At 39.4% G+C, this 72,089-nt stretch overlaps 4 protein-coding genes and 1 long non-coding RNA gene across 7 annotated transcripts in view; 2 read left to right on the top strand and 3 right to left on the bottom strand.

The window, feature by feature from the left end:
* Positions 1-23,038: 23,038 nt before the first annotated feature.
* On the bottom strand, positions 23,039-40,227 carry f13a1b (coagulation factor XIII, A1 polypeptide b). Its single transcript, XM_027026332.2, has 16 exons — positions 40,150-40,227; positions 34,765-34,989; positions 34,000-34,188; positions 32,442-32,690; positions 32,074-32,192; positions 31,675-31,782; positions 30,923-31,100; positions 30,168-30,306; positions 29,786-29,889; positions 29,490-29,578; positions 28,976-29,129; positions 28,364-28,639; positions 27,632-27,795; positions 26,887-27,023; positions 26,417-26,522; positions 23,039-23,403 (listed from the first exon to the last, which is right to left on the bottom strand). The coding sequence occupies exons 2-16, from the start codon at positions 34,952-34,954 to the stop codon at positions 23,368-23,370; spliced, it is 2,238 nt and encodes a 745-aa protein (XP_026882133.2). The 5' UTR covers positions 34,955-34,989; positions 40,150-40,227; the 3' UTR covers positions 23,039-23,367.
* Positions 40,228-42,322: 2,095 nt separating this feature from the next.
* On the top strand, positions 42,323-48,974 carry si:dkey-185m8.2 (trichohyalin). Its single transcript, XM_027026316.2, has 2 exons — positions 42,323-43,049; positions 43,392-48,974. The coding sequence occupies exons 1-2, from the start codon at positions 42,323-42,325 to the stop codon at positions 48,938-48,940; spliced, it is 6,276 nt and encodes a 2,091-aa protein (XP_026882117.2). The 3' UTR covers positions 48,941-48,974.
* A 10,520-nt stretch (positions 48,975-59,494) lies between these two features.
* LOC113587596 lies at positions 59,495-65,226 on the bottom strand. Of its 2 annotated transcripts, none has more exons than XR_003411756.2 (3): positions 65,199-65,226; positions 62,907-62,948; positions 59,495-59,861 (listed from the first exon to the last, which is right to left on the bottom strand). It is a non-coding gene; the product is annotated as an uncharacterized LOC113587596 (long non-coding RNA). The 2 variants fall into 2 exon arrangements; XR_003411757.2 differs by lacking the exon at positions 65,199-65,226 and adding an exon at positions 64,959-65,018.
* si:ch211-1o7.2 (ankyrin repeat domain-containing protein 53) lies at positions 64,601-68,871 on the top strand. Of its 2 annotated transcripts, XM_027026321.2 has the most exons (6): positions 64,601-64,742; positions 64,962-65,115; positions 65,281-65,480; positions 65,755-65,919; positions 66,929-67,049; positions 67,185-68,871. In XM_027026321.2, exons 1-6 carry the CDS (start codon positions 64,729-64,731, stop codon positions 67,755-67,757), a joined length of 1,227 nt encoding a protein of 408 aa, XP_026882122.2. In that variant the 5' UTR covers positions 64,601-64,728; the 3' UTR covers positions 67,758-68,871. The 2 variants fall into 2 exon arrangements, with proteins under 2 accessions (XP_026882122.2, XP_026882120.2); XM_027026319.2 differs by lacking the exon at positions 64,601-64,742 and having other exon boundaries at positions 64,749-65,115.
* The window catches only part of tex261 (testis expressed 261), a 5,424-nt gene continuing 1,841 nt past the window's right edge, over positions 68,507-72,089 (bottom strand). The window contains exons 2-6 of the mRNA XM_027026322.2: positions 72,044-72,089; positions 71,536-71,689; positions 71,242-71,309; positions 70,987-71,089; positions 68,507-69,607 (exon numbers count right to left, since the gene is read on the bottom strand). The exon at positions 72,044-72,089 is cut by the window's right edge and continues 34 nt beyond it. Coding sequence (XP_026882123.1) covers positions 69,492-69,607; positions 70,987-71,089; positions 71,242-71,309; positions 71,536-71,689; positions 72,044-72,089 — 487 coding nt within the window. The 3' untranslated portion in view covers positions 68,507-69,491. The remainder of the gene's footprint in view (positions 69,608-70,986; positions 71,090-71,241; positions 71,310-71,535; positions 71,690-72,043) is intronic.

Here is a 72,089-nt window from a genome sequence, read left to right as displayed (position 1 = left end):
GCTACCCCTTGACTCTCCGAAGAACTTTGCACAACCTCTTGTTCTAACTCCAGTCTTTCTACTCCATCTCTGTCTTGTTTGGACTTGGGTGGGATCCTAACCTTTGTCATCCTCTGTTATAGCATAGGTTCCTATGAACGCTCTTAATGTCCACTTCTTAAGTAATATAGCAGGACCATGCCTAACCTCCTTTAACGGAATCACTTCTGACAACATTTAATGGTAACAGGATAGCGGGGGGAGATCAAACAGAGGATGATTCCGGTAGTAATTATACCAATGATGGAGATTTATTTTCCCCCAGAGAAGTCCAGTGACAGGGCCATGATGCCATAAGCAGACAAAAAAAATTTAATTCCAAAATATAAACAAAGACTACATTCAGTCATCAACGCCAAGAAAAGATTAATCCCAAATAAGGCAACTTAAAGTGTCCAATTATGGCATTCAATCAACATGTCTCTCCCTTACTTTCCAACGCCACTCCATATATTTAATCTTTGCTCCCTTAGACCAGACCATTCTAGATACATAAATTATTAAATTCATAATATTTCTTCCCTATGGTTCCAGAATAAAGGCTATCATTTAAAACATTGTCCTATTATCCAAAAATTATCTTATTAAAATAAATATACCCATATCCAAACATAGAACCATTAATCACAATTTTATCATCCCCCTTTCTATATGGAAAATTACCTGCAATAACGTGAACCAAAACTACAACTCCCCCTCAGTTCTGGGCATGATTCTTGACTCGTCCACTTACAACTGCTGAACAAAACATGTAGGTACATGCTTTGAACCCAAACTCCCATTACCTTATTACAATAAATACATCTATATCTACACATATACATTAACTTTAGTAGTTATCTACACAGTCAGTTGACCACCCTGAACAATGTAAGACAATTACAATTATTTTACAGAACTCCACAAAATGGCAAGTTTGTTCCCTCTGATAGCAGTGCAATTGTATTGTCCACGTTATTCCACATGAAATGGGCCAGAGTCCCGTTACATGCACTATATCTAAATTAGAACCCTGAATGCTGATTTGCATTAGCCATGCACTCAAGGAACACTAAGGGGTTGTGATCAGTGTAAAGAGTAACTTGATTAATACAGCCACCAAGGTACACTTCGAAATGCTGTAATCCAAAGAGAGGTGCAAGTGCTTCTTTTTCAAATGTGCTGTATGCTAGCTAGTGCTTCTTAAACTTATGCTAGAAAAAAATGGAAATCCTCTTGCAGCAGAAATGCACCAGCACCAGTCCTGCTGGCATCCACCTCCAACTTAAATGGTCACCTGAGGTCAGGGATGGCAAGAATGGGTGCAGTAACCAAGGTGGAGACTTTACAGACTCAAAGGCCGCTTGACAGTCTTGGGACCACACAAAGGGAGCATTCTTACAGAGCAGATTTGTAAGGGGTGACACAACATCAAAAAAGGTCTTACAGAAGCAGTGGTAGCAGCCTGCCATACCTAACAAAATATGTAAATTGTTGTTTCATTAGGGGAGCAGAAAAGAACATATGGCTTGCAAGTTGGCATTGAGAGGGCCATGTCCATGTCCATGTACCATGTCCAACCACTTTTTCTAGATAGGTGAGCTCACCTTTACCTAACTCATTTTTCCAAATTTAAAACAAGGGAAGCTTCCTGCAACTTCTTAATATAGTACCTGTATATTATGATCCCAGGTATGAAAATAAACTACTACATCATCTAAGTAAGCTTCAGTTAGGGAGCTCACCCAGTACCTATGACTTTAGCCACTGAAAGGTCCACAGAGCATTTCGGAGAACGAAAGGTATGACAGTACATTGGAGAAATGTATCAGGTATGGTGAAAGCAAATATTTCTGATGCATGAGGGGTGAGTGGCACCTGCCAATAACCTTTCAACAGGTGAAGTTTACTGACAAACACAGCTGACCCAATATGGTCAAGGGACTCTTCCATTCTAGGCATTGGAAATGAGTCTGGGACAGTAACAGCACTAATCTTACAATAATCTGTACAGAGACGAAAAGTGCGATCAGGTTTTATCAGCGTTTATGGGAGTTTAGGCTGTATGGATGTCTGATGAGAAGATGGGATCCTACCTCAATATTATGTTGTAGCACAGACATGCAAGTTGGGACATCAGAAAGCAAAGAGGGAAATTTATCTATAAGAGCAGTCAAGTCAGTCTGAGTTGCAAGAGGTAGGCCAGACAACTTTTGTGGAAGAGCCTGTAATGCAAGTGAAGGTAAGAAATTCTGACAAAGATGCAGGTCATCTTGCTTGGGTGAATACGCACTCAGGTGAATTCAAGACCAAAGCAAGAACAGAAAACCATTGTTCGTACAGTACCACTGACTGACCAAACAGCAGGGTGTTTGGGCTAAAGCCAGTATATTCCTGCACTGTCTCACTAATGTCAAACAATAATAAGGACACTACCTCATCCCAATCTTTATCAAAATCATGACAGTACATTTTTAACATATTTCTGAGGGTCTGATGGAACCTTTCTATGGACTCTGGATGGTAGGCGCTAGACACCTGATGCTGAATTTTTAATTTGCTGTCTACTTCCGCAAAAAGGATTGATATGAAATTAGAGCTTTGCCCAGTCTGTATACGTTTAGATACGCAAACATGGTGCAAAACTTAATTAATGCATTCACTATTACCTTAGATTTAAGGGAAAGCTAGGGAATGGCTTCAGGGATCCAGGTGGCAGCACACATTAATGTAAGGAGGTTGCTATTTCTGGAGCAGGTTTTGGGCAAAGGGACCTACACAATCTACGAGGAATCTCTCAAAAGGGCCAGCAACTACTAGGATGGGGCAAAGAGGAGCAGAAGGGATCACTTGATTAGGTTTTCCATCCATCCAACAGTAGAGAACTACAACGCTACTTATAGGAGACCAAAAGAAATGTGACAAAATACACGGTACAGTTTTTCTAACTGTCCAGACAGTGGATGTTCATGAGCCAAATATAACACAATATCTAAATGGAGTCAGGATGACTATTTGATGAACAGCGTCCCAGAATGAACTCTTTAAATGGGGATCTATGTTATTGTTACAAGCAGCTCACCACTTCTCTAATAAAACGTTTCCATGGCAAAGTCCACAATTGTCTGTGTGGGATTTTTCTTTAAGCATCTGAAATTCTGTCTGTATGCTTCCAGCACTGGTTCATAAGCTTGGAGAACAGTTGCTTTAACAATGTCATAATCTAAGTTCTGCTCAAGCGATAAGGAGGAACACACATCTTGGGCAAAAACAAGAGCAAGGTCAAAACAGTAAGCAAGGTCATACACCTAATCAATTATCTTAGAACAAACTAATATAAACACACATCTCGCTCCAAAAACAAATCTCACTGCTCTCCCTATCCTCTCCTGCTGATCTTCTTTCCTCTTACTTTTATTCTCTCTTGGGGCAGTGGAGTCTTGTCTCGTGGCTGACTGCAAGCATGAAACTAGCAGTGGAATATGGAAATGGATCTGGAATGGAACACAAGCAGACTTCATACATATACAGAGGACATAACAAATTCTGCTCTGGCTTTTTTATGTTTTTCTTTCAACAGTGGAGTCCTCCTGGGTCTTCTTCCATGGTGCCCACTGTGATTCAAAAAGCGACAAAGTGCGCAAGTACACACTGATGTACCTTGTCCTTGGAGTTCAGGTTGTATCTCAGGACATTTTCCTTGGCTCATTGTACACAATTCACACTATCTTTCTATTCAATCTGGGGGTCAATTAGCTAACATTAGCTAACTACTGTCACTATAAGGAGCATGTGACACAAAAATTCAATTTAGACATTTAAAACTTTTATTAGCTGGGGCATTTCTAGACTACCCGATGTACTGAGACACACACAGAATTAAAGGGGCACAGTCCAACTCCTTTGCTTGCCAGTTGCTTGCCAGTTGTAGGGGTAGATTTATGCAAGAACCACTCCTTCTCCCTGTTACTTACTACTACCTGTTCCTCTTCTCTTCTCATTCCCTTTCCCTGCTCATTTTCTGAGCATTCTAACTTCCATTATGAGATTTTTTTTGTGTGTAATAATTTACATTTCATATTAACAATGTCACACATATACACATGAAATAACGTGACATAAAACTACTGTCATGCAAAAAAAAAAGAGGATCTGAACATGAGGCTCTAACTGAAGATTTAATGGAACAAAAGAAACCTCAAAGCAAGTGCACAAACAAACATTAAAGAAACCCAAAGCAACATCAACAACTGATGCAGTGGTTAAAACAAAAATGGGTTTGAAATGAAATAAATAAAGTGTAATGACACACAGGTGGCACAGTAATTGAGATAGAAACATATGCTACCTGTGTGCGGCGTGGCACAAAAACAATGCATAAAACATGTGGAAATGATAAACTAAACATAAACAAATCAGTGGCCACCATTTCTAAGCAGAGGCCACTGGCAAGAAGAAACCATTACAACTACATGTAATCTTTTTGTTTTTGTTGTTGCATCATTAGTTCATGCTAGCTAGATAACACAAACCTGCAAAAATTAGGAAGTAACTGGTTATTTTTCTCATATTACAAGCTTGTCTTATCTAGCCTCTGGTGCCCATTTTGCTATCATAACCAATGCCTTTGCTAATTTAAGTAGCTAATATCTTTGTTTCAGTGGTCTAATATGAGTTTTGGAAGGTTAAATGGTTGTATGTGAATAGTCTTAAAATGTAATTATCATTACCAAGTCTCCTGCATGGCTGACTTGCTTTTAAATATTAGCTCAGGGTAAATTCTACTGCTAGATGCTAATAGTGATCAGAGAAACTGAAAGAAATGGGCTCTGACAGGAAATATTTCATATCTGCTCATTTGGAACAATGCTGGCTCATTATGGGAAATGTATTATGGGAAATACCTGGTGCTTTTATGCTGAACAATCCAGGGTAAAATGTAAAATATCGTCACCTTCCTAAAATAATGGCCTAAGTATTTTTTTCAGCTTTTCAGGAAACACAAAAAGCTGAACAAAATATAGAAAATATGATATTTATTCATTCTTTCAATGAAAAAGGGTATAACAATAGATGACTTTTGACATACTTATAAGAATGTCTGTCAATTATGCAACATAAGGGAAATAAATGACTTGGGCAAATTCCTGAACATTCCTTTGTGACTTAAGCAATTTTAAATTTTCGACTTTGTGAACAATGAAGAGTAACGAATGAACTAACTAAGCATAATGCTGAGGAAACGTGCATCTTATCACTTCTTCAAACTTTTCATTGCTGGGTTCTTGACTGATGCCTTTTAATGTGGCAAACTGTCAAAGAAGTGATGACACTTACTGGGCATTATGTGTTTCATTGACTGGAAGTCCTGGAACTTTCTCTCCTTGATTGTAGAGCACATGGAAACATTCTAATCCATGCTATTGGCTCATTTGGTACCTGTATCCCCTGTGGCAGTTCTTCCCACACTTCTTCTGAGAAGGACAGCTTGAAATGAACCTTGCTTTCACTGCTAAATTGAAGAGCATGCAAATCACGCACAGTTGGAGCCACAGTTTTTTTTGCCTGGTCTGATACTAATAAAGTAAGATGCATTCAGTTTCAGGAACTTTTCATGTCTGAGCATTTTCACATGGTATGGTGATGGCCTGATTCTTGCAGTCTGGAGTATGATGAGGTAGTCTCTTGGGATGAAAATATCAGTAACTAATTTGCATTCAATAGCACTATGCATGCTGTCAAACTCTATTTGTGTGTCCCCGGCAACAAGGTATTTCTGTGTTATTGCTAACCCCATATTTCCTTGCAAGCTCACAGAATGCATTGGCTACACATACGTTGCAGCTACACACACATCGCTCCACACTATGATCTCTTTCAGGTCCGGTTGGTCTTTAATCACACGATCAAAATGGCGATATTGAAGGTGTGCAAACACTTCACTACTGAGGTCGGCTTCTGTTTCATCCCAAATGTAGCAGTACCCTTCCTTTGACCTCAAGTTGAAGAGTGTAAAGTTATGGACCTGTAGTTTTGTTTTGTAATACAGGCTGCTGGCTTGGGTCTTTGGACACAGTAGCACAGCTTGCAGGTCCATTGTCCAAACTGAGTTCTCATTATTCGCAGAACCTTTGTCCTGGGATTTCTCTTGCTTCATCTTTCTGGGTGACATGGGCACCATGCTTGAATGAAACAAATATCACAGTGATCTTTTCATGGAATGAATACAGAATAATTCTCTTCATGGAACACATCTGTGAAATATCGTATTCCAAGGGCTCTCACTCCAGCAGTTGCAGCTATCGGTTGATATTCCTGATGCAGCTGGGAGATTGTTGTGCCTGGGTGAAGGAACCTCTTGTGTTTGTAGGTCCCTGTGCATCTGCAGTAGTGTGAATCAACAGTTGGCAGGTCCCTCAACCAGTCCTTAAGGAAATCATTGACATCAGTTTCAAGCTTTGCATGCTTGCATGCTCTTAGGTCCAGATTTAGATGGTCGTGCTTCTGCTTGTTCATCATTTACAATGGAGTCTTTGTTCAGCCAGTGTGTAGTGGTTCTTTCAGAGAGAACAAGTGTAGAGGAAAAAAAAAAGCCGTACACACTTTAATACTCCTTCCATCTTGGATCTTTAGTTGATAAGACAATGAAGAACTGTGAATGGATCCCTCAGAAACTTTCTTTTGCTTTGTGGTAACCTTTGTGACCATTGTTGTAACATATAATCGACATTCTTCCCAGGTGTTCATTGTCCAAAACCTCTGAAATATGTACTGCTCTTCTGTAATGGCTTGGCAGTCTCGAGTTGAGACTCGCTGATAGAATTTTGAGGTGCAGGGAGGACCCAAAGTCTTGGAACCTATTTCTTTGCCACCTTTGCTCTTGGAAGACATTCCTTTGAGGTGTTTCTTCTTGGATTCATTTTGCTTCCATGTTCCCAGACTAAGCCATTTATTTATTTTCCTTTTGGCTGAATTTAAATCAACATTCTCCTGTTCTAGAGGGGTTGCCACCATGGTTAGGCTGTCTTCATGTTTAGGCGCAGAGGACTCAGCACAGCATAGGGTATAATCTGGATCCTGGATGACGTCATCATCATCATATATGTCCTCTTCATGTTGTGGATTTGTCTGCTTGGCATTCTCAACCATATCAATCTTTAAGGCATTTTCTGCTCCATCTGAAACAGACTTTTGATTTTTTACCCCCATGATTATAGTGCAGCATGGAAACATTTTTCTGGGGCATGTGCATTAAGTTGGGTCTAGTGATGCCCCTGACCATTATTATTATCTATTATTTCAGATATGGGAAAAGTAACTAATGCCATCCATTTTCAGAAACTGAAGCGAAAACTGGGATGCAAGAATACTGGTGGTTGGTTTTTAATTTTTTGTGTATATACATGGAATGTCATGAGATGTCTCAAACAGATAACATACTTTTACAGGCACTTCTAGTGATCACAATTAGGAACAAGAGAAATAAATTCAGTTCTTTTTGTGAAAGATGCTTAGAGTGTGCAGGTGAACTAGCCCATATGAAAATGAAGCATACTTAAGTGTATTAATAATACAATATATGTAAATATATATATGAAATATGCAAACGTAACCCTTACATTGCAGTGTTGTGGTGGACCAAATGGGTTCAGAGTATGTGAGCAGACGGGGAGCAGGAAGATTTCCAGCTCCCTGAAAATGATCAAAAATAAAAGTCCCTAATTAAAGCTCCCAAGGGTGAACACCAGTACAGTGAGGTTTTCATTACCACAAAGGATTTGCTGTGGAACTAAAGATACATGTCTCAAAATCATGACATAGATTTCCATCTACATGGACATGTACCTGCACAATGCACAATAGGCTAAATATTATTTTTGCTTAAAATAATTTTAGATGAAAATATTTTTTCAGCCTGCTGCTAGTTGTTCTTCAGTTCAACAAAAAATGACACCTTTCTTAAAGTGTTGTCTTTAACCTCATTTTAGTAAGCAAAGGACTGATTTTTTAACATGTTAAAATGGAAGCATTTTTCCCTTAAGCACGGAGCAAGGAATGGGCAAAACAGAGACAATGGAACAGAGTTTGAGCTTAAAGAATAGAGAGTGTTGTGAGTATGGAGCGAGTGACGAATAAGAAAAGCTGGAGTAGAGGTGGAGCGGAGTGATTACAGAAGCTTTGAGTGAACATCGCTCCATTCCAGTCACATGGGTCACATGAATGGGTTGAATGGCTTACTTCTAGATCCGAATAGGAGTAGATGAAGGCTAGTAAACTAATAATAATTAAGAAATCAGAAACTAGGTTTAAATTTGAACAAGTTTAGTTGTCATCCATGTGTTATTGTTCTTTTTTCTTTCACAATCACCAGGGGTTACAACAAAAAAATAAATAAAAGGTCACACGATTATATCAAAATAAAATAATTGTCCAAATCAATGCAATCTGTGTATATATGTAGTGTGTATGCATGTGTGTGTGTGTGTAAATCTGTCCTACCTGTTGAGGAAAAACGTCTTCAGTCTTCTGCATGAAGATTCTTCACTTTGGGTAGGCTGGCCATCAAAATATATTCGGTTCCAGTAGCTAGTTCCTCCAAAAAATCCACAATTTCTCTGAATAAAAGGTTTTTCTAAGGTGGTTTATGGGAGGCTTTTTTCACTGAAAAGTATTGCTCAAAACTATTCAGTCTAATATTACATATTTGAATCAATGCTGGCAATATTTAGCATATTTAACTGTCACATCAGCTTTAATGTATGTGGTGGAAATTTAAATAAACAGCAAGTCAGATGTGATTAAAAGAGTAATTTAGTAAAGAAAATAGGACATACAAAACACAGCTGTGTGAGAGCTAATGCTCTGAAGCAAAAGCTCTAAAGGGGTAGAGTGGCTCTGCTCCTTATACCTAAACTTCACCCCCAGAGAGGGATGCTCTGTATCCCTGTTTACCCATTCCCTGCTCCTTATACCTAGACTTCACCCCCAGAGAGGGATGCTCTGTATCCCTGTTTACCCATTCCCTGCTCCTTATACCTAGACTTCACCCCCAGAGAGGGATGCTCTGTATCCCTGTTTACCCATTCCCTGCACCTTATACCTAGACTTCACCCCCAGAGAGGGATGCTCTGTATCCCTGTTTACCCATTCCCTGCTCCTTATACCTAAACTTCACCCCCAGAGAGGGATGCTCTGTATCCCTGTTTACCCATTCCCTGCTCCTTATACCTAGACTTCACCCCCAGAGAGGGATGCTCTGTATCCCTGTTTACCCATTCCCTGCTCCTTATACCTAGACTTCACCCCCAGAGAGGGATGCTCTGTATCCCTGTTTACCCATTCCCTGCTCCTTATACCTAGACTTCACCCCCAGAGAGGGATGCTCTGTATCCCTGTTTACCCATTCCCTGCTCCTTATACCTAAACTTCACCCCCAGAGAGGGATGCTCTGTATCCCTGTTTACCCATTCCCTGCTCCTTATACCTAGACTTCACCCCCAGAGAGGGATGCTCTGTATCCCTGTTTACCCATTCCCTGCTCCTTATACCTAAACTTCACCCCCAGAGAGGGATGCTCTGTATCCCTGTTTACCCATTCCCTGCTCCTTATGGCGATGAACATTCCTGCAGTACCAGAGCACTCACCAGGACACACACAGTTTGCAAGATAAAATAAGCCTAATCCCTCTTTACGACACTTGCAGGTCACGACGCATGTATATTTGTTCACACAATATACAGAGACAGTGTGCAAAATAAAATATTCATATAGGATAATATAATGAAAGGATTAACATGATTATATAGGAATCATTACATATGAATCACATGATAATACATAATGGAATAATATTTTCCATCACGTGTATTATTGAAAAGGTTATTTTTAAGGTGACTATATGTTAAACACTGCATGAATACTTTGTCAAAATGTGCTGTAAATTAATAAATGTGTGCTTAATGTGTGCTTAACTAATAATAATAATAGATACTGTAACATGCGCGAAGTAAACTCGCCTTGGATGTATGAGTGTATAAAAGTGGAGATGACAAATATTAAGAACGAGTATACGACCAGACAGGATAAATACAAGGTTTAATAAAAGGAACAAACTACCCTTAGAAACAAATAATCCAGAATAGAACAAATGTAATAAACAAAAAACTAACAGGCTAACAGTGTGAGGATGAATAGCTGAAATAAAAACAGAAACTAAGGAAACCAAATACAAAGGCATAACTTAACAGAAAAGTATCAGCAAAACATAAAACCCACGAGCATGACTAACAAGAATAACGCAATACAAAGACAGGGAAATATACTGAACAGGAATACTTATCTAGACAAGCAACTAACTAGACTAAAAAGGCAATCTTAACATAACTTGAGGGAAGACCAGAGAGTTACAGAAAGACATACAATGAAGGGAAAACCAGACAATACTTTAATGAAAGCGAAGTGAGAAAGCACAACAAATAGGGCTAGATATGGGGGGGGGGAGAGAGAGAGAGAGAGAGAGAGAGAGAGAGAGAGAGAGAGAGAGAGAGAGAGAGAGAGAGAGAGAGAGAGAGAGAGGAACACTAATGACAGACAAACAAGGAACAGTTGGCGCTAAAGAGGCGGAGGCAGGGAACCATAGAAATACACAGGAACAGGAAAACATGGAAGTAAGGCAGTCAGGGAAACGGGGACGCTCCGTAAAATGTCATCATGAATCTCATGTTGTGTAACTTGATCTAAGCTGCTCAAACTCATCAAATGCAAAACCTGTGGAAATGAGCATTCTTCCTGTAATCTATAGATAGAGTGAAGCTCAACAATAAGACTACCACTGTAAGCACAACACTAGACAAATGAATTATTAATGAATAATGTTTTTACTTTTTTTGGCGTGAATAAAGTTGCTGTTGATCTATCTCCAGCCCCTGAATGTAAACCACCTAATCAAATCTCTTCAATATATATATATATATATATATATATATATACATATACATACATATACATATATATATACATATACGTATATATATAGATAGATAGATAGATAGATAGATAGATATATATAGATATAGATATATATATCTATATATATATTATATATTATTTCTTAATGTATCCCTTATTATGGAGACAAAAGTCTGATGTATCTATATTACTTTGTGAAATGAAGAAGCAAATTAACACTTCTTCAAGGAACTGTAAAATTTTTAATCTCAGTGCACATGGCTTCTGATGACAATTTTTCTAAACATGAAATGAACTTCAACCACACTAAACATTTTCAAAGAATAGCTTAATATCACCAAAAAATATAACATCTCACAAAATCTGTAATTAAGTTGTACAGGTAACACTAAGCATCCCTGACTGGATTCCATGAAAGAATAAATTATTCAGGCTACCATTTCTCTCCTATCTCCTTCAGGAATGGCATGATTAGGCTTGTTATGGCCTGGTCATTGCGTGGGATTCCCTTCATGACATCACGTATATGGATGATGCACTGGTATTCACCCCATGTCTGAATCATAAGCTCTGCTACATCAGCTCTTCTGCCATCCAGTTTGCTTCTGGGAATTTTCCTCTCATTTTTGAAACTGATTATGGCCTTCACACTTTCAAACTGTTGATCCTTTAGCTCTTCCAAGACATTAACAAGAGTACAGCCCCAACCACGCAAGTCTTGCCTACATGGACTTGATGTGAAGGTCAAACCTTAAAAAGGAAAATCATGTCACATTCTAAGAACAGATACAGATAACGTATTATCTTACAAAGTAATAAATGTGAGACATCCATATTAATTTTAAAAAATAATAAATTTTACAATCAACACCAGCTATGCATTTCAATCTACCAGCTGTTTAGATTAATAGTATGATAGATATATGAAACACATTTTGTAAACATTAATGTATACACTGTAATTCAACTATCTTATATGTGACTGCATGCTATTATAATGTAACACCTCATGCATATTCTCTACCTAGATAAAGACATTTCTGTTTTTATCCACTTATCATTTTTCTGGATTTAGGCATTTACATGAATCACAGCCAAAACAGTGAGAATAAAACAATTTAGCAATTTGAAACAGTACTGGTCTTTTCACCTAAGAGACTATCAATTTTACATACTCTATGGATCACAATGAATTTCACTTTTTGTCTGAAATGTCACATTAAACATAATAAGAACAATGAAAAATTATAAAACATTTTCATGAACATTAGTTCAACAATTATCAAACTATTTTAAAATAGATGTAAACCATGATTGTAACACCTACTGTTTAAGAAGATTTCTTTGGTGCCAGAGTAGGGAGGTGGTGTTCTCACTGTTGACTGGTTATCAGTATCAAACTCAAAAGTTGTTGCTTCTACTAAATTGCCTCTACGCCTTTCCTCCAGTGTTGTGGTTTTGAATTAAGGAGTGTGTCATATGGTTGACTTTCCCCATCTGTAATGCTAGAAGCTAAGCACTGTTCTTCTATGAATTTTCGGAGAGTTTTCATTCTTGTTCTTTCAGAATTCACCTGTGCTCTATTTTTTATGTCTTTTGATTCATCCTTGTCGATAAAATTAATTCGACTGTTAATTCTCATGAGCAGATTTGTTCTCTCGGTTTGTAAATCCTCTGGCCTCCATGACTCTGGTATGCGAAAGTGAAAGGGAGCTTTTTTCCTTGAATCATCTCCTCCTTCAATCAGCCTTCTAGACTGTTCAAAGGTTGCCCATTGCCTAAGAATGTGGTGCCTTTTCCCACATTTCCCATAGCACTTGCAGTTCCTTACTTATATGTTTTTCAATGTTTTCCTTTGTCAAATTTTGTCCTTTAGTGAAAACTAAGATTGTGTGATCCCATACTGATTCTGTGAGGAGTGACTGCAGTGTCTTAATTGTTCTGTTTGTCATAGTTGACTTTGCTGTAACACATAAAATGATCACATGTGGCCCATTTTTAAATTCCTTCATGCAATCTCGTATCTCCTGACTGATTTCAGACTGTCCCTCTTCAGGATTCAAGTCTCCAGACCAGCCAGGCACTCGAATTATGGTTATTTTTCTTCCAAATATTGCACGCTCTCTCTCCTAGCATAATGTCTTTCATATGTTGTCTTATATATAAAGACATTTTTCCTAAGAATTGTATTCCCAACTGTATTTTTTCCTGCACCATGGGATCCAATAAGTACTAGTTGCAGTTTTCCAAAAAGGGGCATAAAATCTGTTATAAAATATATGAAAACATAGTTAAAAGTGACAGGTTAGAATAATATAAAATGATAAAAGGTTCATTAAATTAAGGCAACCCAAAAGGGGTTCAAATCTCACAAACTACTTGTAAAGTACCTTTTGGTGTCTAATGTCTTACCTGCATCTATAGATGAACCAACAGCTATAAAGAAGAAAACCTCAACATAATTATAGGTTCAGAAATATATTGAAATATATGAAACTTTTATTGGATTTGGAACAATCTTATTTTCACAACTGAATTCTTTCATTAAAATAATTTCTAATAACTTACGAAATATGTAGGCCATTTTTAGATATATGAGGACCCAGTTATTCTGTGACTGGATTTGAGGCTTAAATCCTCACTGAAGAGTCTGAAAGGGAAAGTGGTTTGAGTTAAGAAACAATAGATTATGCAAAATGTAAAATGCTTCAGACTGAATATGGATCTGTTATCTTCAAAAATAATTACTGATTCAGTATTTAAAAAGTATTGGTAGAAAATCCAGAAAAAAAAGTCAAGTTTATGGGTCAGTCATGTATACAAAATAGTCAGCATGAAAAACACTGAGTAAAAGCCACAGATTAAAAGAAACTTATAGATACAATGCAATTCAAAGCGGTTTCAGTATAGTCTGATAAAATTCTCTACAGAGCTAGAATTATTATTAGTATAGTTTTGATCATTTCTCAGGGTCTGCATAAATATAGACCATGGGTTGGAAATATATGCAAAGCACTTTGCTTACACAACTGATGGACATGTGTTTTTTTGGAAACCTTGTGTACTTTTGTTGATGCCATTGCCCCAGCACACAACAGCATAGAATATAGCGGTAGTGACAACAAACTGGTAGAACATCCAAAGGAGTGCACACTCCAAAGGATCTCAGTCTCCTCAGAAAGTACAGATGGCTCTTGAATACTGCACAGGTGTTAGAACCCCAGTCAAGTCTGTCAAATAAGTGCACGCCCTGGTACATGTAAGTACCAACCACTTACACATCCACTCCATTAATGGTGACTGGTGACAGGGAAGGTCTTAGTTTCCAAAAGTTCACCACCATCTCCTCCAGCTTACTGATGCTGAGCTGCAGTTGGTTCAGTTCACACCAGTTGATAATGTCAGACACCAACTTCCTTTATTTAGCCATTCCTGACACACCTCACAATGGCCATTTCATCTGAGAATTTCTGCAGATGGCATGTGCCTGAGCTGTATCTGAAGTCATAGATGTAAATGTTGAACAGGAATGGTGCTAATACAGTCCCCTGAAGAGGCCCTGCTCTGCATGTGCCCATGCCTGAAACACAGCCCTGCAGTCGCACAAACTGGTGTCGACCAGTCAGGTAGTCCATTATCCACAAGATGATTGATTAATTCACCTGCATCTGCTGCAGTTTCTCCCTTAGTTTCAGAGGCTGTGGGGTGATGAATGCACTGGGAATTCAAAGAAGATGATCCTCACAGAGCTGCCTGTTGTGTCCAGTTGGAAGTACACCATATCCAGCAGGTAGATAACTGTATCATCCACTCCATCCATCATCCTGATTAACAAACAGCAGGAGGTCCAGGGCAGCTCTAACCAGTGATCTCAGGTGGATCAACATCAGTTTTTCCAAAGTCATCGTCAGGTGGGAGGTCAGAGCAACTGGACAGTAGTCCTTCAATGCCACCGGGTACTTTTTCTGAGGGATAGGAAACACACAAGAAGTTTCTACCTTACTGAGACCCTTTCTTGGCTGCAGCTCAGGTTGAAGATATACTGGAGGATGTCTTTCAGTACAAAGTTTCAGGACCTTAGGCTCAATGCCCTCCGGACCTGCGACTTTACACTGCTTGAGTTTCCTCGGCTCCTTCTTCACCTGGTCAGCAGTGAATGTTGGTACTCTGCTGCTGGCCTGATCCTGAGTGGGGGGAGGAACATTCCTGTCGGCTGAGGTGTTAATGCTGCTCAGCTAGTCCTGAGTGGGGGAAGGGAAGTAACATTCATATCAGGTGAGGTGTTAACACTGCTGGGCTAGTCCTGAGTGAGGGGGTTGGGGAAGGAACATTCCTGTTGGCTTAGGTGTTAATGCTTCTGGGCTGGGGGGGCGAGGAATGTTCAAATCAGGTGAGGTGTTAATACTTGGTATGGCGGATGTATGGGCTGTGAATGAAGGTGGCTGTAGTCATCCTGAATTAAGAGACAAGACCACTGGAGATAGAGCAGAAGACAATGTGGCAGGAGGAGAGTCACTGGCAAACCTTAGAAAAAACTGTTTTACCTCATTCATCCATTCACCATCCATTCACAAGTGCCCTCTGTTGTTGTTTCTGTGCTGTGCGGATTATGTCTTTCGTGCCTCTCCACCTATTTTGTGTATTGTTCGTGTCCACTTAACCAGTCTTCTGCATAAGTCTGTCCTCTTTTTTTGGTCTTCTGAGTGTCAGTCAGCATTTGATGCTGTTAAAGAATTCCTATGTTCTTCTTCGGTTCTGCTGGTCCCTGAATTCACAAGGCCCTTTAAACTCAAGGCCAATGCCATTGACACATGAGCAGTGTTGTTACAGGAGGGTAGATTGAACATCTGGTTGCCTACTTTGCTGCCAAAATCTATCGTCATCAGCTCAATTAAAAAAGCACAATTAAAAAAGAGGCTCTGGCATTATTGTTAGCAATACAACACTTCAACGTGTATGTTGGATCTAGTACTCTACCTGAAACTGTACATAGTCTCAGACAACAGGACAACTGAGTCTTAAAAGGTCGAGCAGCATCTGTATCCCTTAAAATATGAATGAGACGCTGAAGTTAAAAAAATGGAGATAGTAACACGGTTCCATCTATTACAAAAGGTTTGAATGAAGCATCATTCTGAGTTAATAAAGATGGAGAATCACATGACAGTGAAGGGGCATCAATTAAACCAACTGCTTTGGTATGCACTTGAAGCTTCCTTTGAGTTTTCTGCCTTAGCTTAGGTCATACTGCAATCAGGTATCCAGTGTCACGACAATAGTAACACTCATGTGTTTCAGTTGGGGCATTCTTAGATGCCCTATAGACCTCAGAACGTGTGTTTTGCTTTAGCTCATGCTGAAGTGTGTCTTACCACTTATTCATCAGCCCAAACAGCAGCTTCCATATGTGAGAAAACTTTCTGCTCATTTAAATGCACAACAAGCCTAGCAGGGGCACAAGCCTTAATTAATCTAACAGTATCAGCTTCTTAAACTGATCCAAAGTGGTTATTTTACAGGCAGAATACCATTTCTCGAGAAGTGCAGCCTTTTCTCATGTGAACTCCACAGTTCACAAAGCTGGCAGTTTTGGCATGACTATGAAACCTTTGGTGACACAAAAGGTTGCTCAATTGAAACAAAAAGGATAATCCTGAGAAAACACTGCGAGAAATAAGTGGTGGCAGTAATATTTGGCAGCAGTAAGTAAGCTGTAGCAGTAATCACTATGGGAGCAGGTTGTGAGCCACAGCTATTGCACATTCAGTAGTATGAATAACACACTAGAGTAATTTAAATGGAACCATGTTCCTGCGTTAGGTCATGTTTTTGGAAAAGAAAGAGCTTGATTTCATATTGAAAGCATTTAATAAATGTTGCTTCAGCAAGTCATAAAGGTTTGGTGTGCATTACTCCTACACCTTTCATAGTAAATATTTTCATAAGAAACTGTTCGTGGTAGACAAAAAAGCAAAAATAATCGTATTCAGTAAAATAAAGACCCCCCTCTCAAGTTACCTGTATATATATATGTATACAGGTAACTTGAGAGGGGGTCTTTGTTTTACTGAATACCACTATGCAACTATGTTTGTTTTTTGTCTTCCATGAACAGTTTCTTATGAAAGTATTTACTATGAAGCATTTACTATTTACTATATAATTACTATATAGTAAATACTATATAACTATATAATATAATTTACTATTTACTCTCTCGCTCTCTGTCTTTCTCTCTCTCTCTCTCTCTCTCTCTCTCTCTCTCTCTCTATATATATATATATATATATATATATATATATATAAAATTTTATTTTTTTATTTTTTTATTTTTTAATGAATGTCTCATACTTACCATTCTACAACAATAACAAATCCAAAGTTATAATTACAAAAACTGACATCAAGAGAGAACTCTAGAGACAGGTTTTCGCCAACCCAGTGAATGGGAAAACCCTCACCGGGAAGGCCAGACACAGGGGCCGGTCCCTAGGAGTAACAAAAGGGAACCCACGCTGCCACCTTTGTTGAGAGCTGATATTCCAGAACCTTTACCTTTGCCCCAGGTCATCGAAGCTCACATTGACCTGGCAGGCCCAGAGCATGCAAGATTACTTGCGTTGAAACAAAGCCAAATGGTTCTAATGATGTAAGCATTTATCTTATAGACATTAATTACTACAGGCCTGTTTCGGTACTAGCAATTAACCAGGGATGGAGGAGTATTTGAATGTCAAATCAACATTTGTCCAAAACCTCCATCCCAAACTAGCCACCCGCTGGGAGTCTCAGCCTGCCCGCACACATTATCTGGTAGGCAACTCTGTGATCTAACCCAAAATGGATTTGTGAAACACCACCAGATTACACAAGATGACCTGAATCCCTGAGTGTCTTTAGCCTCAACAATCACGCCATGCCTTTAGAACTTGAAGGAGGTCCAGGTATGGATGAGCCCAAATCCAGGGCCTGAGGATCGGAGACCTTCTTGACTTCGAACATCTGATCAGGGCCACTCATGTTAGAGTTCCACATGGCACAGACAATGCTGATTCTCATCCCATCAGGATGAAAAACACCCTCCCTGGAAAGACAGAGAGGAGGACAGATCTCAACCTCAAACAGGTAATACTCTTCCATCAGTCATCCAGGTTTACTATGCACACACCTGACTCATAAACATGCTAAGATCTGATATGCTGTAAGCAATTAGTTTCTCAGTGGATAACCTGTCCACAGGCAAGATTCCCTCCTACCTAGTACCCCCCTTCTTTGTAGAGGACACTTTTGATCTACCAGGGCAATGACTACAGACCTCTGGGCCCACACTAGGTAGTGCGGTCCCCATCTATGTGAATCCCCAAGATAGAGAGTAGGTATTTATAAACAACCTATCCATAATGACCATCCAGAAAATGAGTTGAACAAATAATCTGTTGTGAGAATAGTCAGTGGCCCAGATGTACACCTGCTGTCCTATCTATCCTTAAACTAGACCCCAAACCCTAGAATAAGTGAACCAAGACACCCGAGCATGTGGATGTTGCATCTGTATTCTGCTACCTGCAGCCTTCTCCACACAGGCAGTCTGATGCCCATGACCATGACCATCATAACATGTCGGGGAGATGGAGTGGACGCTGCAGCCCACTCCTGCAATTAAACCTAAGGTACCCCAACACCCCTCACAGAAAGTCTCCTTATCAAGATGCTCTGGAAGACCAGTCACTGCCCTGTGGAGCAACCAGATCCTCACCCCTGGGACAACTCTTCACACCCACTCTGTGAGGCCTTATTTTATGAATACCAGAACACCTTTGGCTATGCTAAAAGGATACTCCCTTCCCTTATCAGGTCTCCACACCACTCTGTAAGGGAGGTTTATTACCCCACCAGGACACATGACCCAAACCTTACGACCCCAGCCCTGGACTGGGGGGCAACAAAGTCAGAAAACATTTCGTGGAATCTAGATCATAATATTTTATTAGATAGACTCGGAAATGTTGTTGGGATTAGGGGAATAGCCCTTTCCTGGTATAAATCTTATCTAGCCAGACACTACCAGTTTGTTAACATAAATGGAGACTTCTCAACATACAACAAGGTTTGCTATGGTGTCCTACAAGGATCTGTTCTAGGCTTTCTGCTTTTTTATTTATATATGCTACCTCTAGGTGACATTATAAGTAAACATGTTTCCACTGCTATGCTGATGATACTCAGCTATATGTCTCAGCCAAACCAGAGAACATCATCTTAATATTATTGAGGAATGCATAAAGGATGTCAGACACTGGATATTGAGAAACTTTCTCTCACTTAATCTTGGCAAAACAGAGGTGCTTCTATTAGTCCCAGAGAGAGCTAGGTCTTCGCTCCCTAATTACTTAATGAACCTCTAATTATTTAATGAACCTCGCAATCACATCTTCTTTAACAGTTAAAGATCTTGAAATGATTATGGATCCCAGTATCTTGTTTGAAGCTCATGTAAACAATATTTCTAGGAGCGCCTTTCTCCACCTCCGGAACATTGCAAAGATTAGGAACATACTCTCCTCACATGATGCAGAAAGGCTAGTCCATGCACTTATCACTTCATGACTACTGTAATTCTTTACTATCTGACTGTACCACTAAGTACCTAAACAAGCTCCAGCTAGTTCAATATGCAGCAGCCAGAGTTCTTACTAGAACTGGAAAATTTGATCACATGACTCGCATCTTAGCTACATTACATTGGCTCTGAGTAAAAATTTTTATTAATTATAAAATACTTCTAATGACCTACAAAGCACTGAATGGTCTAGCTCCAAAGTACCTTAATGAACTCCTAGTGCATTACAACCTACCATATCTGCTTAGATCAAAAAGTGCAGGCTGTTTACTAGTAAAAAGAATAAGAAAATCTACCACAGAAGGCAGAGTCTTTTCCTATAAAGCTCCCACACTATGAAATAACCTTCCTGTAAATGTTTGTGACTCGGACATACTATCAATATTTAAGGCTAGGCTGAAAACCTATCTGTTCAGTCAGGCATTTTATGAACTACTTCCCATCTTGGGTAAAGGTGTAGATCTGGGGGTCCATGGGCATTGCGAGTTATGGTAAACTGGGATGATATGATACTGTCCCTTCACATCTTTTTTGTCACTCAAGTTTATCGTTGTGCTGATGTTCCTTGTTCCTCATGCCTGTGTTTCCTTCTGGCTCCTTTTAGCTGTGCTGCCATAGATCTGCCGGAGCCCATATCTGCACAGTATAGTTCCGCAATTTAAACACCCTCGTACCTGGACATGCCTAATAATCTATTTTGTCTTTCAGCCGAGGTACACCTGCCCTTGGTGTCATGATGTTACTGAGCCTTAACCTGTCCCAGCTGCCATGGCTCCTCACACCACCCTCTGTTGTAGCCCACCACACTTCCATTCCAGCCAACTACTTTTCCGTTGCCTTGATGGACTTACTCGTACGGGATGGGTTTTGGACATGTGCACACCTTCAAGACCAGACTAGGACTTCTAGAAAACCAGACATCAATTGTTTTTTTTTTGTTTTGTTTTTTTTTAATTTATTTATTTATTTTTCCTCTTTTTCACTACGTCTTCTTGATAATATTGTTTATATTGTTACTATTTTAGTGTCCATTTCAGCCTGAGGAGGATGGGCCCACACTTTGAGATTTGATATTTGCACTAGATTTAAGGTGTTTTCACTTGCTAAAAATTTGCTTTTATAGTGTACAAGTAAGATCACTGCTAAATACATTGTAGATCAATATTGAAGGAATCGTTTAGTTTGACCTCTAATCACTGTTGTTTTACACAAATTTTGCCAGCTGTGAAACCAGACCAGCAGCTTGGAGACATTCATACCTGGATTCAGACTTGAGAAAATATACCCGTTGTGAAACCCACCCTAATTTCTGTTCTCCAGTTTTGTATCAGATCTGTTCCTACCTTGAGCTGAACTATCACTACATCAGTGGAACTTTGTTTTAGAAATCCTGATAATTAAACTCAGCCACCTTATTTTGTTTCAGGATCTTTAGTCTCAAAGTTTGCATATAGCAAAATTTTTCTTAATAAATGATTCCTTTGTCCTTCTGATCCCTGAATGACTCACATCTAATGAAAAATTGATGTTGCAAAAAATTAATTAGTCAAGAATCCTTTTTTAAACAAATGCGCTGTTGTTTTGATTAATTTTCGCATAACCGTTGATCTGTTGCTGTGTTAAGAAATGTTTAAGCATTCACCATACTTTTTGTCACCTATACAAATTAAATTTGTGTTCCAGACATTGAACGTAAAACTGGACCTTAACTGAATTAATTGAATCATAGCAAATAAGTGAGTCCTCAGTTGGATATGACACAAAAATAGAGCTAGTCCTAGATTTTAAGAAGGACATTTTATTTTCTAGCATCATTAACAGTGTAATTTAAACTTTTTTTCTTCAAAGGTTTTCAAGATTTTCCAGCACTGTTTATTGGGTGATAAAATGAAATTTTATTTAATATGCAATGAGGTGCAAATACATGTTATACAGTTTTCCCAAAGTGATATACAGTTGTGTTCAAAATAATAGCAGTCCAACATGACTAACCAGATCAATCACTGTTTTTGGTAGAAATTATATTACTACATGGCAAATAACTTACCAGTAGGTGTAGTAGAGTCATAGAAAACCATCAGACCCAACATTCAAGATATGCATGCTCCTGATTTTGGGTAATTGAAAAATTAATTGAAACAGGCATGTTCAAAATAACAGCAGTGTGAAGTTCAATTAGTGAGGTCATTCATTCTGTGAAAAAACAGATGTCAATCAGGTGGCCCTTATTTAAGGATGAAGCCAACACATGTTGTACATGCATTTCTCTCTGAAAACCTGAGAAAAATGGGTCGTTCCAGACATTGCTCAGAAGAACAGCGTACTTTGATTAAAACATTGATTGGAGAGGGGAAAATATATAAAGAAGTGCAGGCTGTTATGATAGGCTGTTCGGCTAAAATGATCTCCAATGCTTTAAAATGGAAAGCAAAACCAGAGAAACATGGAAGAAAACAGAAGACTACCATTCGAATGGATCGAAGAATAGCCAGAATGGCAAAGACTCAGCCAATGATCAGCTCCAGGGTGATCAAAGACGGTCTGAAGTTACCTGTGAGTACTGTAACAATTAGAAGATGTCTGTGTGAAGCTAATCTATCAGCAAGAAGCCCCCGCAAAGTCCCACTGTTAAAAAAGACATGTGCTGAAGAGGTTACAATTTGCCAAAGAACACATGGACTGGCCTAAAGAAAAATGGAGAAACATTTTGTGGACTGATGAAAGTAAGATTGTTCTTTTTAGATCCAAGGGCCGAAGACAGTTTGACAGACGACCCCCAAACACTGAATTCAAGCCACAGTACACTCTGAAGATAGTGAAGCATGGTGGTGCAGGCATCATGATATGGGGATGTTTCTCTTACTATGGTGTCGGGCTTATTTATCGCATACCAGGGATCATGGATCAGTTTGCATATATCAAAATACTTGAAGAGGTCATGTTGCCTTATGGTGAAGAGGAAATGCCCTTGAAATGGGTGGCCAGCCCAATCCCCGGCCCTTAATCTGATAGAAAACTTGTGGGGGGGACATCAAAAATGCTGTTTCCGAGGCAAAACCAAGAAATGCAGAGGAATTGTGGAAAGTTGTCAAATCATCCTGGGCTGGAATACCTATTCACAGGTGCCAGAAGTTGGTCGACTCCATGCAACACAGATGTGAAGCAGTTCTCAGAAACAATAGTTATACAACTAAATATTAGTTTAGTGATTCACACCAATGCAAAATCCTAAAGACTTTTCAGTTTATACAGTAAATATTTGAGTTTGTGAAGAAAATGCAGACTGCTATTTTTTGAACAGCCCAATATTCATTTTCTTCCTTTTCTGTAAAGTAATTTTAAAAATGATACATTTTTCTTCATGTTTTGATTTAGAATATAATGTGCAGTGTTCCCAATGCATGGAAATAAAAACTATTATAAGGATTCTGAGCTTTACTCACATTTTTAAACACACTGCTATTATTTTGAACACAACTGTATATATATATTTTACTTTTTCTAATCAACATAAACATTGAGGCTTCTTGTGAGCTATGATGTGTATATGATATATGGGCAGTTTAATACAAAGGCATGTAGCTTGTTACAAAATACAATGTTTTGATTATGGAATACAGTATTGTATTCATGACATGACCAAGGCACTACTCTTCATTTAGCTCACTCGCTCGCTCGCTCACTCTCTCTCTCTCTCTCTCTCTCTCTCTCTCATTCATTCCTGGATGGTGACCTCTGTCTCGCCATACACCTGTCTGAGTCACTCCTGGATGGTGACCTCTGTCTCGCCGTACACCTGTGGTGAAGATAGACTACAAATTATCCCTCTGATGAAACTTTGACCTGGTCAGGGTGGGCTTTCTCTTCCCCTGGTCCACAGACAGGACCCAGGACCCCTCTAGCACCATGATGCTGAGCAACAAATCCATAAATGGATAAAGCTGGGCTGGTTTTCTGACTCTTTCCTCTTTTCTTAGGTGTCATAAAACTCCTAATGCAGCAATTGGAATGCAAGAAGCTTTTACCACCCTGGTTATACTTCAAGGAGCTCTAACTGTAAAATCCATCAGGCTTTCCAGACCAACCAACTTTTCTCATTCCACAGAAATATTTTCACAGATATATGCCATTCAGCCAGTATTGTATGGCTATTTTAATATAACATACAGATCACTTCATTTGTATGTTGCTTCATACTTATACTTATTGTAAACAATTTGTTAATCACTACTTGTTGTGTTAACTAAAATTCTTATATGAACCAATTAGACAAAATATTAAAGTCAGTAGTTTGTAACTTCTAGAAAATAGTAAAGTGATTAAATTGATTATCCAATTGCTCGGCCCATTCTTGTGTTTGATGCTTTGTTTACAAACTTCATTCTAAGACCATGAGATAGAAATTGGTAGTAAATGTATGATTTGCTTTTTAATTGATCTATGATTTTCTGTCTAATTGATTCATTGTGGATCCTGTGTATCCCTGTGTATAACCTCTCAGTTAGAAAAGATTCAAATCTCATGTAATTTTATTCTTTTTTGTGCTTTTTTTGTTTATTTGCGGATTCCTTATTGTGAGTTCCTTATCAGAATTCACTCAACTTCAACTGAAAATGGGCACTCTCCCTCAGTGCCACCCGTACAGTTTTACATGGTCGAGCACCACAAAGCATTTGTGTCAATTTTGGCTTGGTTGCATTTTTATGATTGTCATTATTGTAATTATAGTGAACTTGATACTTCTGGCCAATGGTAGAATCTTAGTCAATTATTGTTGTGCATGTTTTTCCTCTCTATACCTATTCAATAAACATACCTTAGTTATTACATTTGTGAGTCAAGAGTGATTGTCATGTTTGCCCATCCCTGGTGCCGCAGTTCCCACAGCAATGCTAACTATTTGTTTACTTCCTTGTTTTGTTTCGTGCTTCCTTGTTTTGATTTCTTTTGGTTCTGCCTCCTGGTTAATATCCCCACCTGTTATTGCTATCACCTGCATTTTGTTATTCCTCGTTTGTCGTTGGATATATGCCCTGGCTGTTCATTCTGTCTCCTCAACTTGCATTGGGTTTCGAGCCATTGGTTATCGTGTGTGTTTCATCTGGTTTGTTGGATTTATGCCTATATCTTCGGATTACCGTCTTTGGATTACTCTCACACATGTCCCCTGACCAGCATCTGACCAACACAGTGCCTCCTGACCTACTGTCTTCTGCAGCTGTGCCCCCAGATCTGTCGTCTGCAGCAGCTGCACCACTGAATCTGTCGTCTGCTGCAGCTGTGTCTATGGACTGGCCATTAGGAGCCGCTGCAATTCCTGACCCTCAGTCAGGTCCTGTTCCCAGCAAATAGGATGCTGCCCTGTCAGTTCCTGTCTCTGGCGTAGAGGATGCTGCTGTGTCAGTCCCTGTCTCCAGCATAGAAGATGTTGTCCTGACTATCCCCATGTTCCTCGCATCACTTGTTCCACCTGTCTGTAGTTATTTATGTCTGTAGTTCCAGTCGTGGTGCCAGTGTCAGTCCCTTTGTCTGCATCTGTTTCAATCCCTGTGCCCTTGACTGTACCTGTTCCAGTGCCAATGTCTGTCTATGTTCCTGTCTTAGTGTCATTTGTGCAATGCCAAATACGTTCTGTTTTACAGCATCCTGTTCTGTCGCCCATTGTACGGTGTCCTATCCTGTTGTCTGCCTTGGCTCCCAGTCCCCCATTTAGGTCCCATGAGACTGCTCTTCATCCAGTGGCATCCCATTTATTGCTGTTACCCCTAATCATCTACCTCCTCACTGCCTCACCTCCACTCTTGTGCCTGCTTCATATGTCAGTCCTGGTCCACTCCATGTCTCATCCTGCCCGATACTCCTGTTCCTGATCCTTATCGTGTTTCGCCAACAGCCTCAGCTCCTGGACTTATCATGTTTCTTGTGCCTGTGCATGTCTAATCTTGTTTCTGTTTCCTTGTTCTTGGTTTTTGTTCGGTTTTGTTTTGAGCGTCCGGAGCTGCGTGTTTGGGGGGGAGGGGTTCTGTCATGTTCACCCCTCCCTGCCATTGTGGTTCCTACAGCAATGCTACCTGTTTGTTTACTTCCTGGTTGTGTTTCCTCATGCATCTTGTTTTGGTTTCTTTCAGGTCTGCCCCCTGGTTAGTATCTCCACCTGTTATTGTTATCACCTGTATCTTGTTTGTCCTCATTTGTCCTTGTATATATGCCTGTTTGTTCAGTCTGTTTTTGCAAAGTCCTGTCAACTTGTATTGCATTTCTGAGCCCTTGGTTTTTGTGTGTATCATTCAACCTGTTTGTTGGATTTCTGCCTGTATTTTTGGATTACCCTCTTTGCCTGTTCCCTGTCTGTTTTGCCTGCTTCATGTACTGCTTTGTGGAATACAACCTTTGCATGTATATTGGTCAACATTTATGGACTACCCATGTTCTCTATTATACTGCATCCACTATACTGCATTTGACTATGTCTCTGTTTGCGTTCAGAACCTGACAGTGATATTCTAATGTTTGTTAGACGAATTGAATTAATAATCACAAATTTAACTGCTGTGTTAAGGTTCTTGACTCATAATTGAAAGGTTGATGATTCTAGCTTCACCAACTAGTTGCCACTGTGGGGCCCCTAAGTAAGGCCCTTACCACTCAATTGCTCAAGTTGTATTCAGTCATAATTGTAAGTTGCTTTGGGTAAAACAGCATCAGATAAATGTAACTTTCATGATTTGAGAATGAATTATTAATAAGGGTAGTGTCCCAATTAACTTTATCAACTCTGATCAGCAATTAAAGTGTTAACTGCTACACACCTGTCTCAGAGCAGCACAGTCAAGGCTGGCCATCATCTTTGTACTGCCTGCCCTCCGAGGACTAAAATTCTCCGTCCATGTTATAGAGCTGCCTGGCCCAATGATTCTGCAAAACACACACACATACAAACGTGCCAAAAATGCACAAAGACTCTTCAGTTCTCATTTTTGTCTTTTCACTTTAAGACATTATGTATTTGACAGCAAACATACTGACACTGCACACAACATGCAATACAAAGTAATTAAATGAAATAATGTAATGAAAACCAATGCAAATCCCTTACAAACATTAATCCTGCTGGTTTTGGCTGGTTCACTGTTGGCTGCAGTAACACATATTGGTTTTTTTTTTTCTTTCAGCACATGCTACAAAGGACACATGTAAAACACCACATACAGGGACACTGTTGCTAGAGTAATGCTTGGTCTTTCAATGCTTTACAAGTGAGACTGTTGATTTTATTCACCTGTACTGTTTAGTTTGTATTGACATGATTCCAGGCCCCTCCACACGCACATACACGTTTTCCAGACTGAACATAAAGGGGTTGGTGAACTCCACCGTCACATACATCTCCTCATCCACTCTGGGAGAACCAGCCACCTAAGACAGGGAGAGGAGATGCCATATAGAATATATTGCATATAAAATCCAGTCAGAAACAGAAACATAAAAATCAAACACATTTCTTCCCAATGAAATTATACTATATATCTTCAGTAGATAACATAGGATTCTGACTGTTTCTGTTATGCCAGTTTGCTTAGTGTCTTAACACCAAACAAGCTGCTACCCAGTCACAATGGTTACATATGTTTTACATTCATTAATCTGTTAAATTGTTTTGCACATCTATAACATTTTTTGTTGCTTTATTTCAGAATGATGCTAGCCCTGCTGTTTCTTTACACAATATGCTGCTGTTAAAACAATTATCAAACAAATATATTTTTTTGCAAGCCACACAGCAGCATGGCCTTCAGAATGTTACATGTAGGTCTTTGTTTCCAAATTGTAACCCAACTGCATCCCAATAACCAAAACCAAGCATTTAGGTTGTTTCCCCAAAGGAAAATGTCACCGAAAAGTGCCAAATTACTAATAATGGAGGAACAGCTGCAAAACAATTGTCACTACCTTTATGCCACTGTTGTCTTAACATTTCCATATGTAGTATTTCTTTAATTAGTGTTGGGAGGGTTGTGTCAGACCTTAACAGTAAGTCTGGGGTTGTGCACAGTGACAAGCCTCATGGCGGTGATGATCTGACCCGTCTTTTTGACCTTCCCAGTAGCGATGAAGTGCAGGTTCCCCTGAACTTCCAGCAGCTTTTTCAGGTACGCCTCACTGCGCACCACCAATTTCTCCTTTTTACCTAGAGCCAGTAGGGGGCAGCAGATCCAAGATAATCATTTAACAGGAATGCTTAAATAAGGTATCTTTGTTTTAGTCAAGGCATGCTGAAAAGCTTGTTACATGATTAAAATGATTTTTGTTTGTCCACTTTCTGTCTAAAATAATTAGGGAAGTAAATAAGATTGTTAATCAAATTGTAACGTAAAGCTATTATTAGATTAGTAGATTAGATTAGACCAGTTTAACTGGGAGACTACAAGTAAATAACCATCAACTGGAAACTGATCTCAAGCATTCCCAATTTGTCAACTTTAGTGTCCTAAGCAATGACACTGATTTAATCAATAAATAATCCTATTTTATCAATAAAACCCTATTTTAAATGCAGGCATAATCATGGCCACAGTTGCAAATGGGGTATTAAAAATTACCACTGTTGCAGAAACTAACATTTTGGATAACATTATCTAATATGAGAAGAGATCATGCAGACACAGAAACAGAACCATACTGGACCCACACAGATATACACAGACGCACACACACACACACACACACACTGCCCTCCCACCTCTTCAAATTCTTACTCTGTTTTGGGTCCAGTTTCACGGTCGGTGTCTGAAACACGACTTCAGCGCTCGGCACGCCCGTGTAGTAGACTACGGTCCCACTGATGTAGATGTCTACCACATGCTGCTGCGCACTGTGATTGGTGAACTGCAGCTCCAGGTCAAAAGTTTCACCCAGCTGCACTTCCTGGGCAAGGATCTCCACATCAATGTCCACTGGACGAAGAGAAGCCTTCTCCCGCTGACAACCAAGCTCCTCAGCCTTCTCCAGGACCAGACGCTCCTCTGCACTACCTAGACACAGAGACAGAGAGAGAGAGAGAGCAAGAGAGAGAGAATAAGAGAAAGTGAGTGCACGAGAGAGGGAGATCACAAGAGAGAGAGAGAGAGCACAAGAAAGTGAGACAGGTTGAACTATTGCTGCATACAGTTGTACCTGCATCATAAAATTTTTTATTTAAAACCAGATTGCAACAAGTAGTAATGTGGATAGGTACAATTCTTATTAATACTTGTATAATGAACAATAAAATAAATAAAATGAAAAAAACATAGGGATTCCAAGTTGCCAGAGATATTATGAAAAAACTGTATAGAACTACATTTCCCAGGATGCACAAGTTCTCCTACCTTCTGGGAACTTGTAGTGGTCAGTGATGTCTCTGCGTCCGTCATGCAGCACGGCTTTGGTGAGCACCATGCGGCCCACGTGTTTGGTGTTCACCTTCACCGGTTGCAGTGTACCTTCCATACTGCGGGAGTAGAACACCACATCACTGTTCACCTGAGGGAGCAATCAGTCACCAGCACCATTGAACAATGGAGAACAGAGTGGGCAAGGGTTACCTGTATTCATTTACAACTGGAATATTAAGATTGGTTCAACTTAAATACAATGCATTGTATATATATTGTAAATACAAATCACTGTAAATATAATTCTCATTTCAAGTTGAAAGCTCATTGTTTTACAATTTTCTCTCTCCGAACACTCCACTTATAAATCATCAGTTTATTATGATCAAACTGTTCATGAATTGGGTGTCTAAGACCAGGTGTGTAAGTTATTGTGTCCTGAGCTGGTCTCCGTTATGAGTCAGGGCTGAAGAGGACGGTTCTGAACAGTTTCAGACTGCATGCTTACCTCAGCAAACACAAATGGGGCATCAAAAGGGTAGCAGACCTGGCCATTTTTGATGGCTGCCACTGAAGCAGGACCACACCGGTACATACCTGCCACACAGTGACCACACCATTACCATCACAAAAGGAAATATAGCCTACACTACTGCACAGTGTGAGATACCTGCTACCTCATCCCCCTAGAGCAGTACAGATGTTCAGACAGTACTGGTTATGTGGGCACACATATTTGTATAGCTGTACTGACTTGAGCATATGTCTGTGATCTGCATGGTGTGCGTGTGTGTGTGTTCTCACCATCACTGGTCTCTTGAGGTGTAGCATCCACAACCTGCCAGCCTCCAAACCCATCAGGGAGGTCAGGCCTGGCCATGAAGCACTCGTTCCAGCAGTGGTAGTTCCTGCAGGGCACAGCCAGCACAGAAGTTCAGGCCAGGAAATGACAAATCTGCTCAAAACATTGTCCATTTGAGACTTGGGTGCTATGTTGGGTGCCAAAAGTTTACTGACAGGATGGTTAATATTTAAAGTACCCTAAATCTATTTATTTATTTTGAAGATAGGGCAGTCTGAATAGGGCTGCATCCAAAGCAACAATTAGAATAATACATGTCATATGTGAAAATGGGGGCAGTTATGAATTTAGTATAAAAAGGTTCTGTTAGAGTGTAGAACTGACCAAATGGAGTCTCTGGTACGGCTTCTGTCCACTCTGCCTTTGTCATCCAATATGATGTCCATCTTAAGGTTGCCATCGTTGTCATGGGCAGAGAAGAAGTTAGTTACCACTCTGCTGGGTATGCCCAGACAGCGTAAGACTGAAAGAAAGAGAAAGACAGCGAGAAGGAGAGAAAAAAAAAGAGAGAGAGAGAGAGAGAGAGAGAGAGAGAGAGAGAGAGAGAGAGAGAGAGAGAGAGAGACACACACACACACAGAAAGAGGGAGAGAGAGATAGACACAGGGGGGGGGGGTTGGGGTTAAGAACAGTGTATTCCACACACTCCAAAGCCTATAAGACAACAAGACAACAAACCCACTGGTTAACAAATATTGGAGGAATATTTTTATGCATTTTAAAGGCTCACTTCAATAAGTTGAAATAGCTATATTAACCAAATATCAGAAGAACTTCCAATTCTCAAGACTATCTACTGCTTCAGTTAGGCTTGAGACCGTTTTCAGATCTCAGAGACAACTGCACTGCAATATTCTATCTTTGCTTGTATGCACTTTATAACTTTTATAAGTCAATTCAACTCATTTCAGCATAACAGCTGTTAGTTTTTTCTGATAGTTCACTCCAACTAACGATCTTGATGTTACAAAAATTATCTTACTCAAAAGCATTTAAAAAACAGTATGAGTTGTTGTGTAAGAACTATCTTCAGTCAGCAGAGGGCGGTAAAGATTTTGAAGTCGAATCTGAGCACTCACATGTGTTAAAGACGGCTGCGTAGACCCAACACTGGGCATAGCCGACAGGCATTCCCTGACTTCCTGAATAGTCCCGGAGAATCTCCACGCTGCCTGTCCAGGAGGTGGGGGGGACACCATACATGTAATCACCACTCCAGTTCCCCACCAACACACCTTCATCATCACGTGAGTTCACCTGTTAGGCCAACAGGATTAGAGAAGGCATTATTAATGACTATGGATGGGATCATTCAGGCAAGGCAAGGCAAAATCCACATCTTTACTGTGAAAGAAAGAAAGGATAAAAGAAATGAATGATTTGTTCAGATAATGAACAGATATTGTTTCTTTCGTTTTTATTCTATAATGGCATGGCAGAAACTGTAAATTGAGATTGCAATTAACATGTAACTATGAAATTGTCAAAAACTGATAATGTAATTAATGTGTAATTAACAAGTTGTGAGTAAAAACTTATAAAGATGTACTTCATGTAAAGCTCACATAACCTAAATATACACCACAACAATTTAACAAGTTGTGAGTAAAAAGATATAAAGATGTACTTCATTTAAAGCTCACATAACGTAAATATACACCACGACAATTTAACAAGTTGTGAGTAAAAAAATATAAAGACGTACTTCATGTAAAGCTCACATAACGTAAATATACACAACAATTTAACAGCTGACTTTCCATGTTCTCCTTATGACAGGCCATAATCTTGTAGGCCTTCAAGACAGGCGTTGATTCTCATAGTATCTCACCATAGCAGATGCCTTTCTGCTGACTTTGACAGGATCTCCACGGTTGGTGAGGGGCATGTCACCCTTATCCATAATGAACAGACAGGCATCCAGAATGCCAAACTCAAACTAAAATGGAGAGAATGAGAACCAGAATAACAATCCTGATGCCTGGGGCTCTCGAACATGAATACAGTGCAGGACTTTACCTATGAATGCTGTGCTGTGAAATAGGTTCTGTCACTTTAACTGGGTGTCTAGGCAGCCTTAAAATTTTGAGGTCAATTTTGAGTAATGCCTCATGAAAATACTCTCATTTACAGGTACACAATGCATAGTAAAACAGATATACAGATGTTGATCAATTAAAATCCAATGAAATGGTGTAAAATATTTAATTTTCTGTCACAGCTTGCACACCTGTCCATAGTTCCAGGAACGCTCGGCCACGTCATCATATGCGCCGTGATAGATGACACCCAACTCATTCAGCACACACTCCTCCCTCTCCTCTTCATCATCAAGGAACACCGCATCAGCTACAAGGAGAAGGCACACTGGCTCAGGAACGCGGTGAAAGGTCACAAATGTATTCCTCACTGCCGCACACTTTTCCTACAAGTCCTGGGTGATTTTTGTAATTTACACACTGCTGGGATCTCCTTGCAAGAGATGGAACACATTAAACATGTTGCGTCTGGCTTTACTCTTTGACAAGATAGTCACACTCGCCTGTAGAGGGCTATACCAGCATATCAGTTTTATGTAGCAGCACAGCAGCACCACACCTGGTGACCAGGGGTTGAAGAGAATATAAACGTCCAATTTTGGGTCTCTTCTTGTCCTGCGGATGCCGTAGGGAGTAACCACAGCAATATACAACCCATACTTTCCCACGATGCAGTCCGGCGCGGTTATGATGCCAATGGTAACAACGTTGTCAGAGGTCTCTAGGACCTGACCACGCCATATGCTCTTCCGTTCCTTAGAAGGGAAGACGGGTATGTAGGTCCCTTTGCTGTACTGAGGGCTGGCACCTAGTGGACAGGAGGAACAATATGCAAACACTTGCAGACACTGCAGTCTCCAACATGTAGCAGTGTCTTACTGAAAACAGAATTTTAAACAGTAATGTAGTTGACATGCACACAGCACAATATAGCAGTATATAAGAATGATTTAACTCCTTTTTCTGGTTTATGATTGTTTATGATTCAATATTTTTAGCATTTTAGCTCCTGATTCCCCCAAGGCCAATGAGGAAACCACAAGAATAAGAGTTTCACACAACAATCAGTATAAGAGACACAAACAAGAACAAAACATGCTAAATGATGGACCTCGTATGTCATCCCCCAGTACACTCAATAACTAAGACAAATCCTACACTTTCTAAAAATCCACTTTTCGATTTGTGAATGTATTTTCTATAAACACATTGGTTCAGTGAGCCTAATTTATGAATAATGAACAGAACTTAAATGTGTGTTAACTACAAATGCAATTTTTAAAATGCAATTCTCACTATTTTTTAGGGTAAGTTTCTCACATAAGAATGTAATTTTTGGATCTATCCTGTTCTTATTACTGTGGCCAGCTCCTCTTGTTTCCTGTTTCTTATTATCATTATCTTAAGGTTCAATGAAATGGACAAATAATACCAGAAGGAGGAACCCCAAAAGGAAACGCTGGGTAGATGAGGAAGTGTGCCAACGAGAAGGGAAAGTGATTATGGGGCAAGGAGTTTTCCTAACACTCTGACTAACAACAAAAAGACAGCAACTATTTCTCAACATACACGCAGGACTTTCCATGAAAAGCGGAAACCCATGTGGCTACATAGAGGGATTTACACTTAATTTTATAAGTGCTGAAAATATAGGAACATCTGAGGGAAGGTTTTCACAGTGAAGCTGACTGAGTTAAAATCTATAGAAGTAAATTAACCCCTGCTCCAATGTTGTATTTATTTACTCCAATTAGCTCCTCAATGTTAGTTATTGGGATTTTCCATCCACTGTTTCTTTAGATAACCTTAAAGCCAGTCACTGCGCCTTCTCAAACCACTGCAATATCATAGTGCAGTTTTAATGCACATGGAGCCAAGTGCTGACAGCCTAATTCTATGTATGTGAATAAACAGATGCTCAGGACTGGCTAGTACCACTGTAAGTTGACAGGGGAGAAGGAGGAAGCCATCTTGTCTACCAGAGAGCATGGCTCAGATTCCAGGCTTTAGCCATGCCTCCTCCGAGCATTCCTGTGCAGCTCTGACAGAGCCTGCCCTGCTCCAGATATGTGCTAAACCATCAAACCTGATCTCTGGATTAAAAGGGAAACACGCACCTATAACAAACTCAACAGCAAACTTGTCCTCCACAGGCTTGTAGGCTCGGTTGAAGGTGATCTTGATCTGAAACTCCTGGGCCCGACGTACAATCAGGTAGTCGTTGGAGTACAGGTTGGTGTGGTGCTTTTGTTTGTTCACTTCATGCGGCTGCTTAATCATGTCCACATCCCAGACGTCCAGGTACTCTGAATAACAGTGACACAGCAGAAAATGAATGATGAATATTAATGAAAGATAATGAAACTTGATATGGGATTGGATCTGGACTGAAGATGACACTGAACAGATATTTCCAGGAAACAAGAAAAATAGCATAATAGCATAATCAGTCTTGAAAAGGAGGTCCTTTGTTTTTAAGGAACATACTTAAGACCTTGTTTGATAAGATGGCTAAACACTTTCTCAGCAGGCATGTTTCTTGTTATCTCCTCATTCTCTGTTATCTGCAGCTCGTATAGGGAAAGCGGCTCAGCATTGTGCTTCCAGACTATCTTCTGAAAGTTAAAACAACTCATCTTTGTAAAAGTACCCACCCTGTTTCTCTCATTAACTGCTCTCTAACACAAAAAATGCTCATGTGTACACATATACTGACACAGAAAATTCACCAGTGTTAAAATAACTCCTAAAGTACTATATTAATCTTTAAGTTGAATCCTACACACTGTCTGGGTTTGACAATAAATATAATGATTTTACCCTACAAAAGCAAACATGACCTGTCCACCCACGTCCTCATGTGTGTGCACTCTAAACCTCACCCATAAGGGGTGGAAGCCCTTTGGGCAGAAGCATGAAAGGCTCAAACTCAGGGACTTCCTCGTCAATCTTGTTGGAGCTGGCAAGTGGAGCCACATGGCGTCCACGGTGGGACACACGTTTGGGGCGTACAGTGGGCACCGTAGGTGGTGCAGGCATCCCCACAGTGTCAGGAGTCTCCTGGTCAGTCATGGCTAATGTACCGGTGAGGATACCACGTAAAAGTCCTATTTGGACAAAAAGAGACAAATTACAGAATGCTAATAAGAGACATACATTATTTAAACAATCACTGACTGGTGTAACAATTATTACATTCCTTTTCTTGACAACAAACCAATCTGTATGCTGAATGCTAGGAGTCTACTTGTGTTTAAGTTTCAAGTTTCAAGTTTCAAGTTTCAAGTTCGGTTTATTTGTCACATACATAGTCATACACAGTATAACTCGCAGTGAAATGGTTTAGTGGTGTACTGTAAGTCAAGGGTTATGCATACTTGTGTTTGTAAGACAAAATGTATTTTTAGTGTTACTTTAGTGTGTCACACTTTAGAGCTTTTGCATTTCAGATATTTTCCCTGATTCCACTCACTCCTATTGAAAAGTCAAGCTTATGTTGCTGAAACAAAAAGAAAAGAGTGCATTATAGTGCTGATAATAATAATAATAATAATAATAATAATAATAATAATAATAAGTTAAATAAACAGTGCCCTTCTCAAATCCAAGGTCTCTTGACAGTACAAAATCACACAATTGATACCCAAACACAAACACACACAAGACAGGAAGGAGAATACCAAAAGTATTGAGTAAACAGGAAGGTTCTGAGTTGATTTAAAAGGAGTGATGGAAGCGAAAACAGAGTAATTAATTTAGGGGTTTCCACAGTTTAGGTACTAAAACATATTTACACATATGTACAGATCTCAGTGCCATAGGAACTAAAGGTACATATGCAAGTGTAAAGAATGTAAAAACTCAAAGAGATAACAAGGAACATGGCCGGTTTGTGGGAATATACTAGAAGCCAGGGTTTGTGATGATAGAGAACAAGACAAACTCACCATCAGTGGCATGGTAATGGCAAGGTCAGTGTAGCTTGCAACTAAGGACTCAACTAAGGAACCTAGCAACTAAAGAGTAAAACTTCAGTGTTAATTTTCAGAAAGTTGAAATTTAATAATAATTTTAGATCAAGAATACATGACAGGGTAGGGGGTATATCATGATGTACAGAGCAGAACACTGAGGCTACAAGTCTTTTTGTCATTTTTGCCCAAGGCAGAAAAAGAAGGAGATTAAAATTAGATAAATAATTTTCCAATAAGACAGGATAAGGCCCAGGTCACTTAGGAACTGGAGTAACAGAAGCAGTTTTAAGTGAAGAAGGAACATAACCAGAACAAAGGACACTTTAATGAAAGTACAGACAGGAGCTGAGATTAGGGAAAGACTTTTTAAGAAGTGGAGTGGTGGAACAATTGAGCAGAGAAGAGGATGCTTTAGATGTAGAGATTAATTCAGAAGTGACTGTAATGGATAGGTCATTATGAAGGAAAGTTTTCCAAGATTTCTTAAGGGGACTAGAGAGAGGATTACTGTTGTCAAGGGAAAAAGAGAAGCAGAAATTAACAATGGTATATTTTGTTGATTTTGAGCTCATTATTAATTCCATTGATTATAGAGGGAAAATTATTAGAATGGGCATTATTTAGGCAAACTATGTACGTCGGCATTTGGTCATCATATGATAGAGGTTGAACAGTCAGGGCAGTTTTCTTATACAGAAATCTGACACGTCAAATGCTGCCTCTCAAAACATGAAACCCTTGACTGTACCATGTACAGGAAAAGTTTAATAGAACAAGTCTTGTGTTTGGTGGAGTCAGGTGTTTGAGTATATAAGAATTTGGATAGAGTTTAGGAACACTCATTAGTGATGAAGAAAAGAAAAGGCAAGCGGGTCCACTGCCTTATCATTTTGGAAGGAAATCTTTCTTGCAAAGATTAGAAATTAGAATTCTAAAACTATCTTCAATTAGTATTCTATCAGTAACACCAACAGGGCCAGACTCAGTTTAAATGTAGCCAATAGAACAGATCAAGTCTGATGTGTGTCCAATAACAGTTGAAAAATCAACATTTATCAAACTGAAATAGAAGAGTAAAGGCCTAAATTTGGTTGAAAGAAAACAGTCTGCATGTACATTGATATTCAATTCCCTGAAAACACTTCACTAAACTGTTGACAAACTGGGTGCTTAGGGGGACTATCAATGGAGCAGAGTGCCATGTATTCCAATGACATTATATCATGTAAATGATAGAGGTTAATTTTATTATTAACCCCTTATTATTAACAACAAATTGCCTGTGCTTTAACATTTTGCTTGAGACTTAGATAAGTAGTAACCCACAGGGTGTAAGAGCTTTAAAATACAAATAGTCACTGTGTTGTTGCCACATCTCGGTGAAAAAGATCAAGCCACAGTTTTGTTGGACTAACCAAACAGAAGTGCCTTATCCATAAGATAGACACTTAAAAAGTGCAAATTTAACCATAAGGCGCAGGGCACAAAAGTTAGTTCAACATTAGGGTTTGGAAACGCAGTTCTAAGATAGTAGGGAAAGCAGGAATGAATGAATGATGCATAAACAAAGACTACCTAGAGTAGCGCTAAATAAATAAGGGTAACGTGTGAGGGTCAGTGACTGGCAACATTTGCCGGTAGCCAGGGTATAAGCAGTAGAGCTTGAACATTGTTCCAGAGTGGAGCAGGAGGAAATAAATGCCAAAGTCCAGCTGTGATAGGGTGGTAAACCCACCACAAGTTCAATGAAAAAAAATGCAAAAATGCAGCATTAAACATCCAGTCAGTACCATGATGATCCTTTATTAATGAAGAGAAATAATGTAAACTACAAAATCACCTGAAAGGAAGAAAAAACTATTAGCTATGTTAGGCATTCAAAACTACCTACCACCATCAATGCATTAGTAAAGCACCATACCACATTAAACAAGCACCACTATCCCAACAGCTATAAAGCAGAAGTTAATGCAAGGAATGCAGCAAAACTGCCCTACGCTGCAATCTAACTGGTGATAACTTAGCGGGAGGGCCAATGCACATGTGCAGTAGATGATGTCATGGGGGTGCAAGAGACAGAGGGGAGAAGGCTTTGGCTGCTAAGCTTTAAGAGTGCAATAAAAGTCAGGTACAAGTCAACAGACGTCATGCTCGAAGGAAAGCAGCGGAAAAACCTGAGTTTCCTCTGCTAGGGAGTGTTTACTCCTTCTCCATCTTTCGGTTTTAATGTTACTGAGTTGTCACAGAACTAATTTCCAACTAATTTAAAAGGTCAGTTAGAAATAAGAAAACTCATGAAGCAAAGAGGTGGAAACCACGGCTACATGTGTAGGCCAGGGTTGCATTTTATTAGGGAAGCCACACATATCTGTGACTACATCAGTGTCCTTGAGTGTTCTTGAGCTCATCACATCTGTGTTTTATTGTATTTTATATACCAAAGGGCCTGTCAGCCAATGTGCAGAAACAATGATAATTGGCTCTAAGCTCTAAGTGAACAATGTCACAACAGATAATAACTAAAAAGTGATGTCTTAAACAAGATACATACTAAAGACTAAATGTCTTTAGTGTATGTTATTTGTTAACCATAGATAAGGGTATGTAAATCTCAAATTTAAATTATAGCATAAATAGTATATAAAAAGTTTTGAGCATCTTCAAAGTTATGTTGTTTAATGGTAAACAAGTGTGTGGTTGTGAAATCCACAGCAAATCTGAAGCAAAAAAGTTCAACTAAGAATATAGTGAAATTGCTTTAGTCTGTCTTGGGTGCCTCTTTTTCAGCAGGAAAGATTCTGAAATGACAAACTACAGGCCAAAAAAACTCTTTTTTTCCACTTAAATGTTAATTCTGGCAAATAAACTGCAGCTGGTATATTCATGTTATGAAGGATACATAGCAGCTGTTCTCATTATAACTAAGAACAGCACAAACTACATCAGCATAGAAGACACAAGCCCTTATTTGAGGTTGGGTTATTACCTAATGGGTGTCTACTGGTGAATAGGCTGCAGTGTGAGCATTGGGTTGGCACCTGGTGGACCCCTGGACCAGTGAGTCATCCCATACACAGTGAATACTCTGTTTTCGCCCAGAGCATTTTTGAAAGCTAAAACATGAATGAGCCCACCTTTTCCACATTTTTACTTGGCAGAGACAGTACATAGCAAAGAAAATATAAGGCATAAAATATATGAAATGATCTTGGCCATTAATATAAGTTATGTAACACACGCACACACACACACAAACACACACACACACACACACACACACACACACACAGAACTAGAGGGAGAGAGTCTGAGTGAATGAGTGTGTATGAGAGAGAGTGAGAGGCTGGTGGCCGCTGATTGTTTACAGAATGTGTGAGCCTTCTTGAAAAAGACTTTTGGCGTCATAGTGTAATGTTGCAACTCATCATTGATCATTCTGAAATAATGACTTGTCAGTTGTACTGTATAAACCAAGACATACATATTCCACATATTGCAGTTCTGGAAATACAGTTATACATGCTTTTGTCAGAAACAGCTTCTTTTAAAATGGTCTTCCGTTTTTTTCAGAGCATTTCCTGTATGTATGGATTTATTATACTCGAATTTAGCAGCATTTTTACTCATTTTATACCCTAGAATTAAATATAATGATGCCGCAGCCCTTTGTTTATTATAAAGCCAATGCAAATCTTTAATTTATGTTTGTGGCCTAAGCCAATATCCAATCACCACTACCAGATGATTTTTATAATAGAACTCAAGGCAGCACTTAGCCATCTACAGTAGGAGAGGTTCTTAAGCCTATGCAATTTAATGGGCACAAATGTTCCACACTATTTTTGTACTGAGAGATATTTCACCATTTACTGCTACAGCAAACTTTTCATACAAGTCTGTAACCTTAAAACAAGAATTCAGCTTTTCATTATTATTTTTTTTCAAATAAGGTATTTTTGAGTTGACAGTTCTAGAACTGAGTTTACAGTTCTAATATTTTCTTGAATTTTAAAAGTATCAGAAGTCATGTGAAATCAGCAGGCACTAAACAATAGGAACATTCTCAAGATAAAATGTGAAATTTTACATCATAAAAAGTACATATATCACATTCAAAATAAAACATTTCATAAATTCATATTACATACATTTTTGTTTTCAAAAGCAGAATCTTCTACAAAATCACGTTGTATAAAAATGTACAACTATAGTATTAGATTTTCACATTATGACTTTATACATTAATTCTTAATAAGACGTATGACGTGTCATAGGTGCTCATGCTTCACTAACCTGGTTGGTTTAATGATGCAGAGGCTGGAGGTGTTCGTTAGTGGAGTGTCTCAGAGAGTCTGTGCACACACGTCAGACTCCAGAGGAGGCCAGGACCAAATCTTTCTCCTACTTCTATTTATACACAGAGAAGGAGTAGCCCAGTATTTGGTGGGCGGCTCCATGTGAGTGTGTGACCATGAAAGTTGATGGGTGTGGGTGTGTTTCACTACTTGTTTGGTGTGTGTGTGTGTGTGTGTGTGTGGTTACGTCAGTGTCTGGGGTGTGTGTGTGTGTGTGTGTGTGTGTGTGTGTTTGCACATGCGCATGTTTGTGTGTGTGTGTGCGTGCATGCACATGTGCGTGTGTGTACATATAATGCAAAACATGTGTTTGGGTATGTTGCTTAAACGTCTATGAGATCAGTGTGCTATTCCATGTTTAAAGACAGACAGCACACACACATACAACTGTGTGTCTGTGTGTGTATGTATGTGTGTGTGTGTGTGTGTGTGTGTGTGTGTGTGTGTGTGTGTGTGTGTGTGTGTGTGTGTGTGTGTGAATGTCTAAAAAACACTTTTCAGTTTGTGTAGCATGTGTTGAGACAAAAAAAAACTGTGAAAGGAGACGTGTGACCAAATAAAGAACTATGTAAGGAATGTACCGTGTCCATCTTTTCTGTCTGGACAAGCAAGTGTTAGTCCAAAGGTCCAAATATATACATGTTCATAAAGTCAAAATGGAGAATAATGAATAAAGAATAATGGAGATGTAACAGAGTGATTTCAGAGGTCCAGAAATCACTATGCATTATAAAAACGATAATATTATATAGGCTTCTCAGATCCCACTCATTCATAAGTTATTAAAGAATTCAAAAATAATAATACTTTAATAATTTAATTTATCATGAAAATGATAAACTCCACTGTCAAATTCTGAATATCTTACAGGCTGTATGCATTATTGCTATAGGCAATTAGCATGGGAGCACATTATTTTGCCCATAGCACTAAGAAACACAACTCTGTTGTACAGCCCAGTCATGATCCTCAGGAAAAGTTGAATCACAAGTATGATCTAACACTTCAGAAACACCAGGACACACCAGCAGCTGAAAACAAGCAGAGCTGCAGTGTGGCAGAGCCCCAGTGCTCAAAGCGTATACCCGCAGAGCATATACTTGCGCTGGGATGAACAGCCTATTCTTAAAACATCTGCAGGCTTCGTAAAGACAAAATGGGTTAGAGGTCTGAAAAGCCCAGAGGTGAAAGTCAGTGACCTTCTGCGAGGATCTGCAGGTTTCCTGCCATTCATCTGACTTGTGAAAATGAACATAATGCAGTATTTTTGTGCAAAGTCTTTGAAGTGAATTATTTTAGGGCACGAAGATAGTACTGCTTAATAGAGCAGCACTGACAACACCATTCTGGGGCTCTGCTGTGGTCTCAGCAGACAGCATGCATATATACTACTTCCTGTGTTGCACTGTGAGTGACAAAGAAACCACAGGTTAGTCATGTGACTTCCAAATTCTGTGTTTAGTTCCACTGTGCCGCACCTCAGTAGGAAGTGAACGGAGTTTTCATAAGATGCTGAACAGTAAAAATCATGTGGATAGCAAACATTTAAGTGCAACCAAACAGTACAAAGGAGCTGCAGAGGACAAAAGACACATCAGGGTGATGGAGCCACAGAGTGAGAATGCGACTGGAGCTGGTAAGCTTTGAATGACCACGTCAGAAGATGAAAACTGAGCAGCACAAGCTTTTCATACACAAGTTAAGGAAATGACTGGTACACACGCACTGCATAAATGTGGGCCGCACTTCTCGCTGTATACTACTTTATTATTACTTTATTAAATGCTGGCAATGTCAAATCAGCAAATATTTCACTTAAAATATATGAAGATAACACTGAATAATGCAAGCATATAAAATTAGCTAGAAAATTGAGACCTGGATTTCTGCATGAATTGTAGGGACTTATTATCACTTAAGTCATGAATAAGGACACTCTTATTTAACATCAAGATAAGATAAGATAAGATAAGATAAGATAAAAAGAATGTGAAAAAGAATATTTAGAAAATAGAGTTACAAGTGTTAATGTAATCTGTATACACACATAGATTAACTTTCTTCATCTTGTAGAAGCCAGACAGCAGACTGCTGCAAAGACTGAAGAAAGCATGCCTCATGGCAACCCACTTCTGCCAGAGCTGTGTCTTGTTCTCCTAGGCCGCAAAGGTACCGGGAAGAGTTCTGTGGGAAACACTCTTCTTGGCCTTGCTGGGGTATTTGAGAGTGGCAAACCCACAGAGGAGTGTGTGAAAAGACAGGCAGACATAGCAGGTCATCGTGTTACAGTAGTGGACACGCCAGGATGGGAGTGGTACTACTCAGGCAATGGTACTCCTGGCTGGGTGAGAAGAGAAACAATGAGAAGTGTGTCACTCTGTCCACCTGGACCCCACGCTTTGCTTCTTGTGGTACGGTCCTGTGCCTCAGTGACAGGGGACTACTATCAGCAGATTGAAGAGCACTTGGAGCTTTTGGGCAAAATGGTGTGGGACTACACAATGGTGCTGTTCACACGCGGAGATGAATTAGGCTCCATTCCCATAGAACAGAAAATACAAAATGGTGGACAGTCTTTCCAGAAGCTTCTAGAAAGGTGTGGAAAGAGGTTCCATGTCCTAGAGAACAAACGCCGTGGCGATGATGGAACTCAGGTGAAAGAACTGTTGAAGAAGATAGAGGTGATGGTAAAGAAGAGAGGGGGAGGACATTACGAGTCAGCTCCATTACTGCTAGGGCTGGAGGCTGAAGGGAAAAGGAGAGCCAGAGAGAGAAGAAAGAAACAAAGACTAATGGAGGCTCAAACACAAAGAGGGATTATAAAAGTTGTGCTAACAGGTAAGCCTTTAGGAAATGTCTATCTACAGACAAACATTCCACCTATAGTTAGTTAAACAAGTTTAAGTTTGTATATATTGTAGAATCACTTCTAGTTAGCGTTGGAGATGAATGTGACTGAATAAAAGCAAAAAGGCAAAACATCATGAATCTACTGTAAATCTTCATCAGTAGTCTTATAGAAGCTAATTACCTGTTAATACACTGTGTTAAATGATTGTATTTATTTAACTAAGTTTGATGCACAACTAGATTGTATAACGACAAGTCAAGGTAATCAGTTTCCATGAGGCAATCAAAGTCTCCTCATATTTGCTGAACTCAGCACTTTTTTCCACACAGCTGATATTTTACAAGCTGAAGACCTGGATGAAAAGCATCTGTGCTCCAGGGGCTCACGCCGACTCCCAGAACTACGACTCATCCTCCTGGGAGAAAGAGAGACTGGGAAAAGCTCAGCTGGGAACACTATCCTCGGAGGAGCTGTGCATTTTCAAATAGGACAGGCCACAGAGGAATGTTCAAGGAAGCAGGCGGAAGTTTCTGGACGACTGGTCACAGTGGTAGATGTGCCTGGATGGGAAGGAGGCCCTGAGGGTATCACCCCAGAGAGAGTGAGGCGGGAAGTTAGGGTTAGTGTGACACTCTGTCCTCCTGGTCCCCATGCCCTTCTACTGACTCTGAGGGTAGATGCCCTGGTCAGAGCTACTGCTGTGAAAGAGCATTTGGAGTTACTTGGTGAAGATGTATGGAAGTATACCATACTTCTTTTCACAAGGGGTGACCAGCTGAGAGAGGGGGTTACTATTGAGCAGCACATCCAAGGAGGAGGCAGAGATCTTCACTGGCTGTTGGAGAAATGTGGAAACAGATACCATGTGATCAGCAGCCTCTGTTTGGAAGGTAAGAGGTCCACTGTGCAGGTAACTGGACTGCTAGAGACGATTGAGAAAATGGTGGCAGGTAATCAGTGTGAGGCTTTCTCACCACTCATGCAGGAGATTGAAGAACTTGGGAAGCAAAAGAACGAGAGGTTCAACCTGAAACTGAAAGAAGTGAATGAGAAGCTTCAGCGTCAAGAGATGGAGCTGAAAAGGATGAGAGAGAGGGAGGTAAAAAGCATCAGGGGGTTCTTCGATAGGAGGAGAGACAAAGGTAGATCAGCTGAGAAAGCATCTGCAGAGAAAGAAGAAACGACAGACAGAGAAGATGACAGAAGGAGTATCACAAGTGAACTGGAGGAGAGGATGACTTGGTTAACAGAAGACAAGGAAAGAGAAATTCATGAACTCGGCCTGGAAAACAACAGAGTCATTGCAGCTCTAAAACAGGTCTATAGAGAGAAAGATGAGCTAGTCATGCAATTAGAGGAGAAAGAGAGAGAGAGTGAAGAATTAAGAGAAAAGGTGGATGAGCTACAAGTAAAAGTGCTGGAGCTGGAACGTGTAAGCATGTTAAAAGAGCATGAAAGGAAAGAGAGAGAAGATGAGTTGGTAACAAGACATGAAAATGCTGGAAAGGAGATTATTATGCTGAAAGAAAAGTTAGATCACAAAGAAAAGGAAGGAGAAGAACTAAAGAGGAAGCTTGATGAGACACAGGAGAAGATGGCAGATTCAAACCTGAAGTATGAAGAAGAGCTCTTACAAGGGAAACAAGCGACTGAAAGACAGCTAGCAGAGAGGAAAGTATTTGAGCAAAGGCTTGATGAAAAACAAAAAGAGATGGATGAGTTTAAACTGAGAGCTGACAACAAAGAAAAGGAGCAAAATGAAAGATGGAAGGAAATGAATGAAAGCAGGGAAAGGGAGAAGAATAAACTCAGAGAAATTGTAGAGCTAATGACAAAAGAGATGGAAGAACTGCAGGCTGCTTACCAAGAACAAGTGAAAACATTAGAAGCAGAGAGACAAATGCATGAAAACACTGTGGGAAAAAACTATGAGCTTATGGAAAAGCTTGTGGGGAAAGATGCAGAAATTGTTGCCATGGAGCATAGGCAAAAGGAGCAAGAGATGCACATAAATGCAGAAACTCAAAAGATTGTTGAGGAAAAAGATGTAGAAATAGCTGCACTGACAAAAAGACATATGGAGAGCGAGCAGGAAATTGAAGCACTCAAGCAAGCTATTGATGCCAAACAAAGAAGCATGGAAAACATTAAAAATGACAGTCAGGCAAAAATTGTGGAATTTTCCTCTAGGGTACAACTTTTAGAGGATGAATCCAAAGAGATGGAAGAGTTCCTGAAAAGAGAAAATGTGATTCTAAAAGAGGAAATGGACATAATGAAGAACCTGCATGAGGTGAATACCAGAAAAAAAGAAGATGAAACAAGACATATGTTAGAGGTGAAGGAAAATTTGATCAATCAGCTACAACAAGAGAATGAAGACAAGGAAATTCTCATAAAAGACCTGGAAAAGCAGCTAAGAGAAAGAAAAATCAGGGAGAACAATCTACAAAATCAAAATGCAGGACTTGTGCAGGAATTAGAAGAGCTTCGGATAAAGTGTGAGGAGTATAAAAGAGACTCACAGGACGAGAGAGCCAGAAACCAGAGCAAAGAGAAAGAGATTAAAGATGTACTAAACCAATATGAAGAAATGGGGAAGGTTAAAGATGCACTGTCCCAAAAGCACATTGAAGAGAAAGAAAAGGAGATTTGTCTGTTGAAGCAGACCAATAACATGCTACAAACAGAACTAGAGGTCATGAAGGAACGAGGTAAAGAAATAGAAAAGAACACCGAAAAGATTACAAAATACTATGAGGGGAGACTGTTAGAAAGAATAGGTGAAATGGATGATAAAGATGCGGAGAGAGAGCAAGCGCTCCACAGCCGAGAGCAGGAGTTGAGTGAAAGAGAGCAAGTTTGGAGACAAACTGTGCAAGAACTTGAAATATGCAAGAAGGACTTGGAGAAAAGAGAGGATGAAATGAATGAGAAAAAACAGTTGTTAAGTGAGGAAAAACAAGAGCTGGATAAGAGAGAATGTGAAGTAAGAGACAAGGAACACAAGTTAGAATATCAGTTCAAAAGTAATCAGAGCTGCAGAGAAGATCTAGAGAAAAGAGAAATGGAGCTTTTTAATTTACAGCAAAAATCAGAGCAACAGATTAAGAGGATGTATGAAGAGCTAGAAGCAGCAGAGAAGAGTTTGTCTGAAAAGCAGGAAAATGAAATACAAAATATCAGGCAGCAGCTAGATGAGAGAGAGAAAGAGCAACAGAAAATAGAAGAGGAGCTTGTGATGAAAGAACTTAATGTAAAGGAACAGGTAAATCATTTGGAGAGTCACAGACAAAACCTGGATATCCAAGAAATCGAATTAAGCAAAAGAGAGCAACACTTAATAGATTCTGAGCAGATGTATGAGAGCAAGAAACAAGAACTCTCAAAAGCTATGCAGGAACTGGAGAAAAAAACACAGAATAATGACAGATGGCAAGCAGACCTGACTAACAAGGAAAATAATTTTATACAAAGACTGGATGAATTTCATAAGAAAGAGCAGGATTTTTTACAAAGAGAACATGACCTTGTACTTAAAACCCAAGAACTAATGGACAAAAATCAGACATGGGAACAAGAGCTACAGAGCACACAGCAAAAGCATGCAGCTTCATCTAATCAATGTGAAAAAGAATTAGAAGCTGTTAGACAGGCCTTAGAAATAAGAGAGCAGGAACTAATAAATACACAGAATGAACTTCAGAACAGAAAGCAAGAACTTGCAGATAAAGAGAAACATTTAGATGAAAAGGAACATCAGATTACATGGAACTATGAAAAATGTGAGGCTGCAGAGAAGATACTGGAAAACAAGCAGAAAGCACAGAGGGATTTATTAGAAAAGCAAGAAAAAGAAATAGAAAATATCAGGCAACAGGTAGAAGAGAGAGAAAAAGAACTGAAGAAAATGGAAGAAGATCTTGTGAGAAAACAACTTAATTTTAGGCAGGAAGTGAAGGACTTCGAGAATCACAAAGAAAACCTGGAGATGAGAGAAATTGAATTAAGCAAAAGACAGCAAAAATTAATGGATTTGGAGCAGATTTATGAGAATCAGGCTCAAGAATTGTCAAAAGCTGTACAGGAACTGGAAAAAAACACACAGCATAATGACAAATGGCAAGCAGAACTAACAAACAAGGAATATGATCTTATTCAAAGAATGAATGAATTTCAGAATAAAGAGCAGGAGTTTTTACAGAGAAAACATGACTTAGAATTTATAACCCAAGAACTAACAGTCAAGAATCTGGAGAATGAACCACATCAGCAACAGTTCCTGGGCAAACAACAAAACCAGGCAGCTAGAAAATGGGAAATTGACTTAGAAGGTGTTAAACAGGCTTTAGTAGTAAGAGAGCAAGAAGTGGCAAAGAAAGAGGACGAATTTCAGAAAAGAGAACAATATCTGAGGAGTGCAGAAATAAGTCTGAAGAAGAGAGAGGAAATTGTGCAAAAAAGGGAAGGAGAAGTACAAATTGACAAACAACAGCTCGACAGCATGTTATATGACTTCAAGAGAAAGCAAGAAGAAATAGAAGAAATGAAGTGTTCTTCAGAAGCAAAACAACATCAGCTGGGCCACCTGGAGAAAGGGCTGGTTGACAGAGAGGAAAAGATAGCAAGTAAAGAACAAGACCTGAAAAACAGATATAAAGAACTAGATGTTAAAGAGCACAGCATGGAGAATTATGAGCTAGGACTAGAATCAAGAGAGAACACTGTCAAACAAAGAGAGCTGGAGTTGTATGAATTAAAGAAAGAGCTGGAATCCAAGAAGAACAATTTAGAGAATTTGAGAAATGAAATGGATAACAAAAAATGTGAACTAAACAATGAAAAAGTACATTTGAAGTTGAAAACAGAGGAGCTGGAAAAGTGGGAAAAATATCTGTATAACAGTGAGCTTAAAATTATAAACCACAATCCCAATTCTGATTTCCAACCTTGGGACAAAACAACAGCATCTTATGGAAACCTAGCAAGAGTTACAGAGAGTCAAAAAATGAATTGGGAAGTTGGAGTGGATTTTAGGACCAGTGAAAGAGACACTAGTGAAAACAATGGAGAAGTTAGCAGTAATACAGCAGAATGGGCAGATTATAAGAGTGTGGAGATGTCATCCCAAACAAAAAAACATATATTTGAGAACATAAGGCTAGCAGGCACACACATAAGCAAAGGAGCACTAGAAACCAAGACAGAAGAGGAAACTAATCAAGCAAACTGGTTGGTACAGGAGACAGAGGAAGAGGGGGAGGAATTCTTTGAACCAGCGAGCTCGGACTATCTGCTGACTCAAGGTTTGCCCTGCATGGTTTCTGAACTAAGGGTCGTGCTACTAGGAGAGTCATGGTCATTGCGCCAATCGGCCAAACATACTGTCCTGGGGCAAGATGCTGAGTCTGGAACTCCCTGGAAGGGAAGTGTATGTGACAGGTCACTCATGGTTGTAGAGCCCCATGGGATAAAATGGCGATCATCCAGAGATATAAATGTGAGCTTTCAAAAGGAGCTTCTACAAAATGTGTCACTGTGCACACCTGGCCCTCACGCCTTTGTCATTCTCATACCGGCTTACTTATCTTTTACTGCACAGTACCGGGTATCAGTGGAGCGCACCATGGCCATGCTGGGTGAGGCTGTATGGAGATATACCATTGTTCTGTTCACTTGGGGAGAAGCTCTTGGAGAAAGTGGCCAACAGCACATAAAGAGGAATGGGGACTTAGAATGGCTTGTGAAGAAATGTGGAGGAAGGTATCATGTACTGGATAACAGACACAGGGAAGCCCATATGATAGAGCTTTTGGAGAAGGTTGATAAGATAGTTGCAGGAAACCACGGAGATTATTATCATACTCAGAGTTATTAAGAGAGTTATGGTGTAAGATGAAATTAGTTTTTATTTTCTGCCATTTAAAATGAAATGAAATATATTATTTGAAACATTTGCATGATCTTTTAACATTTCTGTAAATAAATAAATCAAAAAATATAAATATCAATTTTGTTCTACTTGAAAGTTGAACTTTCTGGGGGATCTGAGGTCTATAGATCTAAGGTTGTAAAAAAGAAATGCTACTGCAGCCAATTCACATTAATTAGGATGCATCAACCTTTATTCATTTATTTATCACTCCCTTTCAAATATGCCTGAAATGCGTACTTTGCCAAATCTGCCACTACTCATCAGTAAATATTGTCATCTACCGGTGACATATTGAATCTTTAGAAGCATTTTTAAAATCGAATTAGAAGGAATTTCATTCCTGCTGTCTACAAAAACCCACAGTGTGTCCAGAATCAGGACTGGAATAATGTCAAAATTAAGATGTGGTATTAACATAACATTTGAAGAAGCTGAATTTAGATTTTCTTGCTGTCCAGTCTCCGTCACCAGTTGTTTGAGTCCAGATTAAGCTCAAAACCTGGCGACATCTGCTGGCACCATTATGGCCATTACAACATTTATTGCAAAAAAAAACTAACCTTAGTTTTGACACAGATGTATGTAAAATGACTGTGTTATCTTTATTGCTGTAAACTTCAACTAGCGTTTGGAGTTCAACATAACCACTTGTTTTGCGTTTGAAAATTGTGGTCAGCAAACAAAGAGGCAACAACACTTTAAATTAAATTTGTTGTAGGCCACATGTCTGCCTATCTCTGGTCAAACAAACTACACACGTCAACTAAATGTGTCAAACCACGGCAGAAGAGAAACCCCATCATTTATACAGTGCTGTTATTTTCACACTTATGTTTACATATTTTGTTTTACACAAGTTCAGTGATCAAACAAACAGGAGTTGGAGTTTGTGCATGTTTTGTAATAGGCTACACTATAAATCGGTCAATGAGATTTATCGGTCAATGACATTTGAGCTAGATCAATGCTGGAAGACGTAACACACAATGAGCTTAAGAAAAGAGAAAAGTCCTAGAAGCACAGATTTTATGTAGAGGAACAATGCTAGTAGAATGTTGGGTGTTGTGTTATAGTCATAGCAGCTTACATAAGGCCTTACAAAAGAATCAGCTATAATGCATCATTTGTTGCTGAACCACTGACAATTCCACTCTATGATTTTTAGTTTTCTGAATGCCTACCATACCATCAAGAAAGGTGTGAAGTACCATGTAAATGATGATTACTGCATTTCAAGATTTGAGAGAAGGGTGATTAAAATTTGCAAAAGGACACGCAAATAAATCTTAAAAGTCAGTTTTGACATCTGAAACATTCTACAGGAAACAGAATGGTAAATATATCAAATAAAATGATATAAAAACTAAGGAAATCAGTGTAATGCCATGAATAAGTTGAGGTTGTTACAAAACATTTGAAGTTGAATGAATGCAGGTTGCCAAAAATCTTCTTTTAAGTAAGCATAAGTGATCATTCACAGAGAGAACCACTTGAGTTCGACACATTGGTAGGACATAAACTATATTTAATTAGTTAAATTATTCAAATAAAACAAGGCTATTTAGTGGCAAAATAAACAAAAAAAGGATGTGCCATTAGCCCTGTGGTAGAGTGGTCTCTTGCTGGGTGTCTACTGTTCTGATGACAGGTAAATTATGATTTTGAAAATCAGGGGTCTGTTTCGCTTGAAAGAGAGTCCCATTCAATCTCAGAAACAGACTTTGGAAATAGAATTCTCTTTTAGCAGTCACACAGACAGGCGCAACAAGAAGGCGAGATGCTCACATGTAATCAGCAGTAATTGCGGCCCATGGCTGCCACGTAGGAGCCAGTTATCCCTCTACCTTACTATTACAGCAGGCAGGCTGTCAACTCCGACTGCCCAAGCAGGGAGAAGTGCTTCTCTGCAGCATTTATTTTCCACTGGGATGGTGGTACGTCTCAGCAGGGGAGCTATTCTGATGTCTGTAAAGAAAAAAAAACACCACTTACCATTCATGCAATAAAATAAGTAGGTTTTTTCATCTTTCAAAGACCACATTGTTAGATTTAGGGCAAACACATCACTTAGGTGAATGTAACATGCAATCTAATAGAAAATTTGCTTTCAGTGCCTGAGTGCATTAGCCTAGTCCATTAAACTGTCCATTAAGCTAACTATTATTTTGATTTAGTATCTGTTCATTTATTGCAAATTAGCCTTTTAAGGTAATTCTCTTGCACAAGCAACATAATTTCAGTTGCAAACTTTATAAAGCCCCTTTGATTACATCTCACAAATTATGGCCAACTTTTGACTAGTCGCAAAACATGGGTTTCTTCACCGTAATGCAAGCATCATGCAATCCTGTGGATGGTAATGGGTGATACATCCACTTGACAACGCTTTGTCTTATTTTTCTGCCAGTCTCTCACTCTCTCATTCTTTTATGGTTAGTGGAATGGAGTACTGAGTCAGAGCACTGGTTGGTATAAGTAGGAACACTTATTGTATGTCTATTCCTTTGTGTTACATCTAAAAGCAAGCTTGTTGGGCCATGGTTTGAAACAAGAGCCTTACAACACTCTTGGTAGTTACAGCCCTTTTAAAAACAGTACCACACTTCAAAATGGATTTAACAGGCTATTTCTATCAGTGGCTAATAACTCATTTGAATAATGGATTTTCTAATGACAGAAGCTTTGGCACTTGACTGAGTGAGTGAATGTCTGATTTACTATAATGTCATTATTATTCAAGAGATTTTAAAAGACTCAACAGTTTTGACAGACTATGCAATATCTCACTGTGCATTCTGAGCACTTTTCATCTGAAATAATACTTGTTCATTAGAGTCCATTTGCAATACTGCTGTTTTAAAATTAAACAATGGTCAAAGTCATCTTCATTATTTAAGCAGCTGAATGACATAGTAGTGCTGTCCATCACTGAAGTCCTTCACACTTCAGGTGCTCTTTGGAGTAACCTTTCTAAACTTTTCTTTCTTTGGGCTTTGAGAAACCTTCAGTGCTGGCTGAGATTGTGCTTCATCACAAAGGTCAAACAGAGCTCTCCTGGGGTGGACTTATTAAATCTGATTTACCATGAGAGGCTGCACTCAGAATTAGTAGCCGCCCTTTTAAAATGATCCGTGATCACCATGCATGGCCCATGTCCTGACCTCAGCCACACGAGAGACACCACATGGCTGATGACAGATCAGTAGGAGGAGAGTAACTTCTGTATCCATCTGATCATCATCCACCTTGTGCTGGTTTTGTGTCTGATGTATTGTAGGTAACTCACAAAAGAAAATGTAATCTGTGTGCATTTGCAGGTCATGACATTTATCCTTTTAAAATAGACTGTAGACTTTGGTACAGTACACAATCACAAATGTATGAAAGCAGAGAAGGAAATCACAATGGGCAGAACAAAAGTGTACAATACATATTGAAAAATACATTTATTATTTGTAATGTGCATCTATACCACAGTGTACCTTGCAATAGTTAATTCAGAATTACAGTGTATGTATACTTAGGCATTATGACTGACTATAAGTGTAAGATAGAGTGTATTTTATTGTCTATTATTTTATCTCTTTTTTGGTTTATGTGAAAATATAAAAAATGATCAACAGTGACAATATTGACTCAGTCTAAAATAACAGATTCAGTCTAAAGGATTAGGATCATTATTCAGGTGAGGGTCACTTTTCTAGATACCAATCACCTTTGCCCAACACAAAGGATGCAGAAAGAAGGAAAGCAAATTTGTCCTACAAATGATGTTCACCTTAAAATAATTAAGAAGAATGCTGTAGCTTAGTCTGTACTATATCTTTTTGTGCTGTCTATAATCACATAAAGACGAGTTACTCAAAATGACCGGCAGAGGGAGTGTGTGCAGCATAGTCCTTCAGTCTTGCCTCTGAGCCCAGGAATATTTTTTGTCTCTCTCTGCCGCTCCCTTTTTTTTTTTTTTTTTTTTTTTTTTTTAAAAGGGTATTACCCCTAGAACCTAGCAACAACTTTGAAGTGCTTCTAAACACATATTTAAACATGGTGATCTATTCTGCAGTGAGACCCTTGGATTGCTATACTGGCCAGTTTCAGCCTGCATAGGTTTTGAATTTACCAAAGGACAGAACATTATAGACTTTAGTTACATTTAGTAACTACAAACAAGCAAACAAACAAAAAAAAAACTATGTTGTTGTTGCATTTAAAACTATCCTGAATCTTGTAGATTAAAGGAGTGGTTAGTCTTTGGTATTGTAGTTAGGAATTGTTCTTTCTCTGTCTAAATTTGCATGTACATTTATTTCACATGCCAGAGGGAACTCCAAATTTTCTTTACTGTGTCCTCAGAAATAATTTACTCTTAATACTGCTACATACAGGTCTAGGTCTGAAAGATACCATCAAGCGGAGGGTCTGTCTCTCTCACTCTATCTCTCTGGAAGATTAGATAAGTCAGACACAGGGTTAAGGAAGACCACAAATAATTGAACTCTGCCAATTGAGTGTTTCATTTGCCAGTCCCAGAAGAAGTGTGCAAAATGACCATTATTCTTTTAACACCTAAAATACAGTTAGAGTTGCTCACTATGTATGTTTATATTAATATGTGGGTGTGGAAAAAGTGTCATTCCCTCATGTTTCCATACAAGAAGGCTTCCAACGAAGAAGAAAAATAAATTATTAGGAGCAGAGCTAAGATATGGATCAGAAAAAGACATTTTATACCTGAATTGAAAGGCAAAATCACAAATTCATTTGTTGCCAATTTTATTTTCTTTCCATCATTCCTTATCTTTGTCTTAAACCCACACACATGCTCTGTTTGCTTGATGTGTTAGCTCAGCAATGGAGGATCTATCTGTTCATTTTAAGCATTTGTTGATGCTGTGTATGATCGCATTTCCCTAATTAATCTAAGTGGATCAACTGGACCTGTCCCCTGTGGCCTTACAGGGGTCATAAGTTCATTAATACACAGTGCCCTCTTGTGGTCAAATGAAAAAGTGATACTAAAACACACATACACACCTACTTTGTACATTTACTTTTGCTAGCATACTATGTAACATAGCATGTAACAAAACAAATTAATATCTCTAAATAGTCTTTAGATACTCTCAGTCACAAGACCATGGCACCATATATGGGAAACACTAAGAACATCCCCATAAAACAACTATATGAAATTAGCGCTGTCTGACACAAAATTGAGTGTCCATTTCAGAAACTGTCTCTCTTTAGTTCAGCCAGAAGATCTGATGTAATGGAAGGCAAACATCATGCATTTCAGTTTGATTTTAGTTACAAATTGATGTTGGCACAGAAAGTGTGTTAAAGAATATATCAGTGTCTCAGAGTAGGAGAGATTGATTAAAGATTGATTTTGTATCTATAATATATAATTGTGTATATATAATGAACCATTGCTGCTGTACTAGTGTGTATGTGTGAATGAAAATATACAGTTCATTCATCATATGGAAATGATTGTATAGGTTACCTGTTTGATGAGCAACACTCAAAATCAAATAAATATATATATGTGTAGACCAACAAATGTTTTCATGAGTTGTAGCTCAAAACTCTGTTACAGGGCTGACTCAGATAGACTTTTTCAGAAGAGAAGAGATGTATTGTCCTGGTCTCCATGTTTGGAGTCTCCATAAAGACATGACCATGCTGTCTACTGGAGGTTCTGGCAGGTTACTAACAGACACCAGGAAACTGAGACAGTCCAATCTTAACAAGAGTTGAGAACAAAAGAGAGAAAAAAAGAAAAAAGAATGAATTAATAAATGAAAGAGAGAAAATGAGAGAGTGATGGAGAGAGTGTGAGAGAAAGCTTTCAGAGGAGGAGGACAGTAGCAATGGCATCAAGCGATTGCATTGGCTCAGTGGCTGTCTGTGACACCCCTGCGCCGAGCCTGTCTGATCAGATTCTGTTTGTTTTGATGTATCAGTGGCAAGGCTTTCACCAATCCTGCCTGGTCAGGGCAGCTAAAACCATGGCACAGAATGGCTGTTGGATATGCCTGCTTCACCCAAAATTTGCTGAGCAATTTTACTGTACATATGATCACTGAAAACATGTATGTAAAAACAAGTCCACAGAAATCAAGCATACAAACAGCACTGAAGGCACACATTTAAACAATTTTAACGCTTTTGTCTGCAACACTTGTTCGCTTATGCACGCTGTAACTAACAGGCCATTTTATAGTGTACATTTGTGTTAATTAGTCTGTTACAAAAACTATTTGCACACAAGCTAGAAAACATAAATAGCAAAATCACAAATTACCAAACGTATTTACATACATTACAATGTAATTAAATAAGTAGGTTATAATACTAGCAATAACAGTTTACATTGGTGTATCGGGCTAAAAGAACTGGGATAAAACTAGTTTATCTAGGGTTAACTTCATACTGATGTTGGAGCAGAAATCCCTATCAGTAAGTACCAGTCAGAAATGAAAGATAGGTACAAAGCTAGTCACTTAACAATAAAAACAACAGCTAGTCACTTAGCAATAAAAAATAACAGCTAAAAAGTGGAGAAGTACTCCGTCGACAGAGCAAGAACCTATAGATTATATTACTGCGTTTTTCTGTCAGTAGTTCACGTCACATCTCCTACAACTCAACGTCTGCTACTGTTACCATGGCAACTTTGGCACCTGATCAAGGGAAGCGTTTATCTTTTAGCTCATAATCCGAGAAATGCGCTCTGGCGGAAGGGCAGCCACCGCTTATAGCGCAATCCTGTCCCGTTAACGATGTATTCACATTTCGTTCTAGATTTCATTCACGTCTGTTGGCCAGAGAATGTAGCAACGGTGCCGTTATAGGTTGCTGGTTCGTATAGACCACGGACACGTCATCTTCCTTCGCCAACAAACCATTGCGGATTAGTTTTTAAAAAAGTACATCAAACAAGCATGTTTTATAAACACAGAAAATATCAAACACTTCCGGATCATTTGTTTGTATAAAGCAGTCGTAAATATAAAATTTTCCTGAGGTAGTATATAGGACAACTGTAGTTAGGGACCGTTTCCGCGATTAATACAAAATGCCTGTTTAATTGTCACATAAACTTTGCTGCACGCGTCAAATGTATGCATAAATGTTGATGACCGTTGTTTCGACTGAATATTAAATTTAGCAAAACTAAAATTATAAAAAAATTTTGTCTCAAATGTGAATATTCACTTGCATAGGCCTTGCAAATCTTGAGTGGCTAAAACCCTGTGGACATGGACATGATCTAATTTAACTGTGAAGATGAAATAAGTGTTAGCCTGTTTAATTTCTGGCCAAAAGCCAGTGGACCATTTAAGAAAAGATTTGCGTTGGATAAAAGTTGTTGTTTTTTTTCTTTTCCCCCCTCGTACCTTTCTCTTGTTCTCTGGTGTAATAAAATACTTTTAAATTATTGAAATACTTTAAACATTCCATTTTTAACATGAAAATAGAAACGCGACAGCATATTATCAAGTATAGTCCTTAACTGAACAACTCAACTAAGAGTCGGATGTTGTATCATGTGCTAATTACAAAAATTAACAAACCTTCATTTAAATTACATCTTACCAAGAACAGGGCAAAGTTTAGGACCATGCGCATCCAGCAGCCTACGTAGAATCATCTCCCCGCGTGCAGTGCATTCACAGTTCACGGGCCACGCGACACTAACGCGAAGTGACGGGAAAACCTTTACGGAAACAAATGGGAGTATAGTATCAGCAAAGGCTGACCGAGCTGTGAACCCCGGCCTTAACACGGAGCAAATTAACATCAACGAAAATAGCACTGCGTTTTCAGATGGCTTATGTGCGAAGCAGCAAATACAGCCAGAGGTGTTAAGTCCCCTTGCGTGTGGGTGCATTGCAAATGGCCCTTCTGCTCTTACCTCCACGAGCTAGAACTACAGACCAGAAGCAGGATGGATCGAAAACGACCTGTTTTACTTCTCTCGTAATTATGAAGTTATATTGCTCTTTTCATGGACGTTATTTAATGCTGTACTGAAAACATGCCTTGGCAGAGTGATGGGTCTAAGGCAAATCCCAGTTACTCTAAAAGCACTAGAATGAAGACAGTGTGGAAGAGTCAATTCATGTCCTTCATAAGAACAAATTTAGTAGGGTCATTTAGCTGATGCTTTTATCCAAAGCAACATACAATTATAAGTACAACTTGAAGGTTAAGGGCCTTGCTCAGCAGTCCAACAGTAGCAACTTGGCAGTGGCAGGGCTTGAACCAGCAACCTTCCACTTACAAGTCAAGTACCTTAACCCCTGAGCTACCACTACCCTACAGCTACATGTAGTTGATTTGTCAGTCAGGGTCCATGGGTGGTACACCACTTTGAACCCAGTACAGACACTGACACATGTAAAAAAATAAAAAATAAAATAAAAATTTTAAAAAGCAACACTGCTGATGCACATATAACACCAGAATCATATTCCATGGCAGTGTTAATACTGTGCTGAGAAAGGTACACTACCCAAATAATATCCCGTAAGCAGTCGTCCTGTAGTTGTGTATGGAATCAGACCTGCAGCACTCATCTTCTGTACAAAACATAAAATGCACCTGTAAGACAGATGCACTTAATAAGGTGTATGCACAATTTGTGTATGCAGAAGTTGGGTGTTTCTAATTAAAGTTCCCAATGAGAGTAAATTCTAATGTTCTATATGGCCACATTTTAAGCAGTGAGGACATTTCTTGGTGAGATTCACTGTGGTAACATCAGCCAAACGTATATTTTTTTATATAAAGGCAGAATTATATTAAACAGAGCAGGAGGAGGTGGCTACTGCAGCTCTTCATCATGAAAATACCATGAAGTGATTTTAACTAATTAAATAATTAGTTATGCTCTGTCAGAACAACACATGCATGTGTGGAGACAGTGAGACTGAAGTTTGATTGTGTTGAAATATGTGAACAATTCCACACTTGAAGCAACCCTCCCCTTTTACCCCTCTGGCTGTGGCAGTGCTGGCATGGTGCATTTACCCCATTAGCGCTGGCAAGAAGATCCAAACTTGCTATCATGCTGGGGTCAAGTTCCTGCAGGCTTGAGACTCATTTAACCAAATATGATTTTATTAGGCTCTGTGACATCATCATGAGTGTACTGCATTTAAAGGCGCATGTTCTAAATTGTATTTTCATTTATTCAAGAAATGTTGATGTAAAGGTATATGGTGCATTATAACTAGAATGGCAGAGACAAAAGGAAACAGGTGTAGAGGGTTGTGTCCTGGGTGATTTACGTGAGCATGTGTACCACTCATAGGGAGATTACCGTGTAGAATAGAGGGAGGACATGACATATGTCTTCAAAAGACACAATTGCAAAAGAGCATGATGTTGTGAGAGGAACTGACAAAGAGAAAGCTGGTAAAAACTTGAAACTGTGTGTGGGGGGGGTTGCAGAGAAAGATAGAGAAGGGGGATTAATTAAAGGCTGGTATAATGCACAAAGAAAGAATAAGGAGGAAAAGAGGTGGGAATGTTTTAAAAGCATATTATGGAAGGTGTCAGTGTATGTTAGGATATGTCTGAGAGAGAGAAAGAGAGTGAGAGACAGTGAAAGACAGAGGAACAGAGAGAATATATATGTTTGTTTGTTTGTTTGGGGGGGGGGGGGGGGCACATCTTACCTGTGACATCTGGATGTACTCAGCTCCACTGGAAGGCCAGCAGATCCAGTCACTCACAGGTTCACATCCATATCAACATAAAACAATCCTAAACACACTTATATACATGCAGTCATGGGATCATGATTACAACATATATGATTATTGAAAATTCTTGAAAAAGACATTTGTACACCATACATTTATTTCAGGCATCTATTTATTTGCAGTTAATTCTTTAGATTATGTTACTTTATGGCTGAGCTATTTTGTTCTAGTGGTGTCACCACTAAACTTACACTGCTTGCAGGTGCATTAGGAGGTCTGTCTCTGTGGTTACATCTCTCATTTAATAAACATATCAGGGGGTGGTAACGAAACCTTGAGAATGATTGGCCCAATTTACTGCCCCGACTAGTTCTTTCAAAATGAAAAAGGTATAAATAAAAACTGTATATAAATAAGGAAAAATGGTGGCTTTTTGTTGAAATATGAATGGGATTTGTTCAGCATCAATTCTGCTCATAGTATAAAATGAAATACTAAGAGCGTCCATTGTGTATTATGGACAAGTTCAGTGGAGTAGCATAGAGGGCCTGAAATGTTTGTGCATGAGCATTTCATATACAGGCTGACCTTATATAAAAGATCAATCTACATTGATTTTTTTCCTCTAGGCTAAGGCAAGTTCTCAAAATTAGTCAACCTTGATAATATGACATTGTATATTAACCATGAAGCTCCTGAACACAGGCATGAAAGAAGTATCTATATGACACAGTCGCAGGTAGTCAAACTGCCTCTATATTAGATGAATATGTCATTTAAAACACCAGCTTTCTTTATCTTTATTGTGAATAGATTCCACATCCAATACTATCATCACTTTTGAGCATCAGACAATACAACACAGTAGATTTATGTGAGGGAATGGAAGCTAGCTTGTAGGTGAGAGGGGAACGTGAGGGGGGTCTTTAGACATCTCTTACCATATTCAAGGTCAAATGCATTGTGATGGGGTGGGGAGCAAGAGAAAGAGAGAGAGCAAGTGCACATTATCTATCTCCTGTGAGTTTCTCATTTTAAGCTGCTGTTTGGGTGAGGCTCTCCAGAAAACTCTTCACACTTCCACCATGTTTCTCAGGTTAGCACCTCCCTGAAAACCCCATTACCTGGCAGGCTCATGCTGGGTGTGGCTTAAAAAAAAAGAAGGAAAAACAAAAATCAAAAAAGAAAATGATTATAACATTATTATCACATCTACCACAACATATCTTACCATATCTTCCACAGCCCTGCTTTGTTTATGCCCATATACCCCAGTGCATAAGTCATACACGTATACACTAATGGATTCAAATGGCAAGTGAACTCAAAGGTGTCAGAAATGATAATAATCTAATTTCACCAAGAGGCACACTGCTTCCTCTCTTTGCTCTCCACTAATTGGATCTTTTCAGATGTTCTTTCTACCAATCAGATGTTCCAATGGATCTACATCAATCAGGAGAGAGGAGTCCTAAATGTATGCTTCCTGCGCCCTGTAAAAGGTCAGCACAGCTGGGTATATCCATGGGTATTGTAGGGATACATCAAGAAACTAATTAAAGACAGTTACACACATTATGTAAAATGTTTTTCTCTCAGTGTAGTTATCAATTCCGATTTGGTATAAATAAACTTTTCATTTTCCAATTTGCATCATTATACTAATAGATCACCTTATTCTCTTCACCATATTATAAAAAGACATGTTTTACTATGGTTCCCATATCTATTAGATATAGTGTTGGGGAAACACTCCTGAGTACATTATGTAAACAGCCTCTGGATGACCTTACAAATGCTCTCTGACCTCATACTCCTTGCATACACTACACCTGTGGTGTCAATATTAGCACTCCTAAACCCAATCATATTTGAAGGGAGGACGTGATTATCTGCGTTGGCTGAAGTGTGGGAGGGAGACCGTAAGTGTGATATGTGCACCACAGGCACCATTTTCAACCGCTTTCTCTCAAGGCCACTGAGTGCCTTGATAAACAGATGGCTCACTTTACACATTCAGTACCCCACAATGCATGCAAGACACACACCCCAACCCACCCCCAAAAGACACTTTCTCTATCACACACACACACACACACACACACACACACACACAGAAAGAGAGAGAGCGATAGAGAGATAGTGAAGTGCAGAGGTGTAAAAATCAGCCTTATACAATAAAGGTCCCTTCGAGAAGTGTTGTGTTCCAAAATGCCTGCCTTTGCTACTTAGCTCATCATCTGGTAGAATTAATATCCACACTCCTGGATTTCCAGAAAACTGATTCTGGACACACAAAGTGGTGTTTAGATAAATAACCAAAAATTATAGATAAAATATAAAAATATAGGAAGAGTGATGTTTAAAGCAAAGCTGAATGCCTAATTTTCCATTAACCTACTATATCATTCACTACATATGAAGCATTTTTGGATATGCTCCCAGTAGTTTGGTCTGATGAGAAGGTCAAGAGTACACAATTTAGCACCATATGTGATCTGATTTGTGGACAAGTCAGCAAGTGAGTGGCCTTCATCTAAATGACACTCATCTGAGGCTACAGGCTGCATGCAAGGCATATCAGACCACATGAATAGTTCTTTAATTTTTATTTTTAGTCTCTGTCTGTCTGTGTCTTTCTCACTTCCAGGTCTGTAGATGAGCATGTGGCCTGTATCTTTATGAAATTGAATTAGAAATATTTTAATATAAATATAACATCTCTCTTTCATTTTCCAAACATTATTCATGCTTACAAGTACAGCAAATTTCCTGTTAAAGTCTCAGACAGCCACATGCATACACAGACATCAGAGCAAGATGCCAGTGGCTCCACAGAAACAATCATGGATAAAGAAGCTGAGAAACACAGATGCCATGTTTCAGTCCTGCACATTGATACGGAGCATCAAAAGCCACAGGATGCACAGGAAGGGGAGGGGTCACCATCCTCTGCTCCTTTTGTCATTACATATGTAATTTACTCAACACAAATCATTCTGACTGTTGTCAGAGCATAATATTAATGGAACATCTTTATGAGTGACTAATTTGTCTTGACTAGTGGAAGTCAACTCAATATCCAGCATTTACAATCATTGTGAGGACAGTGCATTATATTTAGTTACATTACTGAAAAGCCTCACCTTCAGTCCATTTCTGCGTTTCAGTGTAACATAACCTGAACTGTAAAAAAAAAACATGTTCACCAAAAATGTGGCAATGTCTTCTCCACCTGTATTCCTCCACTGCTAGCCCAATCTGGGCCCTCCACACTCTGCTTGTTGTGTCCTCTCCTCCCTGCATCCCTGCTTGTCTTCACCTTCGTGTACAGTGTAGTATGTGTGTGTGTGGGTAAGGTCGAAGAGCGGCCAGTGCACACAACCAGGTCACACTGTGATTTGGAGATGCAGAATGCACCAGGGTGCATTAACACAAGGTTGAGTGGAGAGAGAAATATAGAGAGAGAGAGAAAAAGAGAGGGACAAAGACAGGTAGACAGACACAGAGAGAGAGAGAGAGAGAGAGAGAGAGAGAGAGAGAGAGAGAAAGAGAGAGAAAGAAAGAGCGAGAAGCAGTGAAATTGAGAAAAAGAGAAGGACTGGTGTATAAACAAAGGAACAGTGACAAAGAAGAATTTGGGAGAGAATGGACAAAAAGACAGAGAAAGAGATAAAGAAAGGGGGAAGGACAGAGAAAGACAGAACTACAGGTGGTGATGGTAGTGGCATGGACATTAGCGCATTTACAGCAACACAGCCAAGAGGTCTCCAGGGCCTGAGGCCTATATAAGCCTCATCTAATATGTAGGTGCTGTGAGGATTGAGTGGCTCTTTTGGTCTCCTCCCGACCACGAATAGGTTTGCCAATAAAAGAGTGAATATTTCACTGCCACATGTTCTAGCTTTCTCCCTTCTTTCACTCAGTCTGCCAGTGTAATTTGAGTACATGAAGCTCAACAGCTCCGTTGGCTGTGTTTATGAAACATGTGGCAGTAAAAGAAATATGTGTTTATATCAGTTCATGCGGTGTGTATGTATGTATATTGCTCATCAGAGAGTTAGAGAGAGAGAGACATGGACAGAGTGAAAAAACATCTCCTAAAATATTTGCACTTTATGTTAGCTTTCCCACTGAATGTGAGTTCTGCTCCTGTCTGTTGTGGACTGGCTGGTATTCTGATTCCAACATACCCTTAACTGGTCCACTGCTTGTCCAGTGGTAAAGTACTGCAGCTGCAATGAGAGAAAACCATGAGCTCATTTTCATGGGTGTCTTATGCAGACTCCACATGTCCAACCATCTGTAAACTTTTCCCTAATTTTAACCATTTTCTGCTCTGAGGTCAGATTAATGTTAGTAAATTAGATCACAAAGGTATCTAAAACAGTTGGAAACAGACCCAGATCTGGGCCTAAAATCTATGGAGGAAAGCTACATGACCTCACCGAGATGATCAAGGACATAAACTCCACTGATGGGGCAGAGTGATAAAATGTGTGTGGACACTGTTCACTTACACAATTTATTACTGAAACATACCCAACCCAACGTGATCCATAACCTGCCCCTGCCATGAAAACACATGAATGCATATGGGAATATGTATATTCATCTTATCCATTTCAAAAACACATAATAGGCTATAATTGGTCTTGTAAGGTCTCGTATATGAAGACCTAATGGTGTTACAATATTAAGGGAGCACAAGGTACAATTTAATTTATTATAAAATGACTTTTACAATCAAATAATTAGCGTTTAAACACAAATAATTTTGGAAACTGCGTCCTCAGTGTCGCTCATCCCTTCCAGTTCAAGAGTTCACACGCTCAATATTCGCCATTTGATACTTCCCGACTAATTAACATATCGACTGCTCACGCTTGACAGAGACATGGAGAAAATAACCACGATCCATGTAATTTCCAATCACGCGCCACGCCCAACGGGAGGCCTGATCAATATTTAGTAATCATTCTGCAGCGCGCGCCGAGCCCGGTGTACAGTAATAAACCTCTTGAAAATGACGCAGAGAAAAAAAATGAAAAGAAAAGACAGTAAAGAGCAGTCGAAAGAGTGAAGGAACAATCCTGAATTTGTAGGCTGTCAACTGTGATCAACACGTAATATTAAAAATCATTGAACGTTTTTAAAATATACATGACGCCGTTAAAAGCAGAGTTTGTCAACAGGGGCAAATCCGGTCCCTACTAGAGGTTGTCAAGCTCAGGATCCTAGTGGCGCCATCTACAGACTGACGAGTTTATATCTTAATAATTATGATCAATTCTGATTATGATACCAAATCAAAAACATTTGGTAAATTTTTTGAGCACATGGGGAAATGGAATACGTCCACGTAGCCTGTTTTAAATATTAACCACAAACATTTTTGTTTCCATGTCTTATAGTGACCGTACTATAAATCCTTAATAGTCAGTAACATACAAATTCAGAAATGTAGGCCCGCATCGTGTAGTTTGGGAATACAAAACCAACGTCATTACAGGACAAGTCCAATACTACTACGGTCAACCATATTCTTAATATTTGTTTATTTCAGTTAGTAGAGCCTGATATATTTTCATACATTGATTAATACATTGCACCGGCTGTTGTAAAACTTCGCTTTCACAAAAACGGAAGTTCCTAGGAAAGAAAGAAAAAAGTTCTAAACTTAATAGATTCCACTGGACATATCGATTTTATTCCAAGTAATGTTGGGCCATTTCTACTTGTCGCCTCATCGTGATTTATACATCTCCCGCAAAGGGGCAGCTAACATTATCAAACGGGGTATTAAACGCATTAACACCAAAGTTGTTTCAGTGTTAACCGCACCGCTTTTGGTGAATCATGCTAAACAGCGAGTATGTGAGTTACACGCCAGATCCACGAGGTGCTTCATAGGTAAAAAGTAATATTTTTTTAGGATAGTGTGATAATGCCCGAGCTTCACCATGGTAACAGGTTAGCCGAATCTGTCAACAAACAGGTCTGTCCCCCCGAGTCATGGCAGGTGTGAGGTAATTTATTATTATTTTAAATATACGGTAGCTATGTATAGCCGTTTATCGTCTTGTATGTTCACAAAATGTACAACGTAAATATATCCTTAACGCACCATGCCAACAGGCCTATCGTGCACATTTTCGTCTCGAAAATTCGTTTTTATTAATAGGCTATATGCCAAATGTAGCTAGGTATCCTAGCTGTCGTGCTAAGCTAAAGATGTCTCTTACTAGTTTGCCTCGCAGCCGTAATGCTTCTGGGGTGGTACGATGGGTGCACAAACCACCCCCCGCTAGCGATATGTTTCAAGCCGCAGTTTCGGGGGACCAAGAATGGCTCAGTTTGAGTCTGAAGAGAGCGCTGTCGGCGACGCAGCGGAACAAACAGGTGCGGATGCCTGCGGACTTAGGTTAGCTGTCTAATTTATTTAGGTGGATTTGTACATCATTTGAAGAAAAAAAAAAGCTTACTGGTTTCGTAGGTAATTGGTGTCTACAGGTTTTCCAGTGTCTAAACTTTTCTGCTTAACCTACGATTTTTTCTGTGTATCAGGGTCTCACCGTGCTACACGTGGCCGCGCAGTACGGCAGGCTGGACTGCGTGAAGCTGCTCGTGGAGTCTCGTTACGTGGACGTGAACGCTGGCTGCCCGCGTGGGCGGAGACCCATACACATGGTGCTCAGTCCCCAGAGCAGACCTCATTCCTACGCCTGCCTTACATACCTGCTGGAACAGGGAGCCGAGCCCGACGTGTACAACTCTCTTTCTTGCTTTAAAACAAATCGGTTACTGAATCCACTGTTACATGTAATGCTGTGATGTAGTTTGAATGTAGAATGTTATAAATAAGCAGGGCAGTTTGAAGGCTTACAAAGGAGCACACAGTCAGATATATAAATCCTTAAAAACAAATCACAACATAGAAAATATACAACCGTTTTATTTACATAATATAGTTCAATAAACAGTGGATTTGTATCATTTAAAAAAAATCAGAATGAAAGGTTATGCGTGTTGTATCTTCAGCTCCACAGATGAAGGAGTAACACCTCTGCATATGGCTGCTGCTGAAGGTCTGAGAAAGTGTGTTGAAACCTTGGTTAAAGTCGGAGCCAACACACATGTGTGTGATAGCAGGGGGCACACACCCTTTGACCTTGCTCGTCTCTGGGGGCATAGGGTAATTGCTAGGTAAACTTCTTTTAAAAAGCTTAAAACACTTCACAGTCAATAGATAACTGATGGTTTAACAATCCAGTCTTAGATCAGGCAATTAATTGTACAAATAGTAATGTAATAGTGCAGTTACTATGACAATAGTAAAGTACGTGTGCAGTGAGGTGCAAGCGTAATCTGACATTACCAAGTTCATGAAATCTGTAAATACTTCACTGCTCAACAAGGCAACATTTACAAATGAGTTCACTTTATATATATATATATATATATATATATATATATATATATATATATATATATATATATATATATATATAAAAAAATCTGAGTATTTTCACAAAGCTGCTTTTTAAAAGTTCTTGGCTCAAGCTCCTTAAAGCAAGTCAAAGGCAATGGTGGCAAGGACAAACCATAATATAACAAAGAAACCTTGAGAGCAGTGCTCTTCTTGTCAGCACTAGATTGAACAAGGTTTAGTTATATAGCCATGACACAAAGTACTGAAGATATAAGTTATAGTCACACCATAGTTTAACAGAAGTTTAGAAAAGTCAAAAAAGTTCAGCTAATATGTGACATGCTAGCATATGAGTCAAACGTGGGCAGATGCTGCATGGGTCACAGGGCAGTTGTGGACAAGAGGGTTATGTGGTAGGTGCATTGATGTTTGTCAGGACTTGGTGGTGTCAGATGCATGCAGGGAGGCCTGGTGTTCCTTGGGCAGACTAGTGAAGGCAGAGCAGCAGATGGTCTACTGGGAAAACACGCTGATGTATCGGCAACACTGGCAACCTGGGCACATGCCCCATATCAGAATGAAAGCTGTGTAGCTGACTAGAGAAGAACTAATAATTGTTCCGTTATTTATGTTCTATTAATATATGTATAAGGAGTGCATGGCGACCCAAGTGTAAAACTGAAATTATAATTATACTCATTAGGCAGTAAAACTACAGATTTTTTCCACCAGTAATTATATTTCATAATGTAAGACTATGGTAAAAGGCAATGGGTATTACAGGTTTCTGAAAAATGCCATGTGGCAGAGAGATAAGAAGGAGGAGATGGAGAGATGCAGAGCACTGCAGGACCTCAGACAGACTCTGACTGCCATGCACAGGAAAGCAAAGTTTCAGGAAAAGGTTATTTTCATAATTTACTCTTTATGTGCAATAAACAAGTTTTATTATTAGAACATAGCCACTATTTTACTGCACAATACATTTTAAGCTTCATCATCAAGGTCACTTACCCTTACAATTTCATGGTGGTTTTAGGTTGTCAGAGAGGCCCTTATTGGGGACAAGTTGTCCAAATGGGCTGAGAAGAAGGGCCTGCCCTTACTCTGGACCCCTTTGAGGGACTCTTGGACATTACACCATGCCCAGTGCCTGTCTTCAGAACCTACCAAATCAAAGAGTGCCAAAACAAAGAAACACCACTCAGGTTCACCAAGAGAAGCATGGAATGTCTCCCCCAACCCGTCCAGACCTCCTCCTGCTAGCATCAGCAGGCCGCAGCAGGTGCGAATGGGTGTCCATCCAGAAAAGGCAGCAGTCGAGCCAGATCTGCATCAGAGTGTCAGGCTGCATCGGTCCACGGATGGCCGTGTCCACTACACTACGCTGTGGGATGGTGTTTCACATCCAATGCCCACCCTGCCGCTAGATGTCGTCCAGAGGGGCCTGTTTCCATTAGTGTTCCCCTCACGAATTGCTTCTCCACTGCACTTCCAGTGTAGCAGTGTGCTAGACCTGCCTCGCCGAGGGCGCACACCACAAGCGGGTGCCTCACCCTGGACTGAGGTGGCCATGCACCTGGCTGAGGAGCTGGAGCCAGGGAAATACTGAACACTGTGCTGACTGAGTAAAGGCTGAGCCAGTCAATGTAACTAGAACACGGGTCATCAGTCCAATCTTTGGGCAAGCCCAGCCAGTACAGGAATTTGCTCTGTCCCAATACAGGACTACACCAGAACCAGGTAAGGCATGCAGAACATTTGACTGTCTGGCTGTAAAAATGTGTTTTAGCTGGAAGACAGTAAATATGTGGATTAGCTGGGTGTCCCCGAAGACTGGATTGAGAGTCTCTGAATTAGATATACATTCCACAAACAGCCCTTTTAGCTATTTAGTGTCTCCTCTTATTAATTACACTATTGCGTTTCTATGCTGAAAGGTGTTAGCCATGGATCTAACCCTAAAAAATCTTTAGGTCTTACACTTAGCCAAACTTTGCATTAACAGACTGATTTATGTTTAGCCATACAGTGTACATTATCAGCACTTCCTCTCCACCCACCCCCAAGTGGTTTATTCCCCCACTGAGAGCCTGTTGAAGTGAGTGTGCATGTGTTAATAGTGTGAAGCAAACTGTGCTGACCTCCCATCGACCTCACACTACCAACAGTAACCTCCAGGTCACAATCATATAAAGGGCAAACCTTAAATAAAGGGTAACCAACCAGACAGGTATGAGAGGTTATAACACTTCAGAATGAAAAAGGGTGGAAGGGAAAAAAAAAAAAAAAACCTGTTAGATATGGATATTCTCAACCAGTTGAGCATAGTGTAGTGTCTTAAAATCAGAAAGTAGTAGCTAACAATTTAACTCATTTTATTAGAAATGTACATTAACTGCTTGTGTGAAAAAATGCTGGACAGAGCTGTCAATTTCATTGATTAAAAAATTAAAATAGGAAGAGCAGCACTCAGCACTCTCATATTATATAGAACATTGTGAAGCCAACCACAGCTCTTCTTACACCTGTGCCCATATAGATCAAGCATCTCCAAGCATTAGTGTCTAGTCCCTGATGTAAACAGATGTTTCATCAATCCTACAGGTACTCATACCTACACTTATAATCACACGTTTGTTCTTTATAGGACATAAATGAAAAAAGCAGGATGGAAAAGTATGGCATTGATGAATGTTATATGACAGTTAAAATGCTCATGAAATCCCAAACATTCCTTCATTCCACAGCTGCACAAACACAGAATGTGTGCATAATGTAATACAATGACATGAGAATCATCCACATCTCCTACTTACAGTACTGCTGTGATTAAATTTTGCAGAAAAACCCACACCATCAATTATCCAACTAAACACATGCACATCAAATGTCTATTATTTAAGACTTTGAAAATTCATGACTTTCTGGGACAGGTTTTCAGACACAGATTAAACCCAGTCTAGGTCTAGACTAAAATGGAGAATCCCAACTAATGGTTTAATTTTAGTCCAGGACCAGGCTTAACCCTTGTGAGGAAAACCAGAGCCTGAAATCACTCCAAGGCTGAGGGACCCTGATGGTAGTTGGTTGCACTCGCTGCAGATTAACAGTCAGATGGGCAAACAGAGAGACAGACGTGCAAGTTCAGGTGAAGAGCTTGTATTGTCCGTGGCAGGGTGGATGGCACGTAGTCTTCTACCATGGTCACCTCTTTAGTCTTTCATCTGTGCAGCAGCCTCTAAAGACATCCCCCTCCCATGCACCTTCCATGGGGACAGTTGGATGCAGCACTACCTTCCATCTCTCACCGTCCACCAGGCCTCCACCCACTTCTGTTGGTGCGTCAGTACATTTTCTGTCGGCTTGGCAAAATGGCCTCTTTTAGAAAGGAGAAGATGAGGAGGATTCCCGAGCGCTTGCCCCTCTTCCCTTTAGTGAAATAGTTTGACACCACATCATCTGGATGAGAAGAAAACACACATTATGCACTAGACAGAGCATCCAACCAAATACACTACAGCACAGCCATTCAATTTCCAGTCAACAACTTTTCTACCCTGTTATTAACTAGGAGTTTGGTATCATGGCACAGATGCCAGTCAGTCTTGAGAGATTCAGTGAACCACCAGTAAATTAATAAAACAAGACTGAGTTTGTATTTCAGGTCCAGATTTAAGTACCTGCGCTCTATATGGGCTTCCCTGAAAAGCATTCATGCAGACTTAACCCTACTATCATATACACCTAATCCCAGGTCATGAGCCTGAGGCAACCCTGTCCCTAAAGCAGGCATCATTCAACGGTAACAAGAGGGACAAACATGGCCAGCGAATGAGCTTTTATTGGGCTCACCCATCTGCCAAGTTCTTCATTAAAATTGCAATTCTACAAATGTATCTTTCTCTCAAGAGATTTAGACAATACCGTTTCTGCTTTAATGTTTATACTTTCATATTTAACTCACAAAATATGTTGTGGGCAAAATCTTGTTTTAAAGTAAATGTAAAGAGGGCCATCTCTGTGCCCTGATTAATTTCTTTTATCTGACTGCTGCTATGTGTTTTAGAGGCATTATTACTGTCAACCATTTCAACTCTCATTGCTAAATTGTGTTTGCAGTTAAGGAATGGGTGGATGCCTGAGAATGTATGACAAAGATTTAGGAGTACGTGCTAGACTGCGTAAGCTGATGTTCATAAGATGTTTAGTTTTGGGCTTGGCAAGGTGGAGGATGAGGTTATGAAAGGACCAGACAATATTTACTCTTTGAAAATTTGTCCCCAAGCCAAATCTAATTCATGATCCCTGCCCTAGAGCCTGAGCAAACCCATAATTAAAAATTAAAAATAAAAAAACACACACGTTTGACAAGTATTTTGCATAACTGTGAGAAAGCTGTCCTCTTTTGTGAAGACAATAACACAAACAACCCCCCATCCAAACGCGATTGTATTATTTCTACAACACTCACTCAGTTATGTAAGCTGTGCTGTCACTCAAGAAAAGAACTCACTCACAAGCATTCCTGATCCAATTCTAAACCTTTCATCACTGAGAAACTAACAGTAATGTTAGTATCCAATGATGTACCCTGGGAGAAAATGAACTGTAGAGACTAACCAAGACTTATCAAAAGAGCCAAATCAAAACTCAGACAAGGCCATTGTAATTTTAATGTAAAAATATTCACTGGCTATGTGAAGGTTCCCCTTAAATATCTCAATGGGTCAACAAAGTGATCATGAAATATAGCAATAATACGCTAATCTGTATAATCAGAATATTTAGCAGTTAACTGCAATTCTCAGAAGGAGCACAACAGTCACATATTCACTGACCTCCTTGCTGCATAGTAGATGGAAGTACATTCTCCCCAGCAGAAAGTGATACAAAGAAAGAGAATGGTATCACCCACAAGCAAATTGTGAAGTAAGCCAGGACCTGGAAACAGGAATTGTTTGAAATTAGCAGCAGAAAAAATATTTAAAAGCTTTCCACCACAATGTCATTAACTCAAATTGTACAAGACAAACCAACATATGTTTCTTTTTTATTTAGTGGTAAGACATGTTTAGCTGTAAGCTTTTACTCACCTCAGAGAAGGCATAGTACTCCTCTGCAAAGTACTGGAAGGCCATATAATGATTTGTCACCACCAGTACTGAGAAAGAAAAAGGCAAGCGTGAGAGCAAGAACAAGAGAGAAAAATAAAATATAAAGAGATAGCAGTTTTACGATTAATGATGACTGCTTTATTACTGTGTCTTGCACACAACTGTCCAACTCATTAGCTTACAAGACATCTCTTAAATGGCAGAACCAAAAGTAAATGTAATGCAGAAATTGTAAGACATAAGCAATGTCTTCTGCCACACATCTGCACGTACTGCACGACAGGATGAAGTTTGGCGAGCTGAGCATTATGTAGGGGAAGGTTTGCAGCAGGCCAAAGTAGACAAGGTTAGTGAAGAGACCAACTCCAACCATGAGCACAGGGAAGCCCTCAAACAGGTAAAGCCCCACCAACACACCTGTAGAGAACTGGGAGAGGGCAAGGTTCAGTCAATCTCACAAACCAATGGAGTGCGTGATGAGGACAGTAGATAAAACACATAAGTACATTTAATTTAAGTGGCTTTGGGCCATTAACAAAAGAAACACACTGCATTTCAATGTTAGGCATAATATAGTCAAAAGATATCTAGGGCCATTTCTCTGACCTCTGCCCATCCCATCCTGAAATACAATAAGGATGGGCTTGGGAGATGGGTGGAATCTGATATAGACGTTTCTTCCCCTTTAAATTCAGATGAAGTATCTGTTTGAGCTACCAGTATAATAAGCTATCTAATACTGTGTCATGGACCAAAACATTATTTTGGGGGTCTTACTCACCAATATCATGTATTTTATGATGCGACTGGTGGCAACTGTGTACTCT

Source organism: Electrophorus electricus, chromosome 19 (assembly GCF_013358815.1).
Source record: "Electrophorus electricus isolate fEleEle1 chromosome 19, fEleEle1.pri, whole genome shotgun sequence".
In the NCBI taxonomy this organism is placed as follows: Eukaryota; Metazoa; Chordata; class Actinopteri; order Gymnotiformes; family Gymnotidae; genus Electrophorus; species Electrophorus electricus.
Note: the sequence above shows the minus strand (reverse complement) of the source record. Positions and strands in the feature narration are given on the sequence as shown.

Excerpts from the sequence above, each read along its gene's own strand:
- si:dkey-185m8.2 (XM_027026316.2), top strand. The coding sequence starts at position 42,323 with ATGCCTCATGGCAACCCACTTCTGCCAGAGCTGTGTCTTGTTCTCCTA. Across the intron at positions 43,050-43,391 it reads TATAAAAGTTGTGCTAACAG|CTGATATTTTACAAGCTGAA; the intron begins GTAAGCCTTTAG and ends TTTTCCACACAG.
- si:ch211-1o7.2 (XM_027026319.2), top strand. The coding sequence starts at position 64,903 with ATGCCAAATGTAGCTAGGTATCCTAGCTGTCGTGCTAAGCTAAAGATG. Across the intron at positions 65,920-66,928 it reads GGGCATAGGGTAATTGCTAG|GTTTCTGAAAAATGCCATGT; the intron begins GTAAACTTCTTT and ends TGGGTATTACAG. Across the intron at positions 67,050-67,184 it reads AAGCAAAGTTTCAGGAAAAG|GTTGTCAGAGAGGCCCTTAT; the intron begins GTTATTTTCATA and ends TGGTGGTTTTAG.
- f13a1b (XM_027026332.2), bottom strand. The coding sequence starts at position 34,954 with ATGACTGACCAGGAGACTCCTGACACTGTGGGGATGCCTGCACCACCT. Across the intron at positions 29,579-29,785 it reads ACCTCAAGAGACCAGTGATG|GTATGTACCGGTGTGGTCCT; the intron begins GTGAGAACACAC and ends ACTGTGTGGCAG. Across the intron at positions 23,404-26,416 it reads ACTGTGCTGCTCTGAGACAG|GTGTACGGCGAGACAGAGGT; the intron begins GTGTGTAGCAGT and ends TCTTCACCACAG.